This window comes from Manis pentadactyla, chromosome 15, assembly GCF_030020395.1.
Source record: "Manis pentadactyla isolate mManPen7 chromosome 15, mManPen7.hap1, whole genome shotgun sequence".
Lineage (NCBI taxonomy): Eukaryota > Metazoa > Chordata > Mammalia > Pholidota > Manidae > Manis > Manis pentadactyla.
In genome coordinates, this window is record NC_080033.1 from 44359592 (window position 1) to 44431680 (window position 72089).

The window sequence follows — 72089 nt, forward strand, 5'->3', positions numbered from 1 at the left end:
CAGGACAAACATTTGGAGAGTCATATTTACCTGTCTTTTTCTCACCTTTGTTTCAACTGGGCATTTGCCACTCTGTGTGGGGACATGTCCCGGGCCAGGAGGCAAATCCTGAATTCAAATCTGTCCTTTACCAGCTGTGTTGACATTAGACAAGTTGTCTAAACTCTTGGAGGCCTCAGTGAACTCATGAGAACAAGGCTACTGACACCTCCTTGGCAGTGTTATTGTGATATTTAAGTGATATTTGAATGAAGCATATATCTGAGTGATTTGTCCATTATATAAAATGCTGTTTAACTCCAGTGGTTTTAACCCATAATAGTCATGTGACTGTCTCTATCACAGGCCAGTTAATCAACCAATAAATACTGCCGAGTGTGTATTATTTTCAAGATACTGTATAATGGGTCTGGAAAGAGAATGAAGTCGTGGTCTCTATCCCAGAGGAAAGGTTTCTAGGACTGTGGCAGACGGTATTTTCCAAAGCTTACTGCCACTGCCTCCCACCCCAAATGCCCTTACAGAGTGTCTTGGCCATTCTTCCCCCTGCGAGGTGGGGTCTGTGCTTCTCCCTCCTGAATCTGGGCAAGCCCAGGACTTAAGGTACAAGCGGCGGTATGTGGCACCCAAGGTAGCTCATAACAGGCCATAGCACTCCTGCCTGGTTCTCTTGGGGCCTTTGCCTTTGCAGCCATGAGCAGTCATGCAAGAGGTCTGAGGCCGCCACGTGGGCAGGAAGCCCAGTCCACATGGAGAGAAGCCCTGGGTAGGTGTTCTGGCCAACAACCAGCATCACATGCCAGACGTGAGCAAAGACATCTCCAGAAGACCAGTCACTTCCACACGTGGGAGGGAGGGAAGCCTTTGCGGAAGAGACCCCAGATATTCTGGTACAGAGACCAACCACCTCGGTTCTACCCTGTCCTAATTCCTGACCCACAAACTCCATAAACATAATACAATGATTACATTCAGTGCTAGGTGGGGTGGGGGTGGGGGGTAATAACAGCAATAGACACCTGGAAGAAGAAAGGAAAATGAGGTATGTACACATGAAAAGTTTCTTTAAAATATCTATGTATTATAGACAAGCACTGAGAGGAGGGGAGAAACATGTGGGCTGGAGGTCAGGAAACATTTTTTGAGGCAGTAAGGCAAAAGTTAAGCCTTAATTAAGTGGGTATTATTTGGACAGGGGAGCACAAGGTGAAGGGAGTTCACTTATTAATAAAAAGAACCCATAACTCAGTATGTCTGTAAGGATTATAGTCATAACAATTATAGTAATAGCTAATGATGTGAGGTGATAATTTTAAATGCTTACCAATTACTGTTGTTCTCTGGTATTTCCTGTTACCCCACAACCCCTTCCTACCTTTTCAGCAGCTCTGCCATATGGCGTTCATTGCCCCGAGGAAAGGATGCGAAAGCAAAAGCAGAGAAAAGGTATTTGTGAGCTGAGCTTCTGGGCCCCCGAATCTGCCTAGAAAAGACATGTTGAGCCAGACCCAGGCTGCCTGCCTTCCTGAGATTAGATCGATAGTCCCTGGGGGTGAAGGAGCATCTGAAGAAATCAAGAGGATCATTTAGACATCTCTGGATCTGGGTGAAGGGCCTTCAAACGTGACCCACCTACCCCACACCCCAGCAGGTATGTTAAAGGAATTCCAAAGTTGAAAATTCCAATGTGCTTTGTTCCCACAAAAGAAACAAAACTCTGGCATGGTGGGAGAGCAGAAGAAAGAGGTGTATCTGGTCAAAAGGGGCACCAGACTTACAGGGGCTCCTGTAACTAGCCAAGGACAATAGGCCCCTCATTGGGGAGGTTTCCAGTAGGCCAGAGATGTGAGGGAGGGGAGGGACATCTTCTCAGGAAGGAAGGAGGTCACAGCAATGACAGGGGTGGACGTATGACCAGAAGCCGTATAGTAGTAATGATGGTAGGATGACTCAGCAGATACCAGCAGAGATGGAAGATGGCCACCCTCATTCCCTGCACCCTGCTGAAACAACGACGTACAGCCAGGGACAATGGACAACACTAAACTGGCTGGTCTCTAAGTCTTGGCTTGAAATAGAGATTGAGCTGTTCAGCAAAGCAAAGGAAGTAATGCTTGTTGCACTCTGCAGAATGTGTTTCACTCCAGCTACATCAACATTTATTGAGTGCTTACCAAATTGGAGGCACCGTGCCCGGCTCTTTGTATTTTCTCATTCACCCCTTATAGATGCCCTATGAGATGGTCCTAGCCTCACTTTTCAGAGAAGGGAAATGAGGTCAGGACATGTTATGTAACTTGTCCCAAGTCACTCAGCCTCTAGTGGCACAGCAGGGATTCCAAACCCAGGACCACCTGACTCCAGAGGTCCTGCTTTTCCCAAGTGCTACACAATGCCCCTGCTGGGTGTCTGTGTGCACACTGGACTCACTTCAGCTCAAGTTCCTAAATCAAATATTTAGCTGTTCTAAAATAACCATGTGTCCTCGGCAGAATAGGGGAGGTTATGCTGCATTGGAGGTCAACTTGAAGGTTATGTCCATGAGACTCCTGATTCAGGGACCCAGGCTGCTGAGGTCTCCTCTGTCTGGAATGTCACCAGCTTCTGGGGCAGGAGAAGAAAGGGAAAGGTGAACTGCGTATTGACTCTTAAAATTTTTGCCCAAAAGTGACACAATGTCACTTCTGCTCACCTTCCATGGGCCAAAGCAAGTCAATGGCTCCATTGTTAGGAGGTGATAAAATATAGCTCTACCATGTACCCAGATGGAGGAGAACCTGACTATGGTGGTGATATTGCTAATGACCACATGTGACAGTTCCATTTATTATATAATTATATTTAATGAGGGAGAGGAGAGAAGGCTTGGTGTGGCCTCTGATGAAACTCAGCTCCCCAGCAGTTCAACAAACTGACAACACCACCAACTTTATGATTAATTAAAAACCCTTCTCTATGTTGACTTCTTGCAAAGTGTCAAAGCTATAGGGACAAGTGGATTATTTAAATGACTCTGCAGATGATATTGAAAAGACATCTGAGGTCCTGGAAGGAAAGGGACCGCAGCATAGAGCCATCTCCACCCTGCCCCCAATCAGGGCTTGTTCCAGTTCCACAGCGAAATGACCACCCATTCTCTCAGAAATTTCCTTCCTCACTCTGCAGGGCTCCCTTCAACATATAGCAAAGCTACTTCTGCCATGGAATGGGCCCCCCACCCCTCCCTGGGCCCCCCACCCCTCCCTGGCTATCTAGAATGCAGATCCATTTTAACACCACATACTCTTTCAGAGGGGAGACCATATTTTCTGCTGATGTCCTAAACAAACCACTTGTCTTTTTAATCCCATCTCTGCTCAGAAATTTTGATCCAGGGAAGCTGCAGCTATTATATGACTCAGGCAAGGGGCAGGGCATCTCCCAGCAGTGGCTCCACACATGCCCATCACCCTTCACAGCCACAGAGAGGGCCAGAGGTCAACAAGACCCAAGACTGGGGCAAGAAGCAGGGCCTAAGGTCAGAGATTACAACTTCCCCTGGGGATTTTGGTTGCATCTTTAACACCAAGTGATAATTAACACTCTGAAAGGTCTCAGATACTAATTCCCTAGGCAATTTTAATTAACCTTAATTAGGATTATACTAATTCCAAAACTTGGGAAGATAAAATAGACACATCCAAGTAATGCCAAGTTGTGAATGCATCATCTGTAATACAAAGGGCTCACCATCCTTCCTTGATCCAACCATCCATCTATCTAAATATCCATCTATTCATCCACCCACCCAGCCAGCCAGCCAGCTACATTTAGCAATAATGTAGATACAGATCTTACCTCATAAAAATTATATTTTAGTGGGGATTGGTAGAAGGATAAATATGTACCATATAATCACACTGATATGTCATTATAAACTGGTGTATAAAAGGAAGGTACATTTGTGTATGAGACATTAGAAGGAAACCTGGTCTAGTATAGGAAACATTCCTAGTGCTCACCCATATCTAGTTCTCTCCTGTCTGGGCATTGACTTCACAACCTGTAGGGGTCATATATCTAGTTCTGGCCAACTGAATGTGAGCATAAGTGACCCACTGAAACATTTCTCTGTGATTCTCCAGCTTCTCATTTTCCTTTGAGGGAAATGGGTTGAGCCACAGGATGGAAATAACCTGGAGTTACCATGTGGAGGAGCAGGGCTCTGCAGAGTTGCCTGGATCTGCAGGGGACTTGGCATGGTGAGAGGTAAACCCTAACCTGACTAACACCCCTAGGGCAGGGCAGTGGAGTCACGTAAGGCTTCCCATGGAAGGGGCACTTCAGTTGAAATCGCCAGGATGAGTAGGAATTACCTCTGCAGGAGGAGGTAGGTCAGCTGCACGGAGTCATCCACAGCCTCTCCCCTGGCCTCTGTGACCCAGGTCAGGTTTCTGCACTGGCTGATGCCAGATGAGAGAGCACAACCCATACAGATGAGCCTTGCTGGCCTGACCACAAAGACTGACAAAACATGCCATGGGTGGGGGGTGTTTGGAATGGGTAGACACCTGTTCTCCAGTGAAACCTAATCTGACTACTAGCAAGACATCAAAACTGAAGCTTTCAGGGAAAAAAGGAGGCTGGATGGCTATTGTGGTTCACAGCATGGTCCAGAACCATAGAACCACACTGCCTGGGTCCAAATCCTGATCCATAACCGACCAGCTGTGTGGCCCTGGGCAAGTTCCTCAACTTCTCTGCCCTCAGTTTCTTCCTCCATAAGGTGGGGATGATAATAGTACCTACCACCTAGAGTTTTTCTGAGAGTTCCTTAAAATGCTGTTTGGAAAGGACTGAGGATGGTGGCTTTGTACATGGGAAGGAATATGTGAGAATTTTATAGATAAAATAGAAGAGAGTGAGCAGGTGGAAGCCAGCCTGGGCCCCAGTGGTCCCTTCTCTAGACCAGGGAAACAATGTACAAGAGAATAAGCTAGCCCTGCGCCTCTCCCCACTGCTCCATTGCCTGGCGAGGTCCCAAGAGCGAACTTGATTTAAATGAGCGTTTACTTCCTTGGGGAGGACTGAGGAAACAGGAGGGAAGAACTTCTCCCAGCTATCAGCAAAACACCTTTATCATAGGATAACATGTTAAAATGGACCTCACATTTTAGTTCGTAGAACTTCCCCTTTTAACGTTTCAATTCTTTCTAGAATATTCCAATCAGGAATCCTTCGTTTGCTTGCATACGTCCAGTGATAGGAGCTCACAGCTTTAGGGGTCAATTCACCCATCATTTGAGTACAAGTTTTATCCACTAGTTTCTGCCTGTTGGGCTAGACTCTGTCCCTTGAGGCCCCATAGATGGATTTGCACGCTGCTATCCACAGTCTGCTAGCAAGGAGAATATGCTCAGAGAGGTAGCCCATGGCCAGAGCTGGTAGGATAGGCCATGACAGGAGGCCTGCATGCTTTCTCCCACAATGGGAAGTATGGGGATGTTGAGAGACAACAGTGACCTATTTTAAAAGGATTTGTCTTGGTGATTGTGTGGAGGATGGACTGCAAGCAAAGGAGGATGAAAGCAGGGGACCAGGTGCTAAATTACTGTTTATTAATTAATACTGGACACCTCAGATAGACTTGCCTGGAGCAACGGCCAGTGATAAAAAGGCAGTTCTTAGTGGAGCTTCCCAAGTCACTGGACTTACTCCTCTCGAAGCTCTAATCACACTGTGCCTAATTATCTGCTTCCTTGGCTGTTGCCTCAGAACAAAGTTCCCCAAAGCAACAGTGAGGCCTCATTTATCCCCGTGGCTCAGCCTCCACTCCTGTGCCCAGGATAGCGCCTGGCACATGGTAATTTCTGGACCACCTTGACAAACCCTAGTTGTTCCTTGCCTGTTGATGTGGCTGATGTCAGGACCTAGCAGCAGGCTTTTATTACAGCTGGAAAGATAAGTTAGACAATAACCATCTGTCCCAACAGTGAGGAATATGTTGGCCGCTCAGAAGTAACCTGCCCAAAGATGGAAGGTGGCCATATAATTTATCATCTAGTTGGGGCACGTTTGTCAGGGACCAACCAAATGGAAGGCCAGGACAAGGGAAACCTGGGCAAATCATTATTTTCTGCTCCTTAAATCAGTTTTTTGGCTTGAAATAGTTCTTTTAATGGTATCACCAAACTGCTACCATCAACCCTTCTGACTCCAAAAGCTCACAATCTTGCCTCTTTTCTGTGTCTGTCCATCTCACTTGGCAAGATCGAGTCCCTCGCCTTGCTCTTTCCCCCAGATGTCCCCTTCTTCCTGTTTCTCCCAAAGGCCTCCTCACATGGGCCTCTACCACCTCTCTCTAAGACAACCACGGTGCACGATTAACGAAACAATGATGTTCACAGCTCTCAAGGTTCATGTTATGTGCCAACTTGACAGGGCCACGGGGTGCCCGGATAGTTGGTCAAACATTATTCCAGGTGCTTCTGTAAGGGTGTTTTTGGATGAGATGAAGATCTGAACTGATAGACTCGGTAAAGCAGATTGCCCTCCCTAACCTGGATGGGCCTCAGCCAATCCCCTGAAGGCCTGAATAGAACAAAAAGGCCGACTTCCTCGAGAGTGAGGGGCAGGTCCTTCCTGCCTGGCTGCCTCCAAGCTGGGGCATTGGCTTTTTTTCCCAGCCTTTGAACTTGAATGGAGACACAGCTCTCTTGGGATTTGTCAGCCCCCACAATCATGTGAGCCAATTCCTTATAACTAATCAATTGATCAATCAGTCCTATTGGCTTGTTTCTCTGGGGAACCCTGACTATATATCAGTAAGAAGGACAGTCCTGGCACTTAGTACTCAGTTCATGCTTGCCGAATGTAGAACCAGAGGTAAACATTTTTGAGGCCCTGAACCTTGTGAAGATAACAGAATCCCCAACTTTCTATGTGTAATTCAAAAAAAAAAACACACAAAATATATACATATACTAAAAAATTTTAAGTGTATAGAAATACACTTTCTAATATACTTAAAAGTATATTAATACATTTCAAAGTATATTTTGTGGGGTATTAACTATAAGTTTAAGTGTATTATTAAGTGCATTTTAAGTAGATTTTCAGATTACAAGATTCAGGAAAAGTCTATTGAAGCTGAGCCTTGGGTGGGGGGAGTTCCCCAACTTTGCTTGCACCCTAAGCACATGCTTGGGCTACAGCTGGGTGATCCCAGCCTGGCCAAATGAATGAGTACAAAAATGAGTGAGTAAACATACAAGTGTTATGGGTAATAAAGAGAAATTGACTTATAAATGGCACTTTATTATTTTTCCACCTCTCTTAATTTCAGCATTAACCTATTTCCAGTGGGGAATTTTCTTTTTCTTCCTTGTGGTGCTGGTTACTTGAAACCTGCCCTTTAATTCCCATGATGCTGCAGTTTAAACTAATTACCTCCTAGATCTGAGTCTTTCCCAGCCCACCATCTGACCCTGAAACCCAATCCTGTGGCTGGACCCTTCTCGCAGTTCAAGTGTGCAGCTTCTCCACGTAGCAGCCTCCCCGCCTCGGGAGGATGGTTCTCAGTAACACCTGGACCCAGCACAGAGCTGCCTTCTCCCTGCCCCAAATCAGTCCGTGGCTTTGCCATCTCCCTGCTCCAGCTCTGCCATAAAAGTACCCGCCATTCTGTCTGACACTCACAGCAGAGCCAGAGAGGGACCCGAGACCTCCCAGCAGAGTGCCGTCATCTGGCACCTGCTCTGTTCCAGCCACTACCTATCAGCTGTCCTCTAAGGAACCAGGGCTGATGTTGACACTCGTATCCATTGCTGCCCTTTGGAGGCATTCATCAACAAAGATGATGGAAACTCTGCCCCACTCAGCCACTCTGGGCTATTTAAAAAAAAAAAAAAAATGGGTGGAGCACAACCCAGCCCATACCTCTGCCTTCTGAATCAGCCCAGAGAGAGGCACTGAAGAAACTCCCCCCAGCAGGGCTGCTGTGTACAACACCCAAAGGCTGTGAAACAGGTGAGGTTTTCCCAGGCAATGTTGATTTTTGTTAATCATGTCTTTTCCTAGGATGTTCTGAGGCTGACTGTTGTCGGGGTCTCCTTGGAGCCATTGACCATCATCCCTCTTTGAGGCAGATGACACGGGGTGGCAGTTAGGAGCTGTCCTGGCTCAGGTCCCAGCATGTGCTTGTTGTGTGGCCTTAACTTCTCCAAGCTTCAGTTTCTACATCTGTAAAATGGGGGTGGGAATATTAGTGACCTACTCCATGGGGCTTTGTGAGGACTAAATCACTTACTTCCAGCCAAGTGATTAAAATTGGGCCTGGCCCTTAGTAAGAGCTCAATGTGCCTTAGATCCCGTTCTCCCGTTTGACATGTACAGAAGTGGAGGAGCCTCGGGGAAGGTAAGTCAGCTTCCCAAAGTCACAAAGCTACAAAGGGGAGGAAACCAGATTCAACCCCAGGCCAGTCTGATTTCAGAAACACAGCTCATAACAGCTGCTGCTCCATGGTTTAAAAAGTTCAGAGGAAGCCTCGCCTTGAGTAATTCAAGTTCTGCTAGATCAAAAGGGAGTAACAGATCTAACATGTCACAGCATTAGACTCGTCTGACAAGGCACTTTCTATGTGACTGTTTGCTGGAAACTAATATCCTTCTAAGAATTCACCCCTTGATTTTAAAACATCTTTCTCCAGGTGTTTCTGTTTGTTTTTTACTCTGCGGGATTTAAGCCTCATATTTCTACTTGTTGTCCCTTTCAGTATAAATGTATATGTCGTGTCTTTCCAAGTCTTCAGTCCCCAGGCACCGCATGCATGTTGGCACTGGAGGACACCCAGCCACAGCCCCTCATTAGGCATGGGGAAACTGAGGCCTCTTCCTCCTCTCTCATTCCTGGAGGCAGTTAAGCCGCTGGGTGTGACTCTAAGTTCTGGATTCCTACAGCCCTGCTTTTAGCTTTATGACCCTGCACACAATAGTTAACTTCTCTTGGTTCCCTTGTGTAAAATGAGTAATATTAAAAATACTGTCTGCTTTGTGGAAGCTATGAGGAAAAGTTCTTCGAAGGCTCCCTGATGCACAGTAGGTGCTCCCTGAAGGTTCATCATTGTTCTCAGTCCCGAGGGTGCCCGTGTTCCCATTTTATCCCATTGACATCCCCACCCCACACCCACGCAGCCAGGGGAATCTGGAACACTAAGATGTTCTTAACAAGAACTTGTAGAATCATTTGCATGTAGAAGCATATCAAGAAAAGAAAACTCAACCCATAGGAGCCACATGCTCATGGCATCAAAAGGCAAGAAGCTGAGGAGTCACTGCAGAGGTGGGGGTAGGGCGGGGGATGTGTGCATGTGTGTGTTGAGATAAGGTACAAGTGTCCCTCTCCTTGCACTTACAGAACCGCACACACCTCCTCTGTTAAACTAAAGCTGACCGCAAAGAATGGCCAAAGGAGCAAGGACATTCTCAGCAAAAGGCCGAGCCTGGCCCTTCGGGAGGACCTGTGCTGGGTCTAAGACTTGGAGGGAAGAAGCCCAGAGAGCAGAGCAGCAGCCCCTGGGAATCTCTGCAACAGGTGGCAGGACGAGTCGGGATAGGCCTCGCTGCAGGGCTCTATCTGCAACCAGACATACTTGGTCGGGTTTTAGATTAACCTGGCCACTCCCAGCCTTCTGAGCCTAGCAACACAGGTGTCAGTGAGCTGGTTAGGAAGACCGAATCCCCAGACCTGTGGAGTCAGAATTTGCATTTTAACAAGCCCCCCAGCAATTCATATGCACATTACACACTTGAGAAGTCCTGTGTAGAAAGCTGGGCCAGGTAAACTGTGTCATGAGCTCTTTCAGAGGAGTCGCTGTGAGCCAGGTATTGGGCTGCTCATTTTAGTGTAAGTGGCTGCATTCAGGGTCAAGCAGTCAATGGGAGAAAACCAGGAACACAGCAAGCGTCTGGTTTTGGGATGAAGTGAACCTGATGGATAAACGGGAGGCGCAGGAGCTTGTGATTTTCTGTCTCTCTCTTGCAATTTCTTCTGAACCTCTCTGAGAACAGAGTGCCTTCCTCAAGCAATGGATAGGGTGGGCCTGCAAAGCTACACAGTGAAGATGCCCCCAAAAGCTAGTCCTGAGCAAGCAAGGGGGGCCTCACCCCACAGGTGAAAGCCCAAAGAAGGAGGAAGTAACCGGAAACTTACCAGCCCCCATGGCACAGCAGACTGGAAATCTAAGCCTGGCTGGGCTGCTTTCACTCCGCCAGGCCTGCTCCAGCCTCTCTGAGCTGGCTTCCACAACCAGACAGCAAGCTGAGGATTCTTATGAAGATCGTGTGAGTAATTGGCAGGAGCTATGAAAACTCTATAAGCGCATCCTCTCCTGTCCCACTGTTGAACTTCTAGGAAGCTGCCCTTGTGCTCAAGGACACACATCTGCAGGAGTTGCCTGAAGACCTGCAAGCAGCAGAACTGGCATCTCAATTATGGTTGTTCAAGATGAATCAACTTAAGGTGCATCAATTCTGCTGCTACACCAGGGAAGGAGAGCCCTGCAAATTAGGAAAGGATAAACACATTGCAGAGCACAGGAATAGTTTGGTTACACATTAAATTTTTTAGGGTCCAGAGGGACACACACAGAGCCAGTTAACCTTGGGAGAGGGATCAGAACAATATTGCTCCATCTTTTTTTATTGCCCCTCAACGTCCCACCCATGAAATATTAAACAGATATAGTATGTATTTGTTAATGTACTCTATGTGCATCTGTTCTTTACACATAAAAGAGTTAAATGTTTTAAGATCCCTAAGAACCAGTGTTTGCCTGTTTGGGAATGATTTCACCCCTGTTGAGAATGCATAGGTGAAAGGGAGCAGATGTCAGCTTTGCCCCTAATACTGTTATCTGTTTCTTGAGTAAGTTTTTATTTTAAAAAAATAATAGCAAATATTTATACAGCACTTGGTACATGTCAGGCACTATTCTAAGCACTTTGCACATTTTGAATAATGTAATCCCTATAATAGTCTATGAAGTGGGTGCTATATTATTCTCATTTAACAAATGAGGAAACTGAGATTCAGACAGGTTAAGTAACTTGTCCAAGGTCACACAGCTCATAGATTCAAAGACAGAGCCAAGATTCAAACCATGGCAGCCGGGGTCCAAACTTGGTGTTCTTAATGGAACATAACTGCCTTTACATTTGCAATTTAAAAAAACATGAAGTGGTTTGTAAACATAGGACTGTATTCATTATTATGATTCATATGTGAATTCTATCACTACTATTACACTAATAAAATCATAGCCAAACTTGGGTTTTAATATCAAGCCAGGGGAGGGAGGGAGAATAAACCTACAAACAGCCAAAGGCAGAATGAGAGAGTCCCTTTAACTAAGATGAGCCAGAGCACAGGCACCTGTAGGGAGGGACCTGGAGGCAAAATATTTAGGCAGCTGCGCAGCATTCAGATGGCTGGATTAGCGCCAGGCTCATTCCCTCCGCAGCTCAGCGCTCAGCTCTCCAGGGTGCCAACCCCTCAACAAGGAGGACTCTCCTCACCGGGGGTGGGAAGGGATCACTAGAGGGCCCTGCTTCGGTCCACACATGGAATAAATGCATTTCACTCTGGTGGAGATGCAGAGGGAGAGTTCCAAGACCCAACACACTCAGCAACACCTTTCCTCCCCCAAACATCATCTCTGAATCTTTGTGATCCAAGGGACACAATTCAAAAGCCACTCATCCAGTCCAAACCCCTGTTTTGCAGATGAGGGAACTGAGGCTCAGAGAGAGGATGTCATTTGTCTAAGGGCACATAGCAAACTGGCAACAAAGTTGCAACCAGAAACTGGTCTCCTGGCTCTCTGGTCACCAGGCCTAAATGCAGGATACAATGCTCCCAAGTTTTGAAAAGATTAGTTTCCTTTCTCTGGGCCACTTTGGTGAAATAGCTTATCTTCCAAATTGTATCAAAATTATTTGCTCACTCTAGGGCATCTGACCACATCAACTCCAATTTTTTTAAAGTTCTTTGTCTGAATGAGTCTGACCTAGTTAGAACCCAAGTGGAATGTTTTCCCAGGGTCAAATTCATTAGTATTTCTTTTCATTGAGCTCTTTTAGCACAATAACCTAGCACAGGGAAAAAAAAAAAAAAAAAGGAAAACCTGTATAGAATTTCCAGGCATCCATAACGCAGACAGCTTGGTATCTTTGAAGCTAAAACAGCTAATCTAAGGGTTTCAATAGAGAGGATTGACTCCTATTTGTCCAGCCTCTGAGGTCTCCCTCAACTGGACACGTTTGCTACTCCAGCTCTGAAGTGATCTGCCCGTGATGAGGTTTGTAGATGTCACAGAACATGCGGCAGGTTACGACGGGCACACGGGCACTGGTGTGCAGATCTCTTCCCTCCTTTCCTGTGCCTATATCATCAATTGCCTATGGTACTCTCCTGAAGATTCACAATCGAACCTCAGAATCATTCTTAACACTCTAAGTGCTCTAAGCAGCCCTTTCCAGTCTATTAGTGTTGGCCTTCAACATGAAGTGTACTTGCTATTCTTGATCTTATCCAACATCCCCATTTTACAGATGACAAAACAAAGTCCAGAGAAGATAATTGTACCAAGCGACCCATGGCTCTTCAGCATCTGATAGAGTAATAAAGATCAGCCACAGAGGCCCCACAATTTGTTCTCGTCTCATTTACCATTGACCTGTAAGTCAGTGTAGGGCCCATGTCACCCAGCTCTTGGCTTTGCATCACTGCACCTGCCGCAAGCTCTTGCTGCTGGTGTTTGATCCTGCATCAGTTAGGCAATCAAGGCTGTGATAACAAACAGACCCAGAAACATGATGTCTCAGATACAGTCAACCTGTATTTGTCCTCATGGAGTAGCCTCAGGCAGACGTTCCCATCAGTCCGGGCTGTCCTCCATTTTGCAATTCAGGGACTTCACCTCTTTCTGCCTGTGGCTCTGTCATCTCTTGAGCAGGGGAGAATCTTGTCGTAATCAGCATGTAGTCAGAGGGGAGGAAAAGAAAGCATAGAGGGATACATTCCTTCCACACATCCTTGGCCAAAAATTTCACATCCTGTCTCTGCTCACATTCGTTTGGCTGCCTGAGACTCAGTCACATGGCCAGACCTAAGTGTAGGGGAGACTGAGGACTGGGGTCTAGCTCTGCGATGACAATGACCAAGAAGGAGACGGGGTAGAGAGCAGGGGGAGGGGAAGGGGAGGGGAGGGGAGGGGAGGGGGTGGAAGTTGTCTTTCGGTGAACAGCAAGCAGTCTCTACCGCAGAGTCTCAGCAGCCCCTAAGGACCCAGTCTGACTCCCTCCTCTGTCTTGTGTCCTAGTTAGACACCCCAGTGCCTGGTTCCAGTTCTCAGAGCCTAATCCCAGCAACTCAGCCGGTATCTCCCCACCACTAAGAGAATGATTTGCCCAAGTTCAGCAAGATGGGACTGAATCACGACTCCAGAACCATCATGCTCCAAAGTTTCACTGAATAAACATGTTCTTAGGAGAACTATCTCCAACATAGAATATTGTAAATAAGGCATATAACCGTCTGTATTTATATGAGGGAGGTAAGGCTTTTATATTTTTCTTAATTCTCTGTTACCTTCAAACCAAATTCCATAGCCATTCAGTCTTTGGATGGCAGGAGATGTAAAAAGACAAGAAAAGATGAATACTGGAGACGGAAGGAACACACAGGGTCGCATATAGTAGGTGTTCAGTATTAAGTATTATTATTAATTCGAATTGAGTTACGCTTGTATGTATCTAAGACCTGGACACTAGCAGCAAAATTGAAAAATGAAACTATTTGTAATCATTTTGCTCTGTCTTAAGTATCTCCTATTTTTCCTTATTTCTAAAGCTATTTTCTTCTATTATAAAAAATTTAGAAAACACAAATAAACACGAGGAAGAAAAGTAGATCTCTGAAAACTCACCACCCAGGAAGGACCATTTCCACCATGTTGATGGGCATTCAGCCAGATTTTATATACATAATACTTAATAAAAACGGGTGTGGGACATTTAAGGGATTTTACTTAATTAGGCAAAAGTGACTGAGTCCCACCCTGCTTCTCAGGAACCCACTAATGTTTTGCAAGCCACGGTTGATGAAATCTTTGAGCACCAGGGCAAAACGCGTGACCTGCATATATTCTCAATATGCTAATTTTTGTTTTCGTTTCTGAACAAAACCCGTCTTTTAAAGAAAAATTTAACAGATTTGAAACCAGAAACCCTGTCCTCCCTGGAGGCATTAAAAAATGCAAACTGAAGGCTTCCCATGTGTGGAGGCTATTACTGATTTCCTTCCAAAAATAGGAGAAGTGTTGCCCTGGCTGTAACGCTTGCAGTCCCAGAGCCAGAAACTGTTTGCTTTTTGCGCACTCATTAACCATGGTGTGGGATCCAATAACTGCTCTAATTTCCTACTTTAAATGTTTTTCTTTCCCCTTGCTTTTCAAAAATGTCTTTTTATGTCGTACATTTACATACTCCTATTCAGCCACTTACGCTGATAGGCTGGTCGCTGTCAGACACAATAAAAAGAGACAGAAACCACTGCGAATTACAGTAGCATTAGTGTTGAAAATGGAAATTTAATTTCCAGAAATGAGCCTCAGCAATAAAAGCTCCCTTTGTTGCTGTTCAGATCAGAAATGAATCAGGTCTGAAAGGAAGCTAACATGCAATTAAAAACATCTCAAAGAGGTATTTGTTGTATGTTAGAACAGATGCGTTGGAGTGGTGTTTTGAACACGGAGCTGGCGGCAGGGGGGCTCTGGATAAATGTTTTTGATGAGAATAAAGATAAGAGTAATGCCTTACATATGTGTTGCGCTTTTAGGTTGGCAAAGCACTTTCGCCTTTGATTCTCACCCACAGCCTGGGAAAGAGGCAATGTAGATGTGGAAACTGAGGCTCCAAGAGGTGAAGTCACACAGTTTCCCCAGGATGGCCTGGTAGGTCCAGGACTAGAATGAGGCTTTCAGAGTCCTGCTTAGTATAATTCAAAGGAGCGGCCTAGCTCAGCTTCTAATCAGCACTTCCACAGTATCACGATCACCAATGCTGCGATATGATGCAGCCATAGTTGGAAATATTGACCTAGACCTCCCTGATCAGTATCTCCTGCCACCTCTGCTCCCCACCCACAACACTCCCAGTGACCCCAGCAACCAGCATTCGAGGTGTCGGCCCTCAGGGTGCAGAAAGAGAGAGATAGAGAACATTCTCAGTGTTTCAGTTCAAAACAGACAATGGAATCTCAAGTCAAAAGCAATAATTTGAAAGAAAACGTCTTGAGCCCTGAAAACCTAAGGTTTTTGAGCTTTGACTCTTAAGAAGGGCAGCCCTAAATGTCATGAACAAGAGGTTTAAGAGCAAACAAGGTCAGCCAGGGCCATCCTCCAGCCCAGTGCAAGTCACGATCCAGGGGGAGCAAGAGAATCCCCAGAGAGGGCAGGGGACCCAAGGGGAATCCCTGTGGATCTGGCCCTGGGTTGGGAAGAAGGAGGCTGCCAGCTAATTACGTGGCTAAATATAGTGTGAGTTGATGAACTGTTGCCACCACATCTCGAATCAGCAGGGAAGCAATGGGCTATCCCATATGTAAAGTTGAAACAAATACAACCAATGGGAAGAATAAAATAATAATAAAGTGTTTCCATATCTCACAGCTGGACAGTTGAAACTTGATCAAATATTTAAATTTTTTAAATTAAGTCTAAAAATTCTGGAAGAAAACACTGGAACATTTCTTTATAACCTTGGAAGGGCAAAGATCTTTTATTTATTTATTTATTTATATTTTGGTATCATTAATCTACAATTACATGAGCAACATTATGGGACTCCCCCCATCAAGTCCCCACCACATACCCCATGGCAAAGATCTTTTTGATTATGACTCAAAACCAAGATACCACAAAAGAAAAGACTGATAAATTGGATTAAATAAAATTTTTCTGCAAGGCCCAAAAAAAGACAACATATAAGTAGCATGCGTTTGCAAGACTAGACAAGAAAAGACCAGCCATCCAACAGAAAAATAGAGAAGGGTAATAAAAGTGACTTTTATTAAAAGTGCATTGAGCTACTACTGTTATTTACCTATCAGACTGGCAAAAATCCAAAAGTTTTATAATACATTCTGTTGTCAAGGGCAGTGGGTAATAGGCATGCTTCATGCATTATTGGTATGAAAATTAATTTTACAACACTTATGGAGGGTAAATTGGTAATATTCATCAGAATTGCTAATGTGGATATCTCTTTACCTAGTAATTGTTATTCTGTGAATTTATCCTAGGAATATAAATTCATGGGGAGAAATGACATAAACATAAAACTATCCATTGCCGCATAGTTCATGATAGCAAAACAGTAGAAACAACCCAAATGTCAAGGAGATGTTATGCATTTGTAAAAAACTGAGTAATTATCCATTGCTCTAATCCAGAAAGACTGCCAAAATATATTAAGCAAAAAATATCAAGGTGTAGTATTTTATTAGGAGGAAAAGGAGGAGAAAATAATTTCATATTTATTTGAGTGTGCAAAAAAAAAAAGATATTTTGAGGGGCACACAAGAAAAAATAAAAATGGATGCATGAAAGATGATGGTCACTGGGCAGACTGGGGAAAGGGAGAGAAAAAAACTTTTTACTGTATGCTTAAATTATTCTTTATGAATGTATTTCTGTGTGAATGTACTCTAGTCAATGCACTTTAAAAAATGAGAGAAAACACTTTTAGGAAAAATAAAGTTGTATGTCATTAAGTGGATGAGGGATCAAGACATAAATTCAATTAAGTTATCCAAAACGTCTTTTAAAGTCACATTTTTGTAGGACCTGAATTTGTGGCCAGGGAAATTGTATCTTTCACAGTCTTATGGAAAAGAAAAGCAAAAGGGTCTTGGTAGTCAAATACAGTTGGAAGGATTGAATTCTTTTTTAAAATGTTTCATTTAGCAGAACTTTCTAGGACCTTAAATAAGGGTATAGTGAGTTTCTAAAAGGGAAGTATAGAATGCATCATTGCCCAGACATATTTGACAAAAAAACCTTTTTTCATAGAGTAAAACTTGTGGAAGTTTTGGTGGTGTGAGACTTCTGCTTATGACCAAGACACTAGTATCAACCTTTCCTTGCCACTACAAACAACTAGAAAACTGAGAGAAAAAAGGCAAAGCATGAATCAATTGTTTTCAGACATTGGACAGCAGGCAATGTAGAACTGTGTGATCCCTGAGTACTGTTGCCAGATTTAGTAAAAGAAATAATCATGTCCCATTAAATATGAATTTTAGATAAACAATGAATAATTTTTAGTATGAATATGTCCCATGAAATATTGAGACATATTTATGCTAAAAAATTATTCATTATCTATCTGAAATTTGAATGTAAGTGGGTTTTCTGCATTTTATCTGGCAACAGTGTTGAAGAGAAATATAGGAAGTAAGCCCACCCCAGCTTTCTACTTGGAAGCACTTCCTGGATTCAAAGCAGGAAGGAAGAACCAATCAATAATATCTGGAAAACCCCTAAATATATGGAAATGAAACACACATTCTAACTAACCTATGAGTCAAAGAAGAAATTAGGAGAAAAAAATAGAAAATGGTTTGAATTAAATGATAATGAGCATATACCAAATGAAATCTTGTGGCCTGCAGATAATGCAGAGTTGAGAGGCTTTATATGCTTATATTAGAAAAGCAGAGGGGTCTAAAGCTTATACCTTAAGAAGAAAGGGAAAAAAATTAGACACTAATCCCAAAGTAAAGAGAAAGAAGGAAATAAAGATAAAAGGGAACATCAGTGAAACAAAAATATGCAAACAAAAAAGAAAACTAATGAAACCAAAAAGCGGTTCTTTGAAAAGATCGGTAAAAGTGATAAATTCCAACTAGGCTAGTCTAAGAAAAATTGTTGGAAGAGGAGGGGAGAGAGAGTAAAGAATACAAATTACTAATATTGGGAATGTAAAAGTGTACATCACTACAGCTCCTACAGACATTAGAAGAATGATAATGGGATATTTTAATAACTTTGTTAACACTTTTGACAATTTTGATGAAATGGCAAGTTCCTTAAAAATGTCACTTAATGAATTGATAAAAGATAAAACGATACCTAAATAGCCCTATATCTATTAAAGAAATTGAATTTATAATTTAAAATCTTCCCACAAAAGAACTCCAGGCCCAAGTGACTTTGCTGATTCTCCCAAATAATATCAATTCCTTGCAAACTCTTTCAGGAAATAAAAGAAGAAGGAGTACTTCCCAACTCACGTTATGATGTCAGGGGTATCCTGATACTAAGGCCATTTCAAAGCAGTTATGTAACAATATCCCTAGTGAACATGAACACAGAAATTCTCAACAAAAATGTTAGTAATTGAATCCAGCAATATATAAAAAAGGATAATGCAATATAACCAAGTAAGGTTTATCCCAGGAATGCAAGATTGGTTTAACATCTGAAAATCAATGTGATTCAGCATATTAGCAGACTAAAGGAAAAAATTGTTTCATTTCAATAGACAAAGAGAAAATACTTGAGAAGATTCAACATCTATTCATAATAAAAACTCTCAGCAAACTAGGAATAAAAGGAAACTTCTTAAGGGTATGTGTGAAAGGGCATCTATGAAAAAAATCTACAACTAAGATTATACTTAATGCTGAAAAACTAAATGTGCTCTCTATAAGATCAGAACAACAGAGATTCTCACTTTCATTCAACATTGTACAGGCTGTTCTAACCAGTGTACTAGTACAAGAAAATTAAATAAAATGTGCACATATTGGGGGGAAAAAAGTCACATTGTCTACTCACAGCAAACATGACAGTTTAAGTAGAGAACCAACAGCTAGTGCAGGTTGGGGTGGGGGTAGGATGGGGGCATGAAAGTGCACCCTATAACAATCTGTTTTTATCTGCTTTGTCTACTGCAGGTTTCATCTCAAGGTCTATTTTTTTGTCTGTTTTGTTTGATTTCTTTCTGCAGACCCTTCACATGGGCCATTTTCCACTCCCCCAGTTGATACTGAAACAGAAAAAGATTCTTGGTTTGGGGGTACATTTTTCTATTCCAAAGACTAAAGAAGGGAAGGAGAAGTCAGAGGGTGATGCAGGTAGAAGTTGTTCACAAATTAGCATCCTCAGTGGGAGGGAGATGAAGGCATTTCTGACATGAACTGGATAGCAGGAAGAAAGGAATTCAGCCCACAGCCATTCTCAAGTGTTGACATTCCTCCCCTAGTATCTTCCACCCATGCAGAGTCATGAACTAAGGGTGAAGTCAGACAATCTCTGTGGGCACAAGGACATCAAGGGAAATCTTCACCTCAAACCCAAGTGCCCTGACCTGAACCAGTTGGGATTTGCCCATGAATCTGGGCAGAAGTCAAAGAGTTAATATTGGACTTTCCTGTAAGATCTAATTTTAAAAGGGTTCCATTCTACCAAATGATCTAGAATGTCCAGCCTTGGTGTTCTATGAGATGATTTAATTGAATCATTAAATGAACCTACCCCTTGACAAAGGGTACATAAAACTAAAGGCATAATTCTGTTTCTGGAATTTTTATTTGTTTGGTTGCTCAAGTTTCTTTTCTCCACCCACATACAAGGGGGCATAATATAACATGCAATTTTTCCTGGAGAAAATTGTTCTGATTGTTTTTCCCAGAGAACAGTCACCTCATTCTCCAGGTCTCTGTTTGCTCATATGAACATTAAGTAAACATGAAATAACCCCAAAAGTTCTTCCCAGCTCTGAAGTTTTGCAAACTCTGAGAATATTGCTACTTTGTCACTTTATTAGAATACATCTTTAAATTTTTAAATGTATAGATAGTGAAGCAGCATGTATGAAAGAAAAAAGGAAAAATAAAAACCTGAGTAACATATCTGAAAAGTTAATGCCCTCAATATGCAAAGAGCACCTACAAATAAATTAGAAGAGTGTGAACAAAAGACAAAAACATTGTCAAAAGACATTGTCAGGCATCTCACAAAGGGAGCCATAAACATGGTTTATAGATATGGAAAAATGTTTGGTTTCACTGTGCAGCAGAGAAACACAACTTTTTTAAAATAATACCTTTTCACTACTAAAAGGTGGCAAATTAGATGAGTTAAGAGTGTAGAGTCAGAGAAGTCTGCATTCAAACCAGTGTGTGACTTCAGACATATAATTTAACCTTTCTGAGTCTTAGTTTCCTTCTTTGTAAAATAGATCTAATAATTATATGTATCTCATAGAGTCATTACCAATTGGTAGTATCTGATGGTACCAGAAAAATGAAAGCTAAAAAAGAGAGATTTTAAAATAATGATTATGTTCAATTTTTGAAAAGATATTGGGAAAATTGTCTATTTCAAATGTTGCTAGTCCACAATTTCCCAATGTTCAAAAGCCTGAAAAATTCACGTAAACTTTATACCTAATAATTTCATTTGCAAATATGCATCCTAAAATATAATCAGTAATATGAACTAGTGGTTCTGGACAAGGATATTGATTGCAACAATATTTATAATGCAGAAAATTTGAAAACAAACTAAATATTCAAACAGTATGAAATTGGTTACATAAATCCTAGTATATCCATAACACAAATTTTCTGTGCAGCCATTAAAAATTACATTGAAAAATGTTCCATCACAAGGGAAAATGTTTACAGTGTACTGAGTGATAAAGGCAGACTACACAGCAGTAAGCCCGGTATGATCTCAATTTTGTTAAGGAAAGAAAAATAGAAAAGATCTGGAGGAATCAAGAAGTAGAAACTTCCAGTTATAAAATAAATAAATCATGGGGATGTCATGTACAGCTTAGGGAACATATAGTCAATAATATTGTAATAACTTTGTATGATGACAGATGGTAACTACACTTATCACAGGAAGCATTTCATAATGTATAAAACTATCAAATCACTATAATATACACCTGAAATTAATTGGATATTGCATGTCCATTATTCATTAAAAAAAAATGATCTGGAGAATTATTCCTGGTGACAGTCTTTAGATAGAAGATCGTTTCTTTTTGTGCATTCTTCAGATTTACTATAATGATATTGATATGCCTATGTAAATCAGAAATAAATAATAAGCAAATAAATAAAGTAGTACTGCCTTCAGAGATGTGCTATGCAGGTAAGTTTTGGTTACCTGCCTGACATACTTCCCTGGATCTTAATGGTTTAAAGTTATAACCAAGATATTATTTAATGTAGTTTTATGTATCGGCGATTCTGGCAGAGCTCAGGTGGGACATATTTTTGTTTCATGTGCCATTGACTGGAGTCCCTCCATAGTATTCAGCTGGCAGCTGGAAGGTCTGGAAGGCCCAAGAAGATTCACCCACATGTCTGGTGCCTTGGCAGGGTGATTGGAAGGCTGGTTCATTCAGACCCACCCACTCTCTGTGAAGCCTCAGGGTTTCTCCACATAGTTTCTCTAGCTGGCTAGTGAGACTTTTCACAAGACAACTCAAGATTTCAAGAAGGAATCAGAAACGCCAGTCCTCTTAAAGGCTACACCCAGCGCTGACATAGTGTCACTTCCACTGTACGATATTCATCAGAGCAGTTCCACACTAGCTCAGATGCAGATTCAGGGGAAATAGATCAGTCTCTGATGGCAGAAAGGTCCAAAATTTGCAGCCGTCTTTAATGCACCACAATTGCATATTCAGACAGCAAGGGAAGAAACCAAAGCATGTTATACTTGGAGAAAGACCTTAGGTTTTGGGTTCCTGCTCTACCTCTTAACCACACAGATAAGATAATATGCTCACTCTCATCTGTACAATGGGGCCTGTAATCATCATGAAAGTGTTATCCCACACTACTGTCAAATACTGCACAAGTATGAAGGATTATTTGTGTTCCAGAGCCCTCCCTGCACATAACTTAAGAAGGCAGAATGCTCATAAGTGTAAATGCTATATATGTTTCTTGGTTCCGAGGACCACCGTCAAGCTATTAGAGACTGCTTTGACTTACATATGTATAACTCTGTTTGCAAGTTGCAACCCTAGTGGCCCTCAGGCATGTTTCACTGTACTGTTGTATCACATGAAAATCCAAATACCTGCCTGGGCCCACCACATTCCTGCCTGGCAGCAGCTGGCTGGGACTGAGTAATGGTCTTCCTCTGATGTGGAGACAGGGCCTCCTGCTTGGCCAAGTCCCCACATCTCACAAGATGCATGCGTGTACTAACACCTAGCCCACTTTACTCACATTACCTGACTGCCCCATGGGCATTTTCACTTGCAACACCTGAAGTATAACATGACCAACATTGTTAATGGGTCACGGTAAACGACAAAAACCTGCCTTCTACCACCATATCCATAGTAATTTTCAACATTTTCCCTTATATCTAATGGTGGATCCATTATGCCCAATGATCTAGGTTTTATTTGACAAATGTGATGTGCATTCAGAGCTAATGGAGTCAACAGAAAATGGGATTGGAAAATGCTGCCCCCACCTCACCTGCCACCATTCCAAGCAGCCTAGGAACTATACAGAGGCAAACCACAGGGTGGTGTGGGGTTCCTGGCAACCACCAAGTGCCTGGGTCGTGTGGGCCTCCACCATGTGTGAGATGGCAGCCCTGTCTATGATTTTCACCACAAACCTGGAATGCATGTCTTCACTTATTTGGAAAAGCTTCAGGACATTTTCCCTTCCAGATGTTAAACATTAAATGGCAGTGCTGATACAGTCAGACCAATGTGACTTTGATTTTTGTATATGCCATGATGCTGTGCTGGGGGGTCCTCGGGGGAAGGTGGGTGGGTCCTTAAAGAGATACTCACGAGCCCCTCTCCGCCCTCAGCAAGCACAACTGCTTTTAATGTCCATGAGCTGTTTTCTTTTATCATTAACTTTAGCGATAGAAAAATAACCCTTTGATATCAAAGGCAGGCCTACTAGAAATTATTATTATTATTATTATTATTAGATTAGTAATAGTGGTGGTAATAAATTGGATCGAACAAGAGTTGATGTAATGGACCCTCCCAGCCCCAAGCACAGGGCTGTCAGCTCTGCTTAACTGGCTCTCCTTTCTGCTCCGGGTTATAAGTGCTTGTATGTCTGTCTCTCTCCCCCTGGCCTTGTCAGCACCTGGAAGGCACAGGGCTCATCTTATGCAGTTTTTTACCTCCCAGCCCTTCATGGCATAAAGCACAGAGAGGTGTTTAATCCACACAGCAAATAGGATATTCAGGAAAGCCTCTATTAGAAACCTCATTGAGTTGAATTTTATAAATGACTTGCTACTCAAAGGAGGACAGGGGAGTGGGAGGGAAAAGCTCAAGGATTAGACAGTTCCCGTGCTGTTTTTGCTTTGTCTTTAAAGCATTTGTAAGGCTGGGGTCTGCATATGTTTAGCTCAGTCTACAACATGTACTACCTCTGGAGAGTAAGTCAGAAGGCCTGATAGAAATGAGTCCCACTTTGTCCCTAAGCCACGATGGGGTGGAGACACGGAAATCGTTCACGCATTGAATAAAAGTAAACCTGGGGTCTAGACATTCATTCATTCATTCATTCATTCAACAAGTGTTCATCCATCATTTGCTACGTACACTGACCTAGGCTGTGAGGATGTAATACTGAGTCCCCATGTTCTAGTGAGGAAGTCAGACAGACGATAAACAAGGCAACACCTAAGCAGGTGCCATGGCAAGTGACCCTAAGTGCTGCCAAGGAAAATAAAGCAGCTTAAAGGAATAAAGTGTGGGGGGTGTCCCTTAAGAGAGGGAGCTGAGGAAGGCCTCTCCGGAAGGGAGGGAAACCGACAGATAATGGGAGAGTGCCAGGCAGAGCGGGGAGAGTGCCTGGGAGTTTGAGGAAGGAGACCTGTGTAGTCGCCAGGCTGCCCTGAGGACTTAAGGTTTTACTCTCAGAATAAGATGGATCTTGAATGGAGGCACAAGGTTATTTAATTTACATCTTAAAAGCACCACTCTGGCTTCTGTCTGGGGGACAGGTGGAGGGAGCCTGAGGGAGAAGGGGAAGGGCAGGTAGGAGGCACTGCGTGCTCCAGACCGTATGCGATGGTGATACGGAGTCCATTCCAGATGGAGTGTCATGGTAGAGATGGCGGGATATGCTGCTCTACGTGTGTGTGTGCGTGTGCATGTGTGTGCATGTACGTGTGCATGTGTGTGTGTGTGTGTGTGTGTGTGTGCTGGGAGGGTAGGTGAGGCGAGAGACAGACAGAAGTCGAGGATGAGTGCCAGGTCGGTCTGAGCCAACCTGGAAAGTCAGTATGGGAGGTGGAAGCGTGGGCTAGGACAGGAGTTTGCCCGTGAGTCTAGGCGTCTTCCATGGAATAGATAGTAGACATGGTGGAGGCAGGTTTTACTCCCAGGCGGCATTAAAGTCAAGGTTGTCTTTATCCCTTCGTTGCCTTTGTTGAGAAACGGTGCTGCATTCTTTGCGAGGTCCTTACCTATTGCTTTAGAATCAGGGTTTCTCCCAAGCGGGACAGTCAGAACGACAGGGGAGTGTTTCCATGGCCCAGAGGCCAGGCCCTCCCCTCGTTGAGGAGGGAGGCCCCTGGCTACAGCGGGGGGGTTTGTGCAGGTCACAGAGGTGTCCAGGTGCATCCTGTGTGCATTCTGACAGAGCACTGGGGTTGCAGCGGAAAACAGGCAAACCGGTGAGGACGGGACAGTGTCTTCTCTTAGAAGGATCTCTGGTCTTGGGGTATAAGGCCTGAGTTTAAGGAAATATTATTAGGTTTATTATTATCACTATAATATACTAAGACTTACCCTAATATTAGAAGAAAATTTGGAGGAAGATGAAGAAATTGAGTATTTTTATTAAAAGTGATATTAAAGTGATTTTGTATGGGAAAGAATATTAGTTTATAATTTTACTGTTTTATATTTCATTATTATAAATACAGTAGACTATATATATTGGAATAGAGTAGAAAGTCATAATTTCTGGATATTCAGTAGTAGTTGACTAACTTTTCCAAGAGTATGAAATAACAGAGTTTTAAAAATTATGTATGTGTGTATATATGTACATATACATATGTATATATGCACACACATATTTATAAACACGCATGTATCATTGAGTCTGGAAAATAGCAGAAATAACTCAAACTCTAATCAGTCATGTAGCCTGGGCTTTTTTGTTATTTTAAAATCTAAGTAAAAATTTATCAACCACCACCCCTACCAGAAGGTTAATCTTTGCTGCGAAGCTCTGAATTACCTAATTCTACCACTAGGGGGTAGCATCCTCCATTACTTTCTTCAACCTTGAACTTTAATTTCCACCTGGATTATGGGCACATTGAATACAGAGTAATTTTGGGGGGTTGGAGAAAAAAGGAGAAGATGTGTCTTATATGCCAGCAAAGCTAGTGGGTCTTTTTATCTCTGTTTGAAAGGAAACTGATGCTCAGAGAGGTTAAGTGACCTGTGGGAGGCCACACAGCTGGAACTATGCAGAGCTGGTGCTAAAACTCAGTTCTAACTGCAGGCACCAATTTGCTAACCATTATGCTAAGGACCTCTCTGTATCCAGTGAAATTATTTCAATATACTGTTGAAGGAGTCCTAAGAGATCAGTGGCTCCAACTACTTATGGGATTGTTAAAAGGTTTTGGAAAGCTACATAGTGCTATACAGATACAAGGAGTTTTATTGGTTAAAAAAAGAAATTGTATCCTGGCTGTTCTCAATTTCCCTAGCAACATTACAAACTCCTTGAGAACAGGCAGCTCTGCCTTTCCATTTTCTTAGGGCCCTTCTGCTGGCGCACAGCAGCCAGCAGGTACCCCAGACATATTCACTAAAGTGTTCATCTGAATTTGTCCCTTCTCTGAAATGAGAGGAGCCAGAATTAATTCAGTCACACTGTATTATTAATGTTGCCGAGATTGATATCAGTGTTGAATGCCAGAGGAGCATTCCAGCTGCCTGTCCTCTTGAATAGGCAAAGGAAGGGAGATGAAACAGTTTCGAGTTTCCCCAGTGAGGCCCTGCCTAGCACTGATTCATGACTTCTGTTCAGACTCTACACCAGAGCGTGTAGCACGCTCCAGACGCAGCGTCTCATCTGTGACAACAGCTGAAGTTACTGAGTGTCCACCGGATGCCAGACACAGAGCTAAGCACTTCCCATGTCTGAACTTAGTCTTGCCCACTACTGTATCAGGCAGTAACTAACAAGCATGATCCTTATTTTACAGCTGAGATCAGAGAGGTTAAGTAACTTGCCCAAGGTCAAATAGTTGTAAGGCACAGAGCTGGATTCCAAAGCCAAAATGGTTAACCAGGACAATTTCCAACCTCTGAACATCAAAGATGAATCAATAGCATAGTACCTGACCAGCTCGCCAAACTCTGGACATCAATGAGAAGTCCAAGATCCAAAGAAATATACAACCCCATAAAAAAGCCAAAGAAGGAAGAATGGATACCACAATATTTCTCTCTCTCCCACTCTTTCTCTCCATTAGTTCACAAGATATTTCTTCAATATGAGGACAATTTGATAAATTTAGTCTAGCATATTCTGTTTGTACACCAGGACATTAAAATGGAAAGGCAGGGGATCACTCTTGCTTCGACAAATAATGAATTAAAAAGCAAGGGACATCATTTCAGTTATTGAAGTTCAAAAATATCTCAGGATGCGTTTACCATTGAGTTAGGCCTCAGCACTCTTGGGAAACAATGCCCAGGTAATTATTTTAAATGAGCATTAATTATGTCATTATTAGAAATGGGGAGGAAATGCAATTTCCTTCTGTCACTTCTTGATATCTTAACTAGAGGAATATTTGCTAGGCTATTATAACAAGCCACTGTTCGCATAATGGTGCCCAGGCAATAATACAGAGACATGTACATTTTCATATGAATATATCATGCCTAACTAATGAGATTGCTCATTTCATAACTTCAGTTCCATTTTTATTATTTCATAAAACTGGAAGTCCTTATCCATTTTATGAAAAACACCAAACCTTTGTGAAATTCATTAAATAAGCATAAAAAATTCATTAAACAAGTGAATTGCATTCAGGGCTGCTTTGATGCAAATGCCCTTTAAGCAATGTAAAACTCCATATTGATTTAACCTTTCATGTTCTGATATTTCCATGTGGATATAAAAAAAATTCTTTATTCAGGGAATGAAATTAAGTGCTGATCCCTTGATCTCCAGCTGGGCAAGATAGATTGGTCAATTTAAGTAGTTGCTGCTGATCAGCAAACAACTGAATTTAAAAGTATTAAGGCATGTCGATATTTTAAGTATTGTCACCTGCACATCAAGCAAAGGAAAAAAAAATTATTATTCCAGCTCAATTAAGTGTGTGTTTGCCGTCTAGCTGACCTTGGAAGGGCTAGCCCAGTGGGCCGTGGCTTTATGCCCTTGGAAGTTGACAAGGGCAACAGTGGCAAGATGTAAAACACCAACAATCGCCTGAATATTTTGAATTGTGTGGTCAGAGCAGCCACAAAATAATTAGCCTAGAGACACAGTTCCCCTTGGGCTGTGTCCCCTCATTAGCAGGGGGCAGCCTGTAGAACAAACACTAGTTCAGAGGAGAAAAAGGTTTGCCCTTCACCCAAGAAATGCTGCTGGGAGCCCTCATTAGACAAAAAGCATAAGACAGATTTCAAAGGACTTTAGAGGTGGATGGGCTCTTAGAGTTCATCTAGCCATTCATTCATTTATTAATTCATTGATTCAAACAATATGCCTTGGATGTCTACTTTTGGCCAAGCACTATACTTGGTGTTGGGAGAACAAAGTGTGAATAACCTATAGCTGTGGTCCCAGTCCTCCTGGCGCTCACAGACCATGAGAGGGGGTTTGCAATAAAGAAGTTGGCCTCTTTAAGAAAGAACAATTGGTCCATAGTGTTAGATGCCTCAATCAAATCTCAGCTCTGCTATTTCCTAATGGTGCTGTGTGGCTTTTAGCAAGTGATTTGATCTCTGAGTATCAGCTTCCTCATAGTACTATTTATGAGGTTATTGGACCAACTAAATGAGATGTTGCATATAAAAACCGTCAGCAAAACAGATGGCACTCTAATAGTGCTGGGAATATGGCAATCATCACTATTATCCTCATCATTACTGTTATTTCAGGCTGACCTTCTCATGTTACAAATAAAGAAACTGTGACTTGGAGAATAGAGATCACACAAACACTGGGTAGCCAGTCTTTCCCATACCAATTGAGTGGCCCCCACAGCCTCCTAAGCTGTAAGCTTTGGATTCCAGTGGGCTCCTGATTCAAACTGGCTTCTGTGACTGTAAAATCCAGAGCTGGATCTGCTGAGGTTTCAGGTGAGGCATGATCCAGGAACGCAGGGATATCACCAGAATCCACCTTCTTGCTCTTGAGTTTTCTGCTCCTTTGGTTGGTAATGATTCCAACCCCAGCATTTCCTTTCCCAGTCCCAAGATGGCTTTCAGTAGCTTGGGGAATTTCTTGTTTCTTTGTTCATGCCCTGGAGGTGAAGAAAGGAATTTTTGTCTCAGCATTCCTAGACAAAACCTAAAAACCAATATGATCAGACCGGCTGAAGTCACACACCCTCTACTACGGCTGGTAGATGGATCATGCTGATTGGCTTAACCTGGGCTCATTCACATTCCACCTTGGGCCAGGGGTGCTATCAAACTGCCCAGAATCACAAAAATCAGGGGCTGTTGGGAAAGTGGAAGGATGGTAGGAAAATGCCTTCTGAAGATGTGACCACGAATGTGCTCACACAAACTAAAAGGCCACATATTACCAGAGGGTGAGAATTCTACCATATCTCACTAGTGTTCATAGAAACAATGGCATGAGAAAGTCTAGATTCTTGTCCACATACACTGGAGAGTGAGCTCCAAAAGGGCAGAGACCACATTTGCCCTACTTCCCCCAAATCTCCCCAGGAATGGCACTGTGCATTTGGAGCCATTAAGTAGTGGTTCTGAGTGTCAGGTGGCCTGGCAGGAGTCTGAAACCCAGCCCTGCCACTTCACACGTGAACTTTCATGTGAGGTGGGAATAATTCAGGATCTATCCAGAGAGCGTTGTGAGCATCCAGTGAAGGAATATCTGTGAATCACATAAAAGAAATCCAGCAAATGGGAAGGATTCAAAAAATACCATCCACTATTATGATCAGTAGGATTGCCAGGCCCCAATCTGCACCTTCAATGATGTTTCACATTAAACGTGCTCATGCGAGGAAAGCCACCATCTCCAAAATACCTGCACTGTCTTGGCCCAGTACCTCTGTCAGGGATGTTCCCCTTCTGCTGAGCATACCACCTTCTCTGTGAACCCTTTGCTAACCCCCAGAGCTGGAAGCAATAATCCCCCTTTGCCCTACATTCCCTGATCTTTCTCCCCTCACTTTCAGAGTCCTTGTCCTTGATTTGCTGCTTACCTCTTACTTTCCTAGAGGCACTAAGAAAACATCTGAGACAACAAGTTAAATTCTGCCTATAGATCAACCCAGTTGTGCTATTTCAGCAAAAGATGTGGGGCAACAACGAGGGAACTCAATCTCTGGTGTTGGAATAGGGGTCTAGAAGCATCTAAACTTATCAGGCTCCCTTAGATGCAAAGGCTAAAACCTCCAACTCAAACTAGGTAGCAAAGAGTAGGAAAAGCAAACAGTGCTAGTATGGTTGTCACGACAGGATGGTGATGATGTTATTCATGAAAAGATGCTCACAGACTCAGAGAATATTAAGGTTTTGTAATACCGACGGACTCCAAAATGTATAGAGATGCATGCAAATAGAAGATAACACAGCATGCACCCAATAGGGCCTGCAATTCCCTAGCGATGGAGCAGACCAGCTTCCCAGGATTTACCTGATGGAGGAGGTTCCATTTGCCATTTTTCGTGGGCAATGGGCTGGGGTCAGGAAACAACCTTTAGGCCCTCATCTTCTGTGATTCTTCTGCAGCCTCTGGCCACTTCCCTGCTCACTCATACCAACACATTCCTTCCTGAATTGTGAGGTTGAGTGAGTTGAAGGTTGACTTTCCAGGACCAAGTCCTAGAAATTGAGTTCTAATCAGGTGTTTAGCTGAACTAGCTCTCAGAGGCAGGTACTATGATCTTTCTCATTCTATAGGGGAAGAAATTGAGACATACAGAGCAATGAAGTGTCTTGTTCCAGGTCAAAAGTTAGTGACCATATTTACACGATTCCATACCCCAAGCCTTCCAGCTCTAAACCGCAGTGCCCTGTTTATTGCACACGATGGAGGGAAAGGTGAAATAGCTACACACGTGAGGGACCCAGTTGCGGCTACAGCTGGTGTGCAGCTGGACAGCTGGATCTAGGGATTTACTCTCTCCTCCTCGGACTTACCCTGAGCCGATAGAATCCATTCTCTCTCACTGCAAATGAGAATCCCCCTCGGGAAGGCATTTGGCTGCGTTACAGCTCTGCAGGTCTCACCTTGTTCCATTCAGTTCTATTAGTTCTATTCAGTGCTGATCATCTGAGGTCAGTGCGGTGGGGTTCTGTAAGAACTGCTTGAGCCACGTGGCTCAAGTGGGGGGTGGAAAAACTGTTGGGAGGCACTGAACCTACAAGACCATAAATAGATATGCAAACAGTGCCAATGTCCCAGCTTCTCTGTAGAATTATGGTAAACTCAAAGATGAAATAGACATGGCAAGAATGGAATATTTTTTTAAATGATGAGGTGGAAATACTCATCAGGGTTATTTGTCATCTTTAAATCTGCCTAATGATAAGTTTCTTGCTTACTGCCAGGAAGAATAAAACTAAAGATGGGAAAGACAGAACATGTGCATACACAGCTTCTGAAGCTGGCAAAACATGCTGCAGGCAAGGCATGGCCCATAAAACAGGTTATCCACCTTGCATCTTAATAACTCCAGCATGCAAATCCCTGGACTGACATCATTGGTCACTTCTTTACCCTTAGAGGCCTGTGTGACTTTGGACAAGTCACTTCCCCTCTCTGAATTTTGGCTTCTTCCTCTGTGATTGGAGGAAAGTGAAGCTAATAAGCAGTGGTTTTAAAATTATATTCTGCTGAGGCCTTCAGCACTCTGCATGGGTCCTTGTAGGAGGAGGGCTGGGGCTCAGTGGGTGGGATTCTGAGCTCCCCATCCCCACCTTAACCAGAGCATTCTGTTTCTATGTATTTTATAATCAGAGTTCTGCAGAATATTTTGAGGGAAGAAAGAGTTCAAGGCTAAAAGAAAATGAAAACCACTCTGCCAGCTGATCTCGGAGGCCTTCCAGCTCTGGCAGCCGAAGGAGATAATTGTCTGTTTTCTAGTCCTTTGGCCCCTTCCAAATGACTTAGGCCCTGAAAAGAAACCACGCCCAGATGCCTGCCTGCATGCTGCCTTCTGGGGGGACCACATGGCTCTGTTCCCCCCATGACAAGAAAGCTCTCCCTCTGAGTGTGATACCCATTATAAAGAAAGAGCTTTCTCTCTTCGGCCGGATGTTACCCTGACACTGCCTCGTGGCAGGCATCTTCCCTTCTGCCGCACTGTATACGGTCCGTTTAGAAAACCCAGTCACTGTGGTAACATGGGGAGTAATTTTCCCTCTTGGCTAAATGGTTTCATGTTTACTTTCTTGGTGTCCATGAGATTGAAAGAGAGCTTTTAGAGGCCTGGGCAAAATGCTCTATTCGTTTGAGTTAATAACAACTGCTGACAAACACTATCTTTTCCATCTTGCTGATAAATTATGCCTTTTATGATGGACATTTGGTTGTAAAGGCCCTTGGCAGTACATGAAGGCATTTAACTTAAAACCATTATTAGATTTTAGTTTAACTCTCCCTTGATACCCCAATCCAAAAATAAGGCCTTTCAGTACCTCTGAGGTATAAGTACACGTTGTCTTAGGAGACCACCCTCACACCAAAGGCAAATACTTAAAAAATTGCTTTGTAATATTAAAAAAAGATAGCGAGAGACATGTGAGAGAACTGGGTAGGTTTTTCATGATTACTAATTTAGCAGACTCTCAGTTATGTTTTATTGATAGCTCTAAACATAAATTTGCCTTTGGTATACTTTGCTGCTAATGCCTAAAATAAGATGTGTAAGAACACATAATCCTGTGCCTACGGCTTTTCAGAATAATGTACAAAGGCTCTTTGTGGCAACCCAAGCAAGAGATATTTAAATGGAGAAGTGCATGGCTTAAGCAGCCCTTCACATTTGGGCAGAAAGAGAAGTGGCTCTGTGCTCACTAGTGTATCACTCGAAGTCCCCATGTTCATGTAGTTTTAAATACAACATTTCTTCTAGTTTATTCTTGAATTAGGAATACTGATCTCACCCACATCATATTATTTGCAATTGGAGAATCCTGTGTGTGAGGCCCCAAATTCACAGGAGGAAAATAATACATATTGCACCACTTAAGAGGGTGGTTATTTATGACTCAAGCCTGCCAAGGATACCAGCGTAATATGTATTACGAGATGCCTTTACATGCTCAGAGAAACGCAAAACTCTGCGCACAGAGCCTGTAAAAAACAATCACTTTAAAGGATTTGTTGTCAGGGTTGGTTTTTTTTTTAACTTCTTCCTTTTTAAATTAGGAGGTCCCAAGGGATAATCAAATGTATATATTTTTTCTTCCAAATACTGATGGGCTTGAATACGGTGTGAAAGACAGGAAAGCTGATTAACGGGAAATCTAATGATGCCATTATAGGCACTATTTTCTTTATAAATAAATGATCTCGATAAAATATTTTATCCATGAGGAATGCTACCGTCAAGTGTTTGATAGCATTTGTAACAGGAGATGTGGACACCGTAGCACAGTCTCCATCCTGCTGGATAATGCTGTGAGTTCACCAATGACATGCATAAAATCAAGCCAGTCAGTTTTCTCCAGCTTGCAAACTGCCAGGGATCTGGGAGACCTCAGTTTGTGGTACATCAAGGCCCTTCCAAAGGGCAAGCAGTCTCCTCTCCTGGCCCCATTTCTGCAGGTGCAATATAGGGCAGGAGTAGAGACATAAAGCCATCTCTTAGTATTATTTTAAAGGAGACAAAGTGTCTAATCGTGCGCTCTAGGCAAACACATTCTCAGAGACAGATCAGCTTAACTCCCTCCTATCCTGGAACACAAAGCATTTTAATAAAAAAAAGATTTTGGCTACTGCACAGGTCTGAATAGAGGCCTCTTTCACAGAAATATGTTCTCAAAGAGAGATAGCCAGTACCTCTGATGTTAAATCAAGCTCCAGGGCATCGCCTCCAACCCTTCTTCACTGAACTCTACCTTATACCCTGTGAGGCCACCTGGAGAGCATGGAAGAGACCTCCTTTCTCTTCTCCTCCCAGACAAGGCTTGCCTTCCCGGCACCGCATGTCAGTAGCAGGCTCCTGTTTCAAGCACTAGGCTTTTCTCACCCAGGAATCATGAGCTATTGTCAGCACCTTTCTTTGGGAGCTTCTTGAAGCTACTCACAGGCTGAGTGAGAGGGAGCATGAGTTGCAGGGGCACTGGGTGCTTTGCCTCATTGTAATAAATGTTTCCTGTGCTCCTACTGTGTGCAAAGTGGGCTTCTGGCCCTCAAGCAGTTCCAAGAGAGAGCAGTGTGAAACTGAAGCACTGGGTTCAAAGAAGAAGATAAAATAGACTGAATGTAGGACCATTCATTTATTCACTGATTTTTAAAGTGCCTACTACTAAGTGCCACACAGTTTTCTTATGGGATGTCACAACAATGAATGAATGTGATTCCTATTTTCATATAAATGTAACAATCGAGGGCTGTGAGAAAAAAAGGGAAATTCTTAAGCAGACCCTTCTTGCGGAAAGCCCAGTGTTATTTGGAAGGAGTCTTGAAAAGTCACTGGGGTGCAGGGTATCCCTCTGAGAAGGGTCAAGAAAAAAATATGCTAAACTCTGCATTTAAGAGAGTGTCCTTTTAACAAAAGGGCCCTTTGTTTGCTGGACACAGATTTGGAGGCTTAAGGCTAAATAGTTCTTTCCGTTTGTCAGGGAAGAAATAGAGTGGCTGGGGAGGAGGAAAGAAGACAGAACAAGAAGGGAACAAGAAGGTAGGCTGGAGCCAGGTCCCTTCTGTGGCCCATGAATAGATTATGCAAGTTCATAACTGTAACAAGTATTAACTTTGGCTGATCTTTAGAATCCCCTTGGGGGCAGATCCAGGACAGGGAGAGCAGAGTGAGGTGCCCAGGATGCAGTATTTAAGGAGGCATCACTCTCAGGGTCCTGCAAGCTTAGAGTCAGCACCTGACAGTAGGTGCCCCCATGAATTTTGCAAACTAGGCAGCTCCTTGGCCTTATCCTAGGCCCACCCTGGTTCTGATTTCACTGGTCTAGGGATGGACCTAGGCATTAACAAAGGAGATCGTGTATCTAAAATGCTTGTAACATTGTTAAGTGCTTGATAAATACCAATTAGTACTAGGAATAGTACTAATAGTAACAGCAGCAATGGAAGAAAATACTCCAGGCTTCCTTTCATAATATTCAGTGTAGCTTGTTTACATACAGTACACTACCTGGATTTAAGCCAGACTGAGCTAATCTTCACACGTGCTTTGTACTTCTCACATCTTAAACATGATTATATTCTTCTACCTGCAATGTTCTTCACTGCGGGTGCACCCCCAAATCTTCTCTGACCTAGAAGTCTTCTCTGAAATGCTACCAGGTCCAAAAAAACCAAGTGATGACATCAATGAAATCAATTCCCCATTTCTCTGTGTATCTACAGCACTTTGATGATTTATCACAGGATCATACATTGTCTTGTTTTGGAGTTAATTATGTCTGTCTCTCCTGCATGACTTTAGGCTTTCTGACAGCAAACCTCGCATATGTTCATCTCTGTTCTTCCCCAGCGGACCCAGCCCCACTGCCTAATCAGGGATGGCAAAAATAAAAACCTGGGGTGTGAGCCAGATCTGGCCATTTGTAGTCTTCTTAGAGCACTTAATTGAAAAGGTTTGTGAGGCAAAAAATGGGAAAGGGCCACCCTCAGAGCAGGCTCTAGAATGTTTGCTAATTTCAGGTTTAAAACTCCATATTTGAAACAAAACAAAACAAAAAAAACAATGCCACATTTCTCTAATATGTCTAATTGTTCTCTCCTATTCTCATGGCAGCCCTGTACTTTTTATTCTCCACTTTACAGAAGAGCTAAAATGGCTGGACTGAAATCACTCAGCTAGCAAGCAGCAGAACCCAAACTTGAATACAAACCGCCTGCCTCTAAACTCGAGGCTGCCTTTACTTCGGGATATGAATTGTCTAACTGACATCATAGCCCCTGAGTTTATATTTTCATGCACCATGGAAATTCACTTCAATTATGCAAATTGGAATATTTGTTTCAAACACAGGAAAGTACACTATAGCCAAAAGTGTACGTGCACATGTACATGCATACACATAACAGAGAGACATAAAATCAAGGAACTTGCTTTTAGTTCTTGCCTGATGTAATTTCCTACTATAATTCTCAATGTGGGTAAGTGAGCATGTACCATTGTTATTGCTATAATAACATATCATCAGGTCATAATTTAATGACTGCTTTACTCAGTACAAAATGAAGACAATATTTCTAGTAGAGTAGTCTTGGCTGGGGAATAAAGGTGTTCTGCTAACTCCAATTTTCTGGTTAGTTTAAAGTGACTGTGTGGAATACTATACAGCCATGAGGAACAATAAGCTAAAGCTATATAGAACAGTGTGGACAGGTCATAAAAACAGAATGCTTCATGAGAAAAGTAGGAAAGAGAGAAAATTTTCAGTACAATCCAACTTACATAAATTAAAAACACATACACAAAACCACACTACATATTTTACATATATCACCCATACGCTTATCACGGGAAGGGAGGAAAAATGGGAATCAAGAAAAGGGGGGTCTCATTCAAACAATGATAATAACTGGCTAAGAACTGAAAAATATGAGTAACATAATTTCAGGACAAAGGTCTGAAATTTAGTAATTAAAAATAAATTAATTAAATGAAATGGAACTTTCTGTGGGAACCAAAGTGGCTTCAAAATATGTAGTACTTCATATATCATAGAGAAGACAAGTAGTGACTCTACAGCATCTTACTATGCTGATGGACAGTGACTGTAACGGGGTATGTGGGGGGGACTTGATAATAGGGGAGAATGCAGTAACCACAATGTTGCTCGTGTGAAACCTGAGCATAAGACTGTATATCAATGATACCTTAATAAAAAATTGTATATATTGCTTCTGTTACCATCAAAAGTGCTTTCCACCAAAAGCAACTTATTATGGAAAATAATTTTCCCTGCCTGCTATTACATACATACATACATACATACATACATATGAAGCACATTCTTTGGTTCAAGTGTTGGGAATACAGAATCATGTAGAATCTCAAGGAATGCAAGAACTGCTGGTATTCATTGAACTCTGCTCATGGTATGTTACATGTAGCACAATTATTCTTGTAACGTGATAGTAATTATCATCTCCCTTTTAAAGATAAGGAATCAAAGGATAACAGAGGTCAAGAATTTCACCCAAAGGCACAGCTAAAAAGTGGCAATGCTGGATGGAATTCAGACTCACATCCCTCGGTCCATGAAGCACAAGTTCTTTCCCTGGAATCACACTGTGTACAATCTGGTATTGGGGCAAAGTGGGAGTGGAGGTATAAAACATATATTGTCATCTTATATTTTTTCTGTGTAATTACTGTAAACACTGTATGGACTCTGAGCTCCTGGAGGGCACACACACCAATTCTCATTCATCCCTACAGTGGCAGTGTTCAGCACGATGCCTGAGTTCACATTCTTACCAAATGAAAAATGTAACTAACAACACCAAAAGTAGAAGTGTCCATTGCTGGCTGAACTTTCTGCTTAACAGCTTTCCAAATAGGGCAGATTTTATTGTATTTATCCTATTGCATATAAAATAGGAAGGTACATAGACAGCCACAGAAATTGGCACTTAATGGGTGTCACATGGAACAATAAACCCTGTACCAGCAGAAGATTCTCACCCTCTTCCCGGAGTTGGAGACTATGTGGGTCTCCGGGAAGTGGGTTCTTCTATTTAAATAGAAAGGTCTGAATCTGGTTTTCACATCCAGCTTCTGAATCACCATCATTACCACCATCACCATCACCAGCACACCACTACCATTATTACCATCACTATTGCCACCATTCATCTGGCATATTCTCTGCACCAGACCCTGAGCTAAGCATTTTACATACAGCACTTCTTTTAACAGCCTTATAAGTTAAGGTTATTATTTATCTTACACTATAAATAAACAAAGTAAGACTCAGAGAAATTACTTGTCTGAGATCACAGAGGTAGAAAGCAATAGAATATTATATTATTTGGAGTAGGTTAGAACATGCTGCAGTTACAAACATCTTCTAAATCTCCCAAATCTCAAAGGCTTGATTTTTTGCAAAGGTAGGTACAAGTCTACAGACCTGAGAATCTCAAGGCCAATCATCCTCCATACCATGACTCAGAGATCAGTGGCTTTTCTATGTCAGCATGAAGCCTGCACACTTACAGAGGCAAGGGAAGAAAATAGTGGGCATCCCACACAGAGACTTCCATTGCCTCATTCTTGAAGTGACTCACATTAATCATATTTCTGTTGTCCACACTAGTAACATACTAACTAAAAGGAGGCTTGGGAGTGTTCTCTCCACTGTGCCCAGGAAAGAAAGGAGAAGTGAATATAGGTGAGCATTAGAAAAAATCTATAAATAGAGACTCTGATGGCCTCTGCATGCATTATGAAGGTTAATTTGACTTCTTAAGCACTTCCATGGAAGGTGGAGAGGATCATCACGTGCTATGCCTTGATTCTGTATTCAGACCTGTACCAGATCACTTTCACTCATTACCATTTAACCCTTGCAGTAACACCATGAGATAGGCACTATTGTCCCCATTGCATGATTAAGGAAACTGAAGCTCAGAGAGGAAAGGTGACTTTAAAAACAAGGGCCCAAAGCCACGTTTTCTACCTCCCAAACCTGCCTCCAGCAAGATCACAAAATAGTCGCATTCACTCACTTTTTACTTTACAAAATGCTTTCAAATATGTTTTGGATTTTGCATTCATGAAAGTCCTATGAGATTGGTAAGAATATCCCTATTCCTATTAGACTGGTAGGAATGCCTTCATTTCACAGGTGAGGTGCCAAAGCTCGACAAGTTTAAGTACATCACCCAAGAGATCATGAAGCCAAGTCCATCCATGCACAGAAAGGAAACATCCTCAAGACAAAGAGCATCAGGACTAGGAGAATGAAAGGTAGTAGGCCTCCCAACCTCATCCTGGCAGCCCAGGCCCTGGGAGGAAAGAAGGCAAGAGAAATTCCAACCCTTACTGAGTTCATGCTCTTAAACACTTACAAAAGCTTTAAGATCCAGACAAAATCCAGGCCTAAGTGCAAAGGTTACTGGAGTCGGGATTTTATTGCCAGATGTAAATCCATCTTTTCTAAGACCTGTTCCAGGTCCCTCGTGCCTCACTTGAAATATTTCACGTGCACTGAATGGATTTGTTGGCTCCCTGTTGCCTCCATAAATTATGAAGTCCAAATTTCTTAGGGCCTGGATCCAGCAGGCGTGGCTCTAACTGCCCTGCTCCGAGCACTGAATGGAGGACAGCTCTGCCTCATTCAGGGGAATGCCCTGATTTACCCTTTAATTAAATATTTGGGATCAGTGGGGGAGTGCTGTTTGGCCCCCAACCCTCAGTGCCCGAGTTTGAAGCATCAACCACACCATTCTGTGGCTATAGCTGATTGGTCCAGCCACACTAGACCTAAAATGGACCAATCAGTTATCTCCCCCAACTCAGGAATATGGCACTTACTAAAAGGTGCCTAGCTGTTGGAGGCCAAGACATTAATGGCAGCCCCCTGGGGAGAAAGCCCTCAAGCCAAACCTATTCTTGAGATCTCTGGATAGGGCCCCCAAGGTGGGATGTCAAATTCATTCTTTCATCCGATTGTCCTTTTACCTTTTTGTTACACTTAACTGAGCTAGGGTCCATCTGTTGCAGCAACCAAAAGAATCTGGACTGTTATCTGGGTTAACTGACCCACCTTCAAGATAAAAACACATCTTCAGTCTTCCCACCACCCATGACCTGCCTTTCTGTATTTCTTCCCAAAACTCAGCAATTTCACCTACTTTCTTTTAAAGCCCCCACAGAATGGCATAACTGGGTGGCTGGGACAGGAAAGAAGCTAAGAGTAGTTATCTTGGCAAGGGTTAGATTTCTAGGAGATGCTATCTCATCAGTATTGCTAGAAAGCAGAGCTGCTAACCAGAAACTCAGTGGGATGTAACACCCTTCTTGATCTGCCCTCAACCTCCTTTTTGGCCCATCCCATCCACTCCTCCCATTTATCCTACCATTGTGGTCCCCAAATAGCTCACTCCATGGCTCTGCATGTGCTATTTCCTCTCTTCCTGGGAGTGCCCTCTCCTCCTTCTCTCATTAAAAACCCAACTTATCTGTCAGAGACAGATCACTTCTTGATTTTCTCCTCATAGCTGAAAGGCACAATTAGTTAAGATTAGTTACTCTCATTGCCCTTTATGTTTATCCTTCCTCATTATACTTAATGTTTTGTATTATTACTATCTGATTTATTTCATGGCCCCCATTGGTAGTTGTTATCTAAATACCTCTTCCTTCACAGGATTAATGCCACCAAATTAGCTATCATGTGCCTCTGTAGGAAGAGGATCTCTGGGTTTGTTTCTTTTGTTTTAGTCACTCCTAAAATAAGAGGTGCAGCCTCATGGTATAAAAATCAGTAAAAATCTAGTTTTTAAATATTGAACCAAAATGTATCATCAGTGCTCCCCTGTGAGCCTTCCTGGCCCTGCATATAACTAAAGGGGAGAGGGTACAGGGTGGACTGAGGGAGAGTGGGAGACAAGGAGCTGCATACAGGGAATGCTAACTAAGAAGAAAAGAAGGCCAGCCTCAGCAGGTTCTCCTTTTGCTGTTAGCCAGCTTTTGTGTGGACACAAATCCTTTTAGAACATGGTCCTCCATCAAGAGTGCTTCTTGAAATGTGCCAAGGACATTAAGAGAAAAATATACTGATCCCCTCCATATTGAGAAATACTACATGGGTGTCAAAAAGGAGGGCTATTGATGCACATATTAGAGAAATGTAAAAGAAACTTGTTAAGAGACTGGAATGACACTCACTTATATAAAATAGTGAACACTTCTGAGTGCTTACCATGTATCAGGAACAGTTCTATGTGCTTTACATAGTAATTTATTAAATTGTTAGAAGAAGCCTGTATGGTAGGCTTATTATCCCCATTTTACCAATGGGGAAATTGGAAAACAGGAACTAGGAAACTTGTTCAGGATAACACTATTAGTAAGGAGTGGAGCCACTATGTAGGCAGCCTGTATATCATGCTAGACTATATAGGCTGCTTGTATCTAGACTCTCAGCCACCATGCTATACTGGTCATTAATTATGTGCATGTGTAGAGAGAGAGAGATTGGGAGACTGTATATATAGCTTCTACTTACATAGCTTGTATTAACATAGAAAATTTCTGGAAGGCAGCCAAGAAACTGTTAGGAGTCCATGCCTCTGGAGAGTGAGCATGAAAGAATCAGATGACTTATTTGTCTCTTTGCACCCCCACTACACTGTCTCAGGAATTTATTCAGCTGTAAATAATAGAAAACCCAATTAACAGAGACTTAAACAAAACCAGTTTAGTTGTCTGACATAACCAGAAGTCCAGAGATAGAGGTTTCTTGGCTCCCTGATACCAGGGTTACTTGCGTACAATTACCTGGGCCTTATGCCCACAGAAATTCCCCGTCCTTGGTTTATTTTTTTCCTCCATAGCATTTATCTTCACCTAAGATCTCTATATTTCATTTGTTGTACCTTGTTTGTTGTCTGTCTTCTGCTCTAGAAAGTCAGCTCTGTGAGGGTGGGGACTTTGTTCTGTTCACAGCTGTCTCCCAGCACCTTAGAATCCTCCCTGTACATAGGGAGGGCTCAATAAACACTGGCTGAACTAATGAATAAATGAATGCTTCCACTTCAGTCATCATGTCAATGTTCACAACTCAAAGGAGCAGGGCAGTGCCACCCCTGCCTCATCATCTTATCAGAACAATGCATGCTTTCCCTGAGTCCTCCACACAGATTTCCTCTAAGTCTTATTAGCCAGAATTTGTGCACATGGCATGCTTGTCTCCTCAGAGCAAAAGATGCTAGAAAGCCAGGTGTCTATGCCTGCACATGGCCTTCCAGACAACATCAGGATGTGCTTAGCCAGGAAGAAGCAGGGAGTGGGTATCAGTTAGACAATCAGTCATATCTCCCACAGGTCGCTTGGCTTTTGACCATATGCACTTTCTACTTTTATTTTATATTTTCCTTGTATGCAGATGTCTAGGTCCCAGTGTAGTCTTCCTCAGAATCTCAGCGGGTGAGTCTGGACATGTGTGCTCATTAAAACTGTGCAAAAGATTTTGATGCACCATCCATGAAAGAACTTTCCAGAGAGTCTGCACTTATAGGTAACAGAAGAGTTTTAGAGTCCTGGAAAAGGAAATGTAGTCTGACTCCTATAAAGATGTAAACCTAAGGGGCCTTTGTAGATCACTGGGCTCAAACCCTCCATTTTGCAGGTAAGTACACTGAGGCTCCCAGAGGGGAAGAGACTTGCCCAAGGCCTCCGAGGCAATCAGTGGCAGGGCCGGGTTGCGGTCCAGCATTGTCTCTCAAGCCACTGCTTTGCTTTGCTCCCTTCAGCTCTTGGCTGCCTTATTCTCCATCAAGTGTTTACAGCCAGGGGCAGGACCCTCCCATTACTCACATGTAACTTTTACAGAGAAACACCCAAGTATCAATTTTCCCTTCCCCTGTTTAACTGCATAATCTAGAGTAATAAATTAGTCCCAAAGCAAAAAGATGCCCTTAATCCCCACACTGCTTTTCCATATCCCTGTGGTGTTTATAATGTAGAAGGGGTTTTAGTGGTTAATATCCACTCTCAGGCTTCCCCTTTACATATGTATAAATTTATATTTCATAATTATAGTTGCAGATTTCCCTCTGCTCTGCCCCTGCCCTTGAGCTGGAGAGTGACACAGGAAATGGTTTATGTCCTCCAGTCTACACTGACAGTCTAATCCCGCTCGTGTATTTCATGCTCTCTGTCGAGTCCATTTTCTCTTGGCTACGAGAGATGCTGTGCCCAGTTCTCCCATCTCCGCAGACTCAAAGCAGCATGTGCCTGGAGCAAACATCAGTGCCCCCCTCCAAAAGATGCCAGCTTTTGGGCACAGTTTCAGAAATGCAAGCAAAGAGACCCACATCAAGTTTCTCTTGGAGGATTTATTACTGTTGATTAAATGCCTCGTGCTAGCATCATGCCTGTGTGATTGCTGTGAACATTGCTAACTTTCTTTTCTGAATTCATGGTTAGAGCAACCCTGAACATCCAGGAAGCAAAAGCATGTCTGGCTTTAAAAATGCCAAGGGAAACCCAGTAGCAAAAACAAAATGAAAGAATAAGATGTTACCTTCTCAGAGATGGGAAGAGCTGTTGGGCTACCTCCAAAGCTTGTATGGAACTCCAATGTAGGACTTTATGCTCTCTTGCAAAAGTTACCAGGCCCTGTAAGAAGACCACACAGCAATTCAAAGACCCAATGGTTTGCAAGTTGTCTCCAATGCCTGTTCTGCGATCTGAGCTGGTGGCATAGTCCTTCTGAACCCCAGTTGCTTATCTGCAAAAAGAGGGCAAGAGAAACCTACCTATTTAACCTTCAGAGTGGCTGGGAGAAGAAAAGAGAGCAAGTTATGAATATGTAATACATGTAGCAGGTAATGTGGGTAGATTCGAAACAAAATTCCAGCCCAGCTATGCTCCTCGCCCCATTCTCATCAACCAATATTTATGAGAGAGATTTTCCTAGTCATTTCAACATTATATATAGTCCTAGTCATCAGTCAAAGGCAAATGTGAAAAGTATCAACTGAGAACCCAAAGTCGTAGTGTCAAAGGGACCAAAACATCTCTTTGGTGGCCCCAATTTCTTCATTTCTAAGCAAATATTTGGTATTGTGTAGGCATAGAAGGGAAGAGGAAGTCAACCACATGACAGGACAGGAGCAGAGCACCTCCGATTAACTGCGTATTAGCTGAAGTGTTTCTTTCTTGAAAATGCATCATCTTGACAATTAAGCATTTACTCTGAAACCAGAGTTTTCAGAAAGTGTTATTTTCCCAACACTTTGAAGCCAGCAGCTTGAGCCCAAACCCCAGATTTTCAGTACTAGTTCTATTTCACAAGTTAAGATCTCTCAGGCTCCAACTTCTGTAAAATGAAACAAATTGTACTTAGTTTCAGGTAGACATTATAGGGATGATAGTGAACCATAAACACCACAGGACAGAGATTCTAACTGTCTTGCTGATCAGTAAATCCACAGCTACTAATTCAGTGCTTGGGGAAGGAATGAACGAAGAACATGAAAAGGGCTTAACTTCATGCCCAGGGTTTTATAAGCATTCAGCAAGCATTAGGCTACTTTCCCAAATTATTGTGGTGCTGGATAGGTGATTCCAAGACAATTTCAAAATATTTAATCCATTAGAATGTAGCCTGCATGGGGGCAGGCACATGTTTTGTTCAGTGCTGAATCCTTGCTTCCCAGAACCATGCCCAACATCTAGCAGTCACTTAGTAAATGTCAGTTGAGTGAATGATATGGATCGTTCTTCCCAGATAGGCTGCATGCTACTTGAAGAGAAGAGACAGCACCCTCAGATTCTCTTGTACCTTCACTGACACCTTGTAATGTGTGCACAAAAAAAAAATATTCCAGCATTCATAGTAGGTTAGGACCTTGGACATCAGGGGTGCAAGATTGCTTAGAACCACCACAGTCTGCTGATAACAAACAAGTATGATGGGGGCCATACAATAGTTTTGACTCCAGAGTAACAGAATCATTTCTGTTGCCCATGAAACTCTTCCTGCTGACAGAATTCAACAGAAAATTGCAGTAGAATATACTCTGAAATTCCAGAACCTCTGTCACCATGAAAAATGTCATGGAAGGGGATTTTTCTTAGAAAACAGTAACATGCAAAAGTAATCAGTGCTGGAAGCCTCCAAGATAGATGGAGAGAACAAGAGGAACAGATCCGATAGCCCTGGTTTTATGAATAGACTATTCCACCACCCCACTCATTTGTAAGACCCTCCTGAGATCTTTTTTTACAGCAGGTTATGAATCATCTTCATGATATCTTTAAATGGATGATCAATACTATATTTTCCCATAAAATGTTTGGTTTGAAATCCGATTTTAAGTGCATTAGAGTTTTTGTGCACTGAACGGGTGAATGCCGTAATAAATTGTCATCAAATATGAAAGAAATATAGCATAGATTAATTGCTGTATTTATTTATGAGTCTATAAAATACCTTGTGAAAGTCCTGGCACATTTTTGGGATGCCAATTTGAACCTTCAGGAAAGTTAAAAGCATTAAAAGAGACTACAAGGAGATTTATTATCAGACTGTTTTTAATTGCAGATCCAAGCAGACATGCAGGTATTAGAATGGCTCTGCCCCTAATGGGCATGTCTCATGTGTTCCTCTTTTTCTTTCCCTTTAAAAATGATATACTTCCCACATTTTTATTGATTTGTGAAGATTTGTGGTAAATTACTGGGGTCAGCATGTGACATCACAAACGGTCCCCACTTCCGTAAAGCAGTGGGGCCCAAGTGGCACAAAAAAGAAGGCTCCTGGCTAGTTCAAATGCTCAGCTTTGAAAGTAGGAGAAACCACAGTAAAAAAGAATGCTGAGGGAATAAAACAAAAATATAGATGATTCGAAGCTGTTTATATTTTAATTGAAGCCTTTAAGTCTATGACAGTGCGATTCTTTAGGGGGAAGAATGACAGAATATTGTCCTTATAAACTGCCTGTTAGCTGTGCTTCAGTCAGAAAGCTATTTGCAAAAATGCACAGTCCTTAGCTGTAGTCAGTCAGGACCCCCGCAACTCCCACTCCCATTTGCCTAGGCCATGATTCTGTTCCCTGAGTATATGCTCAAGACCACTCCTAGGCCCTGTCACAAGGAGGAAAAAGGGCCAGGCATCTGATCTCAGAGAGTTCTTCTAAGTTATCCCTTTAACATCTTTATTTCTTCATTGCATTTCTTTCTCAAAACCTTTGACTCCAAAACCTGTTCTCTGGTTCCCAAATCCATGCATCTGTTGTTTACTTTCAATTTTAATTCCTTGAAAACACATGAGATGTCCTGAGCTTATCATTAGAAAGATGTCACAGAAATTAAAATAATCAAGAATTTCTATACATAAAAACAGCTTTGTAAGTGAGAAGTCAATGCACCAACCCCATTAGTCTACTGATGCAAAACCACAGATTAAAAAGTATGTATCTCTTCCTGAGAATAGTCACTAACTACATTCCATTAATTGTTCAACCAGTGTAGATCTATAGACTTAATCTTGGCTGGATATTTTAGTAGTTCTTTTTTTTTTGGTGCTGTGTTTATTCTTTTATATGCTTGTCAGTCATAGCTGGGTCTGCTTGCCATTTTCCGTTTTTAGCTAATAATCCAGAACAAATGTCTAAAGCTATAAAATAATTACATAATCTCTTTTAGAAAATAGGTTGATATAAAAGCATGTAATAGAGACACTGAATTGTGTGATTACAGAGGCATCCCTTTAGATTTTAGATATTTTCTCTGCTAAACTACACAACATCATCCCCACGGCACTAAATGGGAATTCTCTGAGTCCAGTTGGAATAAGCAACATCTCTGGGCTGTGTCTGGCTTGATATGTGTTTGAAATATGGTCTTGTGGAAATAACCAGAGTCAAGAGGTCTGGCTTCTGATGCTTCCACTGTCACCTAGTGGGTTATGTGATCTTGGATTTGTTTGTGACCTCTCCAACTTCCTTACCCTGAGTCTTAAATAAGATAAAGCAGAGATATTTAGGGTAGCTCCCAAACATGCTACAAATGCAAAGGATTTTATTATTAACAAGCTCATTTTTAACTCTAATCAGGTTTGTACCTAGTTTGCTGACATATTTGGATCTCTGCATCCAGTCTCATTTTTTTACTTTATCCCAAAGTTCATTCTGTTTTTCCTTTTGCCATTTTCTTGACAAGCCACATCAACACCCTCAGCTGGGAATTATTGCCTTCTTATTTTCCCCTCTTGATGCCAGAGTTGCTGTTGACAACATGTATTCAGGAAGGCAGGGGCTCACTGCATTTCACAATCAGATGCCACGCACACTACTTACGTCAAAACAATTAGTGTTCATTTCGGCTTTACTCAGGGAGACCTGCGGTGACTGATCAGTATAAATTATAGATGCATCTGTCCAGATGCACTTGTTCATTCATGCATAGATTTGAGGAAATTTCATTCTTCTCAGTTCAAAACCAGTCACTAAAAAAAAAAAAATATCCGTACTTAAAAAATATAATTTAGCACATGTTCATCTATGTCATGATGCTCATATACTCATACATTCCATCTATGATTTGAAGCATCTGAAATTGGTTTGAGGCATTTCTGGGTTGTTATACACCCCCACAATAAAATCTGCTTGCCTTTATAAATCATTAAGAAATGATGGATATTAACCCAAAATAATGCAACATGATTTGTTTTCCTTTTTTTTTTTTTTTTTTTTGTGATAGTAGTAGTACCTGCATTCACATTTATTGTCAAAGACACAAACCTGTCTCTGCCTGCTCAGGACTTTTAATGCATTTATAGGAAGGCGAAGCAAGATGATCTTCAAATAAGCAATATAGGTTAGTACTCTCCCTGTTCCAAATAGGCCTTTGCTTACTTTGTTTCATCTTTGTTTTAATAAGCAGCTAGAGGAAATTTCAGGGCATGTCGCATTATACAACAAAAGGATCTGTGTTATTTGTATAAAATAGGTGGAATGACTCCCTTAAATATAATGGAGAGGTATTTGATACCTCTGTATTTGATAGGTTTACTTACTTGCTTCAATAAAATTCATGTACGTGTATACAATTGGGCATTTCCCCCAAAGCCAAATTAATCAGCACTAAACAAAGCAATGAAGAGGGCCAGGATGGTAGCGAAGCTCACAGTGCTCTGTTGCGGGAGTGGGCGCCTGACAACAGTCGGGATGAGAGCCAATTCCACGGCAGCTTCGCTGAAGCAGACTCTTCCACAAACAACTTCTTTTGACCTGAGGTTTCTGCCGGAGGTTGATTCTGGTTTAGCCCTCTGGCTTTGTTTTGTTATAAGGGTCCCAAAATAATAGGAGGAGTAGGCACACTTCCTAAGAACCATTTTTGGGGAGACTTCATAAATGCTCGGGGTGGTGACAATCAAATGTCAGCGGCACAGGGGAGTTTTACTGTGGGTGCAGCCTTTCCCTAGGAAAGAAATGTTAAATCAAGGTCTCCCATGCCTGCAAATGGCAGCCTTCCTCCCAGGAAGACATGCTGGTACCCTAAAGCGCTTTGAAGACAATAGAAGAGACTTCAGCATAAAACCTGCTCTTGTTTGCTTTTTCTACATGAGAAAAAAAAACGCTGAGGTATCTTCGTAGCCCTACCTCCCAATTTACTTCACCACTGTTCCTCCTCTCTTCTTTTTCCTCTGAAAAATCTTGTTGCTTTTCTCTAATCCTAGAGAGCAAAAGACAAGAGGTAGGCCTGGAGGCCCTGCACACAACATTGACACTGTGGAGGTCTTATAAATCAGCTAAAAATCAATACATTCTATATGGTAGTTTCTCCTTTGCAACCAGATCGCCAGGGGACAGAAACTAATGCTTTTTCTCCACCATCATCCCCATTTTTATGTCATAAAAAAAAAAAATCTGCTTAGGAACGAATGGGCAATCAAAGTTGCTGAGTAAGTATTTCAACTATCTAATTTTATTACTTTACAATTGACATACCTTCCCTCTGGAAATGTTTGCAATTAATTAATTAGCAGTAATCTTCCCCAAGGGACTAATTGAATGAATTCTCTCCAAATCTTACTTTTAAAAAGTAGCTTAGCTGTATCCAAGCTGCAAATGTGTGGATGGTTCCAAAATGCATTTTGAAAAATCAAGGAATCTATCTATGATGGGGAATTTTTATCACTAAATCAGTCAGGTGATAACTATAATTATTTTCCCAGCTAGGAGTGTCCCAGGTTGAACAGTTTTCTCCAGGGTAACGACACTCAGCAGTAGCAGTTAGGAAACCTCACTGGGTTTATTAGTATTTAGAATGGAGTTTGTCCTCATATTAATAATCTGGGATAGAGGAGTCTGTGGTAAGCAGCTTATTTGAGCTCCTTGCACATTCTGCAGAATCGGTAAAGAAGAAAAAAAGAAGCAGCAGCAGATGTCGTTCCAAAGAGGTTGCTGGCTTCCGGGCCTATCAGTCTCCTCTGCGAGGTGCCAGAGAAGAACCTGAAGTCTGGGATTCCCGGCAGGGCCCCAGACCTCACCCCTCCTCGCCTAGCAGGAACCCAAGTTACTCCTAACCTCTGGGCCACACGTTCTTGCGTTTCAACTAGAAAATTAAACAGCCCTTGAAGCAACCACCCACCCTCCCTCGATTCCTTTGGGAAAGTGAGACGAGGTCCTGGGAGAGCAGTTTGTAAACTGGAAAGCGGGGTGACCCCGCGAGTGAAAGGCGAGGCCCTCTGAGGTATCTGGGCTACAAATCTGAAAGGCCGATTTCCACTTGGATCCCAGCAGCATACGCCGAAGACCTTCCCGCTCCAGACTGGCCGTTACTTTGCGCCCCCAGACGGCGGGAGTAGGAGGCCCTCAGCGGGGAGGTTCCGAGCCTGGGGATTGAACCTTTGCTGTTTAGAACAGTGATTGCAAACTGGCGGCCGCTTATCAAGAGGGCTAGGCCTAGAGAACGCAGACCCTTCCGGGACACCAGCGTGCTCCTCCGCCTATCAGTGCCCCTTTGAGCACCCGTGGGACAGACGGGGTGGTCAGCCCCTTAGGCCTAAACCCGCGGCCCGGCCGAGAGGCGGGAATAGGCTACCCTCCCTGCGCGCTGAACCGCGGCTCGCCAGCGCCACCCCCAGAGGAGCGCAGCTGCTGCAGCTCGACCCCGCGTCTTCCTGTGGCTCCCCTGCTACCCCTTCGACACTGCGGGCTGTGCACAGGAAGCTGCCAAACCCTGACTTCGGAGGAGCTGCCCAGGGGTCCTAGCCCGCCGTCTGCAGATGCCAGAGGTCAGATTTGGCGCGTTTCCAGGCAGTCCAAGGGGACCTGAGCCCTGGCCTCGAGGAGGCGCTATTCAGACTACTTGAGGGCCAGAAGACAACAGAGACGCCCAGGGATCAAGTCCCTGGCAAACTTGAAGAGCCGGAATCTAGCGAAAGTCCTGGGGAAACTGAGGCAGGAAGCCAGATCCCCAAGGACAAAGACAGGTGGGCTGGTGAGAAACAGCCGACGAGGCCCAGCGCTGCCCCAACGAGCGCGGGGCCTGTGATGCCAAAAAACTTTCCTGCAGCGGAGGGGTTGGGGAGCCGGGCTGGACGCTTCTCCTCCGAGCCTCTGCTCTCTCCACCTGCCAGTGTTCAACCTCCGCCCAACCTTCGCCCACCCAGATCCCTCCCCTCCCCCCGCACGCCTCTGTTCACTTAGATTCCTCATCTCTCTCCTCTTCCCTCCTCCTCCCTCTTGCCTTTCTCCCCCACTTTCCTCCTCTTTCTTCTCCTGTCTCTTCTGTTGTATTCTCTCCTCTCTCACCGCCCAGTTTGCTTCTTTCCTCCTCCGGGCCGCAGGGGAGGAGGTAAGCGCCTTGCGCCCGGGGCCTGCGCTGCGCAGAGGAAGGCGTTTCTCTTACTTCTCCCGGGTAATTTGGAGAGATTGTATGCGCGCGCGCACGCGTGGTTTTCAGGCAAAAAGTGGTAAGATCCAGCGCCAAACAGAGAGGGTCAGGGTCTTTGACGTTCCTCGCCAGCTGCACAAACCTCCGGGAACAAGTGTGAGAGTGCGCGCGCGGGCACGGGCTGGCTGCGCTTGGCACGCCTGGTGGCCCGGGGCCCCAGGGCCCGGGGGCCCTCCTGGCAGCCCGGGATTACCGTGACGTCACATTGAACCTCTTGCTTCCGTGGATTGGGACACCTCGGGAGCCGCACAGCTACGCTCCGCGCCTCACCTTGCCTCGCCACCGCGCGCCTTTGGGAACCCGCATCCTCTCCCTTTCCCTGGCCATCCATGGGCCCTTCTGTCTTCCGCACCACGCGGGCGGGAGGGGCGCCTTCTGGAGCGCAGAGCTCGGCAGCCCGGCTGCCCTCCGCTCTGCCTCCAGTCGCGCCAAGCGGTCGGAGGACCTGGCTCTGGGCACCCGCAGCGGTGTAAGGAACCCAGGCGGCGCACGGCTGCAGGCGCGGAACCGCTGGGCTGAGGCCGGAACTCGCAAGAGAAGAGGCAGGCTGGCTAGGGACAGCCACCATGTCGTTCCCGCACTTTGGACACCCTTACGGCAGCGCTTCCCAGGTAAGAGAGATCTCCATGGGGGATGGGGGCAGACTAGGTGGAGGGAGTACCCAATGCACGCTCCTGCCCCTGAGCGCCCTCCTCTCGCTTGAGTCCCTGGCGAAGCGGGACCTGGAGAGAGCGGGACCAGGGTTATGCACCACAGAGCCCTGTGACATCCCCAATCCCTGGCTGGGAAGGTTCCATCCCCCTAGTGCAAGATGAAAAATCTTGTGACCTGAAACTTGGACACTTTGACCACGCGCTCAGCGAGGTGGGTGGGATCTCGAGAATCTTCCAGAAAGTCCTCCTTATTGCACAGATAGCTGAGGTGCCTGGACCTCCAGTCCAGAGCGCTGTCCTTCTCACCATTTTCTGTTATTGTTCGTTTGTTGACCTCTGTTCTAATCCTCCCCTTTCCCTGAGTGAGTCCAAGCTTTCTGTTTCTGGCTCCTTCGATTTCTCAGACCAGGATGAGTGTCGTGCAGACAAGGGTTTCCTGAGGAAATGCTGGGGACACCCACCACTGTTCTCCAGTTTCGCACTAGAGTGCGGGGTCCAGTGCCTACCTGACCTCTGACCTGCTTTATGATCCTGAACAGGTCTCCTACTCTCTCTGGTCCTCATTCCCTATCTCCAAAATGGGCATAGGAGTGAAACTTGGTAATGGTCCCTAAAGCGAAGTTCTAGCTTTGCTTTTGTAGGATCTTGTGACGGGGAGTGGGAGAAGGGGCCTGAGAAGGGAACCACCTTATGTAATGTGGGCTTCAGAACATTCCCATCTCCCGGACCTCTGGGACTCTGAAGACGTAGGCTTAGGACAGTTTGGAGAAATTGTGTACGGATAATTCCTGTCCCAGTATTCAGCAAAATGCTTAGCGCGTGGTGGCATTTAGTTAATGTTCAATGAAGGAGTGCTCCGGCAGTTTCGCCGCGTGCTTCCGCCAGCCAGAGGCGTTGTCTCTGACCTCCTGTCTCGCCCCTGTAGTTTCTGGTGTCTGCAAGTTCCAGCGCCACTTGCTGCGAATCCGCCCCGCGCTCGGTCCCAGATGTGACCTCAAGCGCCACCCCAGCGGCAGCTCTCTGCTGCGCACCCTATGACGGTCGGCTACTGGGCAGTGCGCGGCCCGAGCTGGGCGCGGCCTTGGGCATCTATGGAGCCCCCTACGCGGCCGCTGCAGCTGCCCAGAGCTACCCCGGCTACCTGCCCTACAGCCCTGAGCCTCCTGCACTGTACGGGGCGCTGGTGAGTACACAGGGTGGAGCCTGGCTCTGTGCGCCAGAACCCACCGGCCTGGGGACTTGAGCGGCAGCCGGAGGGTGACATCTCCAGCGAAAAACAGAAAGAACACCCAACTCCGAGGAAAGGAAATGGTTAGGATTGCATATGGGGGGAAGGAGAACATTTACAGCATTGTACACTTTGCAGAACTCCATACTGTTTAGAAAACATCAGCACCTCTATTTCTTCTGTGAGGTAGGCAAGTCACAAAGTGACCCAAAGTCACAAAAATACAAAGAGTCCGGGAATCGCTCTGGAAGGACAGTAAGGCAGGGAAGTTCCCCACCTGGTGGGGAGGGTGGGTTGGGGGAGAGACACAAGCAGTAACAGGAATAATAACAGCTAATATTAAACTACTGCTACTCTGAACCAGGCCTTCTGCCAAACCCTCTCCTTCAATAATCTGCGGGGGGAAACTGAGGCATAGAATGGTTAGACAACTGTGCCCACTACAGGTCACAACCAATTCGAGTTGACTGGGATTTGAACCAGACTTGACCCTAGAGTTCATGACCTTAGTAGCCACCATGTCCCACCTCCCCCTCAGATGTAGTCCTGAATTCTTTCTTGCTCCCCACCAGAATCCACAGTATGACTTTAAAGAGGCTGCAGGAAACTTTACACCAGGCCTGGCACAACCCGGAGCCTATTATCCTTATGAGCCCACCCTGGGGCAGTACCAGTATGACCGGTAAGGCAGGGGGTTCATTGGTGACCGCATCACAAGTCTCTTACCCTCCCTTGCCAAAGGTGGAGCCCACCAGAGCCGAGTCTGGGAAGAGGGATGAGCAAGGAGGGAGGGGAGCAGAACCTCACTTGGGCCTCGGACTGTCTCCAGGCTGCACCCCAGGTTGTCAGTGTCAGCCCCAGTACCGCGAGCCAAGTTCTCCCCCCAGGTACGGAGCAGTGGAGTTCAGCGGCACTGGGCGCCGGAAGAACGCCACCCGGGAGACCACTAGCACGCTCAAGGCCTGGCTCAACGAGCACCGCAAGAACCCCTACCCCACCAAGGGCGAGAAGATCATGCTGGCCATCATCACCAAGATGACCCTCACCCAGGTGTCCACCTGGTTCGCCAACGCGCGCCGGCGCCTCAAGAAGGAGAACAAGATGACGTGGGCGCCCAAGAACAAAGGCGGGGAGGAGCGGAAGATGGAGGGTGGAGCAGAGGAATCGCTGGGCTGTCTAAACGGTGACACAAAAGGTACAAAAAATGTTTGCCACCCCACTTTACAGGTTTTCCAGTCACCAGGCAGGCTGACTGGATTTTCCCAGCTGCCTTGTGGAGTGGTTTTATGGAAGGCACTTCCTTGCTTACCCTTGCGCTTGATCCCCCGCATGCCTCAGACCTTTGTGTAATTCCTTCTGCCTGGAATTCCCTGCAGAACCGGCTTCTCCTCAACTTTAACTTGTTGCCTCAATAAAAACCTTCGTTGGCCTCCCAAGCTAACTTAATCTCTCAGTTATTCTCTATCATGTCAGCCTATTTTATTTCCTTTGCCATACTTATCACTATGAGAAGGTACTTGACCTGTGTCTACACCCTCAAGAATGTCAGCCCCACTGATGTCTTAGTCACTGAATGCCCAGTACCTAATTATGTATTCCCTAATACCTAAGTGCCTAAATGCTGATCTGTGCATAGTTGGCACTTAGTAGATATTTGCTGGATTAAAAATACACATAAGCTACCTGTGGGTATTGAAATCAGGTAAAAACTGTCTCCTTGCATTTTTACAGTTGAGAAACTGAGATCCAGGTCTTAAGCAGTGAGCACAAAGTAGCAGTTTCCTTGGCTTGGCCTTGCATCAGAAAGGAGTACTCCAAGGGGTGGAGGCTGGGATGGGAACTGGGGTCAGTCCCAAGTTCCTAGGGTCAGTCCCCAAGCCTGGAGCAAGTGTAAGAGAGGTGTGGCCAACCTGGTAAATTACAGAGAATGCCCAGAGTACAAGCACATCTTGCTAAAAGCTTCTCAGGGATGGACACTCCCGAGAATTTCCCTTGGGGCCTGGGGCTTTTCTCACTCGCTTCTGATTTCCTGCAGATGTTACTACTTGTCAGGAGGTTCGGGGGCTTCGGCTGAGTGACCTCGAGGACCTGGAGGATGAGGAGGAAGAGGAGGCAGAGGAAGAGGAGGCAGTGGCCACAGCTACGGACAGGCTGGCTGAGATCCATAAGGACATGCAGTCACTGCGGGAGCCTTGCGCTGCAGCTCCAGAGGGCCAGCTGGAACACAGGGAGTACAGCTTGGTGGCACCCTGCTTCTCATTCAATGAGCCCCCAGGGTCAGAAGAAACTGACTTCCTCCAAGCCAAGCCAGGGAGCCCCACGTTGACCATGCACTACCCAGGCAGCGAGAAACCCCGCATCTGGTCCCTGGCCCACACCGCAGCAGCTAGAGCTGTCCAAGGCACAGCTCCAGCTCCCTCCAGACCACGAAGTTCTGAGTGCCATCTGATTCCCAGACAGCCTCCAGGCTCAGGCCAGCGATCCACGGTTCCCAGAGACTCCACATGTGAAGAGTCTTCCTGTATAGCCAAAGCCTTTGGAAACTCTGCATTTGCCCTGCAGGGACTGCCGCTGAACTGTGCCCCCTGCCCACGGCGGAGGGAGCCTGCAGTGCAGTGCCAGTACCCGTCTGGAGCAGAAGGTAGTGGGTCCCCAACAGCACTGAGAGTGTCTGTCCAGACATAGCATGTCCTCTGTGCTTCTTGGGCATGCCCAAGTTCAGACCTGGCCCTGAAACTCTTCTACAGCCCTCCTTGAAACAGAAGCTTAGAAATAAAAGTACTAGATCCCCCTCATTTAAAGCCAAATAATAGCAGTAAGCTCAGAGTGAGACAGTAACTTACCCAGGATAACTTGGAAAGTCACTGAAGAGACAGACAAAACTAGATCTCTGCACTCGTGGCCAGTGTTCTGCCAAATGTGCCAGGTGCACCATGACCTTCTGGCACAAGCACCCTTGTCCCCTGCCTGCCCTTCAGAGGAGGCCAGCTGGCCCCCGCTGTGCTTGTCCCAAGATTTTGCTAGGGTTGGGCAGGCACCACGGCTTTCCAAGAAATCTGAGGGGACGGGCCAGACACCTACAATGGGTTTAAGGCCAGTGCTTAAGACCAGCTGGCATTCCTCAGCACAGCCCACTAAACCCTTGGGAACTGTAGTGGAGGGCTAGTGCCCTCCCTGGAGTGTACTTACCTCCAAAGCCTCACCCTCAAGCAGGTGTAACTGCCAATCAGTGTCTCCTGCCCCTGGCTGCTTCTCTGGCTGTGCCTGGTGGAAGGGGATTTCACCCCACAAAAGGACATTCCCCAAATATTATGCAGGCTCCAGCCTCCAGCCTCCAGCAATTACTGTCAGATTCTGCTCTTTGTAGTACTTTCTCTCAGGATTAGTTTATTGGCTTAGAAAATTGCGTCATACTGCTACTTGAATTAACACATAACAGGTCCGAATGTTACCTCTGGCAGGCAAATTGCCTCTAGATTTTTGATTCCCTTGGGATGAGACACCACTGACCTCTGATTTCCTAGGACTCGCCATCAAGCGTCCTTCGGGTTTTAATCAACCTTTCCTCTCTCAGCAGGTTAGCGCAATGGCTGCGATTTGCGGAAGAATCTTGGAAATAAGCCCCCTCTTTCCAACTTACCTCCACGCTATGAAACTGGGAGACCTTGCCAGGGACCGGGACTCTCACTTCTCCTAAAAGACAGACAGACACACAGAACCCCTCCTACCGGGCCCACTCCCGAGTGGCTGGCAGACATACATCTTGTCAGATCCTGCGGAGTTGGTGGCCACCGCACACCTTGGGGAAGGACAAGTGGGAAAGCTGGGCGAGTCTGCTCGTGCACTGACTCAGGTTACCAAGTCTTTCTCCCTCCTCTTGATTCAGGGTCTGAAGCTGCTCCTTCCCCACTCACCCTCATTTTGCAACTCCACGCTGACCACGTGCGTCGTCTCCCTCTCCCCACTCCTTGTGTCCTTTAAAAATAATTAAGCCGAATCCAAGCTATGTGGCCTATCTGTGCCAGCGGCGCTTGGGGAGTCGGGGTGGAGGCGAGGATGGAATGTGGTCAGGGGTTCTGGGGCCTGCAGACCTCAGTCCTTTTCATCACAGGAAGAGAAACTGGCAAGGTAATGGGCAAGGCCGTGGCGTCTGGGGTTCAGCCTACCAAATGCTGCGTGCAACCAGCTGGTTGTGCCAAAGCTGATGCCCGACCGGTTCCTGAGCTTTGGAGGCGGAGGGGTGATCCTGAGCAGGGGAGAGGGACAGAGCTGTCAGGATATTTGTCTGGATATTTGCATTTGTTTCGGCGTTCGTACTCGGGTTCTAAGTTTATTGGGAGGAAGGGCGTTATGGACAGTCCTGGCCGACCCTAGGCAAGCCGCTAGGACCCTGCGCCCTTCCCGAGGGACAGAGTGGCTAAGTCTGACGGCTCGCGGGGTTCCTAAGAGGCGAGAGGGGGACTTGCTTTCCGTTCAATCAAGTGTCAGCAAACACTTCCGGTACAGGCCAGCCAATGGGAGCTGACGGGCGGGGAATGGGGTTGTGTCCCCTTAGCAAGCAAGCTAGGGGATGAAAGATACAAAGATTTCCTGCGCGCTGCCGGAGTTAGAGTCCCGGGCCCAGTGGCTTCGGCTTTGACCGTTTATCTCACCGGGAAAAGGGAGGTGAACTTGGCCCAGTACCCTGGAGGAGAGCTGCGGGGAGCTGATGGAGGCGGGAAGGCACGAGGACGGGCCTCTGGGGGTGCTCCTCCGGGCTGGATCCTGGCGGAGCTGAGTCTTCACTGCTGGGCTCCCCGGCCCGCCCCGGCTGGGTGACGGTCTTCCCAACCTGCGCGGTGCCAGGCCACCAGTCGCCGAAGTCGGGAGGGAAGGGTCCGCATCCTCGGCAGAGATTTTAAGACTCTTGGAGGCTGCGGGGAGAAAGGGAAGGTTGGAAAACTGCGGGGAACAGGAGGCACGCCGCCTCCCAGTTCCACCCTGATTTCGTTTTTATAGACGATTGATCGGAGACGAAAGGGGCTTCGAGGTCATGAATTACAAAAATGCAAACGTCTTCCTCAGATGAGGAAACTGAGGCCAAATGGGAGAGCAGGGGACTGGCTCAGGGTCACACAGAATCCGTGGTGGCGACGGACCCCGCTTTCCACTCCGGGCCCAATGCCCCCTTCCTCTTCACACTCCCCGCCTCGCTTCCTCTGGGAGATCCCCTCCCTGCTGGAGTTCTGCTTCAGGGCAACAGCTGCTCCTACCTCCAGCCTCCCCCGGGACCCTCCAGTCGCCCTCACTGACCCGCGGCTTAGGGTCCAGGAAATTAAGCTGCGAAAAGATAAACATTATTTCCAGTCGGCTTTGCGGGATTAACGCTGGTAATAAAGAGCATTAGCTGAAGGTTTCTTTCAAGGCACTCTGGACCCCACCCGCTCGTGGGGGGCCCGGTAGAATCTTACCAAGGCTGTGGAGTCGGCAGAAGCTTGTGCAGTAGTGTGTCCAGTTAGGACTGGGGCTCAGGCTGGCCATTTTCTGGAGGGGAGAGGGGCCCTTAGCATAGCACTGAGTCAGCACTTGGAGACAGGAAACTGAGGACCAAAGAGAAGGGATGCACCTAAGTCCAGATCACTTGTCTGAGCAAAGACTGGAATCCAGAGAGGGGAAGGAGAGCGGGGGACGGGGGGGGGGGGGGGGGGAGTGGTGAGTCCTGAAAAAGAAGGCCCACCCGGGTCGTCTGCCTGCCTACCACCCAGGACCCCAGAAGGTTGTCTCTCCAGCTCTTGTCTGGGAGGCCTAGCTTTTCCCCACCTCCCCATCCCAGAGCAGGAGTCTGCAGCCCAGGGTTGTCCAAAAGATCTAGGCCTAGAGTGGAGTGTGGAAAAGGCTGAAAAGAGTAGCCTGGAGTCCAAGAAAATAGCTCTACCATCTCAACTCCATCACTACTTCTCTGTGTGGTCATGGACAAGCCCCTTCCCCTCTCTTAGTTTCCCCAGCTGTAAATCCAGAGGGGATCTGGTTCTCATCCTGGTGCTCAGTGTTTGCCCGAGGGCTGATGGTGTTCTCAAGGAATACAGTGGAGGGCCTGAGAATGGTACGTCTGAGCCCGGGATTATCCCAGCCTCAGGCCCCCAGGAGCAATCTGTTGCCACCATCTCTGCCCCCACTGAGAGCCTCCTTCCAATCTCCCAATATAATCTCCCAATCATATTTTGAATACTGTTTTGATTAAACACCAGAGCAAGGGGAGGGAGGATGCAACCCTGTTCTCCTCTGCTGAGCCTGCAGGTGGCCACAGGCAGCTGGCCTGGGAGCTCTGCACAGTGGGTGTCAGTAAGTGGAGCAAGGCGAGGCTCTCAGGTTTGGAGAGTCTGTAGGAGTTGGACCTCCAAACTTCCTACATGACTGTAGTGTCCCTTCCCTCTGCTGGGGATCAACCACCAGGGAGTTAGGGTGAGAGGAGAAGCTGAACCAAGGGAACCAGCACCCCAGTGTTTTCCTCCTTTATTGATTCCTCTCCCACCAGGAGTTACTCCCTGGGCAATGGACTCACTAGATGTTCGCTAGGATCGCTTTTGTCTCTCAGATCCTAGGACCCTGGTGGTGATGGGAAGAGCTTCTGGAGTCCTTACCATGTGCCAGACTCAGTGCCATGTTCTTTAAATGCACTGACTGACTTATACGTCACCACAGTCCTAGAGAGTGTTATATTGTACTTACTAGCATACATATCTAATGAAAGAGGAAACAGAAGCTCAGAGAGGTTAGGTAACTCAGTGTCAGTTACCCAGCTAGCAAAGTAAAGAAGTCAAACTCTGCATATGACTTATCCTTAACCTAAATTAAACTCTACTACTTATGTATTCTATTAAGATTATTTTTCTTATTAGGAATAAGAGGCTATGTTTCTGAGACTCTAAATGTCTGTGAATCTATTATCTCATACTTCTGTAACTCCAGGTGGCCCTACTTCCTTCTGAGGAATATCCAGTGGGAAAGAACTTCTGGTGCTACTGGACCCACCCCATACCCTGCTGAGGGCATCCCCCACCATTCCCACTGCCTACATTTCCCCAATACATGACTGTCTGAAACAGCCCTGGTCAGGGTTTGGCAAAATGTAGCCCATGGGTCTCCACCATCAGAATCAGCCCACAACTAAAGCACCACACTGGGAGGTGGGCTGGGAGATCTGCTTTCGTAACAAGCACAGTAGGCTGATGGGCTCCTAACCAGGAGAAGAGGTGGCTGAAGCTCAAGGGTCAGTTAGATCCGAAGCTCAGTATGAGGGCTTAGGATACCTGCTGCTGGCCAAGGGCAAATCCCAGTCATGGGTGCAAACATTTCCCGGAGGATTTAATCTGGACTCACATTCAATTCCTCATAGGTTTCAGCTTCCCCTCTGTGAACCACCAGCATCCTGAGGCTCAGTGTTGTTGTTGTTAGAAAGGAGGAGGCAATCTAGGAGATTAACCTGCCTCTCTCAGCAGTCTGAGGACAAACTAGCATTCCAGGGTTGGAAGCATCTTAGGTGTCCCCTGCACCTCAGTGAGTAAGAGAATTTTGTCCCTAAACACAAGCACACAATCAAGAATCCTTATGCATTCCAGGAAAGCCAACAACTGGAATGAAAGACTCTATCTTAAGCAAATAAAAGAACTGATGGAGGCGTGGGCCTCTCGCTGTCTCCTGATGCAGCCAGTTCAAGCCTCAGCATTGGAAAGTTCTTTCTTTTTTGAATCAAATTCTTTTCCATGTACTTTCTGAACTCTGTCTCCTGAACCAAAAAGTCTTGCTCCTCTCTGTGATTCATTCTTTCTCCTGCCCTCTGTGGCTCCTCTTCCCCACTCCCACTCAGTGAAAGTTGTTTGGCCCTTACTCTGAGATCAGAGCATGAATTGGGTCTAATGGCTACCCTCCAGTTGCAGGCAGAGGACCCCCCTCGGCAGCATGATTTTCTTCATTAAATGTAAAGGTGGAGAAACAGTGGCCTGATTTCTTGGGCAAGTTACCAAATGTCTCTGAGATTCAACATCTACCTTGTAGATTGGGGTCATTAGAACCCAAGTGGCTCTTTCATGACTTTCCTAGCTCCCTTTCAGGTGCCATGAGGACATGCAGATGAATGTTACTTGAATTCTGGTTGGTGGCAAACCGACTCCCCGATTTTTGCCCCCCCACCCCGAGTTACAGAGATGTTATGTACAGCTAGCCCTGTGTTGGAAAAACTTCCAAGTATCTTGCTGTGTTTTTCCTTGACTCTCATATTTCTACCACACTCACAATACTTCTGACACTCTGGTCACCAAATATGGTGTGGGGGGCACATCAAGCAATACTCTGTGACACCAGCTGGGGATCCTACCATTTAACTCAATTCTGAAAGTAGTGCCATTTTCACCTAGGAAACTACATGGGTTTGGCGAACTCTATGCCAGGAACTGGGGGCAGAGACCATTCTGTATAATTTTCTCTTATCTCACAAGCACTAAATGAAGGCTTCTCCTTCGTGGTATCAGAGGATTGAAAGAGAGCGGTAAAGGAATGATTTGGGTCGCTCTGAGATTCAGCATTATTTAATGCCATAGCCAGCTTGCTTCACTGGTGGTACACATCCTCCTCTTCGATGAGTTAGTCTGTATTAATGTAGAGTGTGATTATTGTTTATGAGGTTATCAGAGACTGATGTCTTCCCACATTACCTGGGGCTGTCTCCAAATTCCAGTTTAGCTTTATTCAAAGTTTTAGAGAACCTGCCCTAGAACAATGATGCCAACCGCAGTAATGAGGATGAGTCTAGAGCAGTAGTTCCCCAATCTGGTGGTGCATAAAATCAGCCAGGGAGGTGTTTTGTTTTGTTTTGTTTTGATTTTTTTAGTACCAATACACAGGCTGTACTTCAGACCAAGTAAATACTGCTGGAACTCAGCAGTATTTTTTTAAAGCCTCCAAATCATTCCACTGTGCAGCCCAGGTTGAGAACCAGTGAACTACAACGAGGCTGTTTCTTTTTCCAGCCCCAGCATTTTCTAGGTGTGTAGGGCTGAGGGACGGGGATTGGGGATTGAAAGTCTAAAAGCCTGTGGCTTCTCCCTTAAGTCAATGGATTTCATGTTTTCCCCATGGTAAAATGAGGTATATTTCCATTTTGCCACATGGTCAATGAAGGAGTCCAAAGACGGATGTAATCCCAGACCTCCATGGCCAGTGTCTGGCCAGGGGATACCTCCTTGAGCACTGCCCATCCTGTATCCCAGCTGCCTGGACATAGAGTGGAATTGTGGAGGGAGACTCCTACCTGCAGGAGATCCTATGCACATGTGCCATTTCATCCTGGGACAGGTCAGACATGGTTCTCAGCAGGGAAAGAGGCTCTTTGGGAATGGTTCTTGGTTTTCCTGTTATGTATTTCAGAGGAAAAATCACCACCAAACTTAATGGTTCAAAATGCCACTCACTGATTTTACTCATGGACCAGCAATCTGGGCAGGGCTCAGTGGGAATCGTTTGCTTCTGATCCTTGTGGTATGATGAAAGACAGATCAAATGGAGCTGGAGTTCCATTCCCCACAGAGGTTTCCACCCTCTCCAAGGGCAGCTTGAAGTTCCTCACATTATGGCAGCTAGGTTTCAAGTAGTCTAGATTGGAGCTGCAAGATTTCTATCCTGAGAAGTCCCAGAACGTCACTTTCATTATATTATATTAGTCAAGCAAGTTACTAAAGCTTGTCCATAGGCAAGAGAAGGGGAAATGAATTCTATCACTCACTGGGAAGAGTGACAAACTATCCATAGTCATCTTTACCAGGTGTGAGGTCACTGGCGATGGCATATTTTGAATGTGCTTCCAGACTTTATTCTCCCATTCAACATGCAGACTTGGGATTCTGTCTTGGTCAGCTTGGGCTGCCATAACAAAATATGGTAGACCCGGTTCCTTAAAAAACAGACATTTATTTTCTCACAGTTCTGGACTGGGAAGTCCAGATCAAGGTTCTTGCAAATTCAGTTCCTGGTGAGGGCTCTTTTCCAGACTTGCAGACAGCCACTTTCTCATGGTGCCGTCACGTGGTGCAGAGCTAGGAGGTCTCTTCCTCTCATAATAGCACTGGCCCTATTAGATCAGGGCCCCACCCTTACAACATCATCAAATCTTCATCACCACCTCATAGGCCTATCTCCAAATAAAGTCCCATTGGGGGTTAGGACTTCAGTATATGAATTCTGGAGGGGCACAAACATTCAATCCATAACAGTCTTTAACCCAGAACCCAATATGGACAAGGCCAGTCAGAAAGCAGGTGACTGGTAAAAGGGTGGGCTGGCTCCCAGCTGCAAAGGTTCTGGGTGGGGCAGGCAGCCTACTGTCCATCTGCATCCCCCCATCAGTGTCTTGGCCTGGTAATCAGTGTCTGAGACCACAATGTAGAAGAGAGCAGTGATATATATTTGCACCATTGTTAAGTGCCTTCAAGTAATTTCATAACAACTCTTCATTCTGTAAATGAAGAAACTGAGTCTTAAGAAAGCACAGTCCCTTGTTTAAGGCCCAACAGCCATGAAGTGGCAAAGTCGGGGTTCAAATGCAAATTTACATGACCCTAAAGCTCATGCTATCCCCCAAGCAAAGCAGAAGGAGGCTGAGTGAATCCACTCAAAAGCCATAGTGTTCAGTAAAGTGGTAAAAGCGCCTTCTCGGAAGCTAGCCTACCTGGGTTTGAATCCCAGCTCTGCCACCTGCTGTGTAACCTTAGGTAAGTGGTATAACCTGTCTGGATGTCAGTTTCCTCATCTCTAAAATGAGAACAAGAATAGCACCTGCCTCACAGGACTTTTGAGTGGATTAATGGGCTGCTCTGTAAAATATTAGAATTATGCCCAGCTGCAGTAAACAGTATACGTACTGCCTACTGCAACTTCCCTTCTACTAAACCCCAACTGTGCTGCCCCAGGCCTGCCCCCCAAGGGAGGCCTGGAATCACTGTTATGCCCCACCCCCAGCAGCCTACCTGCCTCGTTCTTTATGCCAAGACCATGTCATAGCTCACATGCGTCCCTCTTAACTAGAGCAAAGACATGGGGTCATTCACTTGGGTGTCCATTTAGGGAGAAACCTCACCAAGCAGATTTTATGAATTGCTCCCACTTCCCCTTATCAAGATTAATGGCACAGTCGCCCACGGTCAGTCCTTCTGCGGTCACAGCTAATGACTTCAACCCTCAACACGTTTCCTCTGCATTTGCTTCAGAAAATCATTCTGAACAGCAAGGCTGCTTTAATAGCCACTTGGTACTAATGATGCCTTTTAAGTGCATAAAGAGAATCTCTAAGTACCAAAAGGGAGGCCCATTGACTGGTGACAACAGCTATTGACATTGACACTCGAGGCAAGGTCAGAAAGCTGCTGACCACTGGGACTGCTAGTGGCCTACCAGTGGAGATTTTTTTTTAGTACGTTGGAAAATTCTTCATTATTTCCTATTGCTCCTCAGGCGCACCCACTAGCAGATGGACTGAAGCCTGATATATCCGTATCTGAGCTTACTAGCCTCTCTGCCAGTTTTCATTTGACCTTTAAGATTCAGGCCGTATCTAAACTTGTGCTATTTCACTTGACACTTTTCTTTAAATAGACTCACTCTTACACTTTTAAATTAGTGTTTTTGAAAAGGAAACATGGTATCGCTACCCACTCTTTATGTCCACGCTTCCTTTACTGTGTGGCCACTATGACATGTCCAGCTGGTCAGGAGGCAGCTTGGTTGCATGATTAAGAACGTGGATAAAGGAGGCAGAGCAAGCTGGGTTCATATCCTGGCCCAGCACTTAGTAACCAGGTGATGGTCAGCAAGTGACTTAATCTCTCTGAGCCTCAGCTTCTTCATGGTAAAATGGGATAAAACTGGAACTTAGTTCATGGGGTACTGGTGGGGACGAACTAGTTGATGGATGTTAGGTGTTTAGCTCAGGAACAGGCACACATGCTCAATAAATGCTGGCTATTACTGTGTCAACTTGCTCCCTGCAGAAGGGACCAACAGCCTCCGCTTGCCATTCATGTCCCTGCTATGATCATGAGATAGTCTGTAGTCCTGAGGATCTCATGTGTCACCTCACTGTGAGGTCCCAATTCTGTCAGCAAAGGGCCACTTCCCAAAGATGGAAGCTGGGTGTGTGTTGTCACTTCTTCTGGGTTGTCACACAAACGAAGCCTTGTGTTGCAACCACACTTGCCTTCTTTCGGGGAACTGACTCCCCTCCCTCACTGGGAAGTGTGTTCCTTTTCATTCCTATCTATTATCTCAACACCAAGCTCCCATCTCCCAGGGAACCAGATCTAGCACACGGTGTCCACCATCCTGTCTAGTCCTTGATCATTCATCTCAATATTTCACGAAAAGACACCAACTTTCCACTTCTGAGATGCATTGGCCTTTGGTCTCACTTTCTGATCCGATTTTTGGTCGTGATGGTTGGCGTTTAGGTGCCCCCTGTGAGTTGGGGCAGAGCAACAGGCGAGGCCACTGTCAGGAAGGAGGTTCCTGAGAGCTGGTTGGGGCCAGGAGGGGTATTGCAGAAGGGTGGCCTATAAACCTTTAGAGAGCAAGAAGAGAGAGGCAGGAATATGTGGGACAGAAGCAAAGTGGAGCCTGGACTGAGGTAAGGAAATGAAATGAGGACATGAATTTGAATTGATATTGAGGAGATTAGCTTAGAGACTTCGGAGTGTGAGGAACAAGTTGTAGGGAGAGTAAGGGTGGAACATTCAGGAAACTCAGGCTCCTCATGCTGCACATCCCACAGACTTGCCTTAACATGCAGCACACTGTGTATTGCACACGAAGCAGAAGGGAGTAAGGCATTAGTACGTTTTTCACAATACTGAATTCTGAAATATGCATTTGAACCAAAGCATGGCTACGTCTAACCTGGGATGCAGGCAGTATCCCTTTGACTGTGGGCAAGGGGGATGCAGAGCCCAGGGAAGGGTTAGAAGCTCCGTCTGCAGTTACTCACACACTCTCTTCATCTAATTCTCAGCTACTGCTCAGCCCCATCCTGTAACTGTGACATTTGACATATGACACCCATGAGTTTCACTTGACCCCTTTGTCGGGTGCCATTAAATGGCTTGAAGTTAAAATGTTAATTATCATTAATCATTTTTTATGAAATGGCTTCGCCAAGCCATAAATTCAGCAGAGAGAGGCCTCTCTCATGGAGCTGACAGTTTACAGAATACTGACCGTCCATGAAGGCACTTGAGTATGTAGACATTTCTTGAGGTGTTAGTTACAAAGAGAAAAATGAACGCCTACAGGTGGGATGTGAATGACGAAGAGTGACTTGGGACAAAAAAAGAAAGCGATGTCAGGATGACATCACTTGGGGAGGACACTGTGACCTTGGCCAGGGCACAGAGGAGTTAGTTTTGCCCACCAAGCTCAGGGACTGATTGAAGGGAGATACCCTCAACAGAGGATAATGTGGAAAAGTGAATGAATTAGGAAGTAAAGGGGAAGATCAAAAAAGGAATAGAGGGAACAAACAAGAGAAGGAGAAGTTCACAGAATGTTGGAGAGTAAATCAAAGGCACACGAAGAGCAAAGAGCCCCGTGTTCTGCCCTTGAGTTCAAGATCCTGGGAACCTCAGTATGTATGGATATGCTTATTTATTTTGGGCTAGATATGCTAAAATGTGACTTATATGTCTCATTCCTCCTATTCAAGAAAAATCTTCCCATAGTTAACAATACTGTGTTGCGCACTTAAATATTTGTTAGGAAGGCAGATTACATGTTAAGCGTTTTTACCACAAAACAAGACAAAAAGAAAAACAAACCAAAAAGGCACACCAGCAATCTTTGGAAGGAACATCACCTCAAATGTGGTAACGGTTTCATGTGCATGTGCATATGTCTGAACTCCTCAAATTGTACACGTTAAATATGTGCAGTATATGGCATATCAATTATACCTCAATAAAGCTGTTAAAAATAATCTTTTCATAAGTGTGAACATGCATAGAAAAATAGATTATAAGGTCATGTGCAAAAATGAGAACCGTGGCTATTTCTGGGAGATGAGATTATGGCTATCTTAATTTGTCTTCTTTACATTTTTAGATTCCAAATTTTCTACACTATTGTACTTTATAATGAAAACTATATAACAAATCTGCATGCACATGCGTGTGTGTGTCTATATGTGTACATACACAAATGTGAACAATCAGAGATGAAAAAGCTCATTTTTGTGTTCACTGGAGAGGAAAGGACTCATTTTTTTGGATCCGTTACTTTTGGCTCAGGAAGTCTTCAAGAGAAGGAACCCATAGGATATCAGACTCCTGAACTGAGGGGCCTGCTGAGTGACCAGATGCTAGAGTGGTCTGAAGACATTCCAGAACAAACCCTGAATGAGGATATGAGAAAATGACAGTTCTTTCCCTGGGATCCACAGGTGGACTTCAGCAGCTTTCTGAACCCCCCAGAACTGTTTGCAGAACCATGTACACATGTGCAGAGTCCTGGGGAGAGGACACCTTACTTGCCATCAGATTCTTAAAAAGGGCCCAGCGATCTCCTAAATGGTTCACTTCTCTAGACCAGAGGGTGCTTATTACAATCACCAAAAATTTCTCAAAGGTGCACTCCAAATACAAGTGTGTTTGTTCATAAATTTATGTGCATAAATATATACAGTATAAATATACAAACTATTCATTTTTAAAAAGATAAAAAGTAAGTGGAAGCTATAATATTTTAATCCCATATCCGAAGGATCACATCCAACCCTACCCCACCCCCCAAAAAAGCTCAGGTCTCTTTTTGGAGTAAACTACTTCTAGAGTTAATGAGAAGCCCCTCATCTCCCCATTCCCCAGGCAAACTAACCCCCATTATAGGTTGCCAAATTCCACAAGCAGAAAATAAGAACTCTGGAGTCAAACTTCACATCCATGAAGCACTTCACAGCATCATGAAGATATAGAAGTGCTTCCCCTGGCATCATTTTTCTAGTACCTGCGGCTTCTTGGCTAAAGTATTCACATAGCCAAAGTTATATGGCAGCTGCAGCTTTAAATTCAAACAGCAGTAGTTTTAGGGTTTAATATAATCAAACAGATGGGGATCACAGCATGGATGATCATCCAGAGTACATTTACCTCAAGCCCACCCTGAAATGACCATGGCTTTCACCTTTCTGACATATGCCAGGTCTCCATTAATTTCAGACCATCAGAGAGGTACTAACAATTTCAGGTCATCCCTTCATTCATCATTACTAAATGGAAACACACAGAAAAGTTACCAGATGAGGTTGACCTGGACCTACCTCTGCTTAGGGACCTCTCTGAACTTAAAGTTTTGTGGTTTCGTTTTCCCTAGGATTCTGGTACCTGCAACCCGTAGGGAGCAAGAGACAAGTAAAATCCAGCTGATGTTCACTTACTTGTATTTCTATTTGTTTTCAGTGAGTGTCTGGCACAAATTTAAACCACCTCATATGGGGATGCACTTTATGATTGACAAAGCTCTTCTAAATTCAAAGTCTTGGTTGGTTCCCTCCCCACCCAGGAGACGTAGGCATTGGTATATGTGGTAGACGCTGGGGTGCACTGTCCACGTCCCCACTCAGGACTGAAGCAGCCCTTCCCCCCGTTGCTGGCAGTGTTGTTGATGGCTGATGGCTCTCAGCAGTCAAGGTCAACTCCCATCCCCGGGAACCTCATCCAAACACTGGTGCACTGAGGAGCAGTTACAAAGGTATGGCCACCTTGCCTCAATTTGAGACGACTCTGAAAGTCCATCCCAGCTCCCCATGGCATCAGCTGAAGTCTTGTCATGTCACAATTCAACATCCCCCTCTGTCTGATCCTGCTCCCTCGTGCCTCACGGGTCAAGCACTCTCTTACAAACCTCAGAGCCACGGAGTCGGCTTCCTTGGGAGCCTTCCCTAGCAGTTGGACCTTTTCACAGGGCAAGCAAACTGAGCCCAGGGAAGTGAAGCGATTTACTCAAGGTCCCACTGGTGGCGGAATCAGGAGTTAGGACCAGACTTCAGTCCTGCAGTTCTTGGCTCTTCTCATGCCCTTCTACAAGAATGGAGAGCGTATCTTTCTGGATGGCACCTAGCAGAGAGCAGGGACACAGGGAAGCATCCATTATCACACACATAGATTCCTGAGCACGTTGTCACGTTTTCAAACAGGGTTTGTCTCATTCCATCTTTCTTTGAAAAATGTCTGTATAATTGCTCAAGTGATACATGAATGCATTGTTCTTACTAAAAAAGTAAAAACACTTCAATTAGCATGACAATCCCAGCATTAGTTTGGGTAAACACCTAGCACAGATAAACACTTAACGGAAGCTGGTTCTTGCTTTCATGAAGTCCAATCCAGTGTTCCTGATCGGGGCGCAGCTGCCACCCAGGCAGAGAGATACAGGAACTCAGCTCCTCTCTGTGGCTCTGCCATCTTGAAACATAGCTTCCAGATTGTAGAGGAAGGAAAGGGCACGGAGGGCTGCCCATTGGGAAGGTAGAAGGCATTCTTTGCCCACTTTCCGTTGGCCAGAATTTAGTCACGTGGCCATACTTAACTGCAAGGGAATCTGGGAACTGCCATCTAGCTGGGTTGGCAGAAAGAAGAAGAAACAGGTATGACATTGAGCCAGCCAGTCTTTGCCCTTGGTCCATTCCCTTCCGTCCCCCACAAAAATATTCTTGTTCTTCTCCAGACGTAGGCACTTTCATCAATTTGATGTGTTGCCTTCCAAGCCTTTTCTTTTCATTACATAAATATGTATAAGCTCACACAGATATGTGGAGATAGCACTAGTTTTCCTGTTTCTTTTATAAATGGTGTTGACTTCCTAGGAGAGCTGTACAGGTCCATAAATAGAAGTGTAGCCCATTCCTCTTAACTGCTAACCAATAATCCAAAGTGTGAATATCTCACAATGTGTTTGGCCCCTTTGCTATTGATTGACACTTACATGCTTGTTTTCAATTTCCTCTCCAGATTTACTCTTTATAAACACTGCTGTATTGAACATCTTAGTACATGCCTCCCTGGGCACAGAGGCAAGTGAGCTTATCTGGGTGGGATCTGAAAAGTAGAATAGCTGGGTCATGGGGATGTGCTCTTAAAATTATTAGATGAAATTGTCTCCTAAAGTGGCTCTAATGAGTTACATTCCTTCTTGCAATATATGATACTGCCTATGTCCCACACTGTGCCAAAAGTTGATACTGACAGATGACTAAAAGGTTGGCCATCGGATGGATATGCAAATGGTATCTCGTTGTTATTTTGATTCCGGTTCCCTCATTACTAGTATAGTGGAATATCTTTTTCTCTTCTGATTTACCTGTCCATATCCTTTGCCCATTTTTCTACTGGGTACTTGTTTCTCTGTACTAGTCTCAATACCAGTCCTCTATTTGTTTGAGATGTTGTAAATGTTTTCTCCTAATCTGTGGGCTGTCTTGTAACTGTTGTTATAACATCACATTCTTCAAAAACAGGCAAGACTGTGCCAGATGCTATGAAACATGGATTTAAGTATAAGCATTTGTCATCACATAGATACTTATTAATTACCTCCTGGATGATCCACGCTGGGCCAGGCACTGTGGGTGAAACAAGATGATCCAGATGTGGAGTTTGTCCTGAAAAGGCCATGACGTGGGAGGGAAAGCAGACAGTATGAGACAGAAGTGACCCAAGGTTGAGTGTAATGGGTGAGGAGGAGAGCCAAAAAAATAAGGCAAAGGAATGTAGAGAGGATGTGCTCCCTGCCCCAGAGGGCTAATGATGTATGTAAATGGATGACCTGACCATGGTAACTGAAATCCATGCTGGAATGGGTTTATATAGTGGCATCTCATCTCACCAGGTCTTAGGGCATGAAGACCATATTTCAGCCAGCTCATGCTTGAAAGTCTCAAAACTAACCACCACCTTGAACATAATGTGTTCCAACACAGCCAATAAAGCCAAATTTATTTTCTTCCAGTGAAGAAACAGATTGTCATTTCCTTGGTCGAGTATCATATGACGAGTAGATGATTTGCACTGACTGGACAGGATGTAAGAAAAAATATGCATCTTTCAACTCCAGCTCTTGAGCAAATTGATTAAACCATGAGTGAGTGACATGAAGGACTGAGGGCAGTTGAAGGAAGAGAGATCCACGTCCCCATCACTGTTTACCTCCAGAGAGCACATACCCTGAGTGGACCAGCCTAGAGTCATTCCAGCCACACATGCTGTTGTCTTTCTCCCTCTCCTTACAACCCACAAACTAGATTGGCACAATTGCATAAATTAAATGTATATGATTTTATCTGAATTACAGTTCCACAAACACACTATTTCCTCCTCTGCCCCAACTTGATTAGACCATGAGTTCCTGGAGTGTGAGATGCATACCAGGTCTACCTTTGTGGCCCCCACTGCATGGAACACTGCCCCTGGCACAGAAGGGGGCTGATATGAGATTGATTAATGGACTGAATGCCTGACCAGTGACCCGACCATCGTTCCTCTTCTGCATTCTAGGACAGGGTGGCGGGGGGTGTGGGGGACATGGAAACACTGGACATTAGCACAAGTACACATCCCATTCTGACTGGGGGAGAAAGGCTTCATGGAACTAGCTATGTAGAAAAATAAATACTGTGAGTCTGGATAATCGTATCCTAAACCTTGACCTATTGCCTTTAATCCCTAAGAGAATTTGGCCAAGTATTTTCCTCTCTGAGCCTCAGTAAATGGGAGTATGTATTAGTGTCCTGCAGCTACTGTAACAAATAGCCACAGACTTGGTGGCTTAAAACAACACAAAGCCTCATGAAAGCCATAAGTCTACAATCAAGATGCTGGCAGGCCCCTGTTTCTGAAGGCTCTAGGGGAGGAGACTCCTTCACCTCTTGTGGCTCCCGGCATCCCTTGACTCATGGCAACACAACTCCAATCTTTGTCTCCACTCCATCTTCTTGCACTTGACCTTCTCCTCCTTCTCCTCCTCTATCTCTTATAAGGACACCAGCCTCAGGAGTTAAGGCCCACCTTAAATCCTGGATGATCTCACCTCAAAGTCCTTTATCACATCTACAAAGACCTTATTTCCAAATGAAATCACCTTCAAAGGTATCAGGGCTTAGGATGTGGGCATATCTTTCTGGGAGACACAATTCAATGCGTCTCCCCAGAGAGGACAGATGAAATGACCCATGAACTTTCTTCCCAGCCTAATACCTTTTAAGCTATGACCTCAGTCTTCCAAGGAGGGAATGCTGTGAGAGAACAGAAGAGAAATAAGGTGGTGGGCTAGCCTAATTAAATAAGTATCCACCACACCCAGAGGTAGAATGTGAAGCAGGCTCTTTGTCCTCACATGCACCTTTATACAAAGAGCACAAACAGAAAAATAATATGAGTTAAACAAGTCACCTCTCCCAGGAGAAAGGAAAGTGGTGGTCCTTAGACAAAGACGGACAGTAAAGAATTATAGCTTGTCACCACTCAAGGCAAGGGGGTCATTTTGCACTCAGTGGGGGTGTGGTGGGGGGGCATTGTTCTAACAACCAGAAAATGCCACAAAGAAAACAGGTGCCTTCTCAGCTGGCTAAGGGAGTCGTCGCAACAGCTATAATGGGGCCTATTTGCCCCCGCTGGTTGCTGTGGGTAGTCTTTTCTATTTATGAGGTCACCCAGTTATCAAAAGGATTTATGTCAGAGAGCTACCACTGCCAGGCTGAGATGCTCCCAATATTTAAAAAATAGCTCTCTAAAAGCCAACCACACCCTTACATTACAAACATAACATTTGTGTCTATATTCAAACTGTGTCATGATGATTCTATTTCCTCATCTTGCTTTATATTTAAGGGCTACAGGTTTCAAATAACCTGGGGCACAGTCTCAAAGTATTTGGTGTTTTTTGTTAGAGCTCAGGTCTAAGGGTCCTGTCTGTACTGACAAACAGGAACCATAGGCAAGGATCAGCAACCACAGCAGGGGGGTGTCACCTGGAAAACATCAGGAAAAGTCACTACCATAGGATATGAGTGCACGTGTGAATAATAGGGAGGAAGCTATCAAAGAGCAGTAACTAGCAAGGGCA

General features: G+C 44.7%; 1 protein-coding gene and 1 long non-coding RNA gene across 3 annotated transcripts; one reads left to right on the forward strand and one right to left on the reverse strand.

Moving 5' to 3' along the window:
- Nucleotides 1–24915: 24915 nt before the first annotated feature.
- LOC130680940 (uncharacterized) lies at nt 24916–46622 on the reverse strand. The gene is made up of 3 exons (XR_008993997.1): nt 46478–46622; nt 42697–42791; nt 24916–28571 (listed from the first exon to the last, which is right to left on the reverse strand). It is a non-coding gene; the product is annotated as an uncharacterized LOC130680940 (long non-coding RNA).
- A 2484-nt stretch (nt 46623–49106) lies between these two features.
- Nucleotides 49107–55953, forward strand: IRX6 (iroquois homeobox 6). Of its 2 annotated transcripts, none has more exons than XM_036881063.2 (6): nt 49107–50692; nt 51660–51917; nt 52535–52644; nt 52850–53157; nt 53998–54603; nt 55540–55953. In XM_036881063.2, the coding sequence occupies exons 1-6, from the start codon at nt 50648–50650 to the stop codon at nt 55542–55544; spliced, it is 1332 nt and encodes a 443-aa protein (XP_036736958.1). In that variant the 5' UTR covers nt 49107–50647; the 3' UTR covers nt 55545–55953. The 2 variants fall into 2 exon arrangements, with proteins under 2 accessions (XP_036736958.1, XP_036736957.1); XM_036881062.2 differs by having other exon boundaries at nt 49108–50692; nt 55537–55953.
- The last annotated feature ends 16136 nt before the right edge of the window (nt 55954–72089 follow it).

What these genes read in the sequence shown, in the direction of transcription:
- IRX6 (XM_036881062.2), top strand. Translation starts at nt 50,648, where the DNA reads ATGTCGTTCCCGCACTTTGGACACCCTTACGGCAGCGCTTCCCAG. An exon ending in CTTACGGCAGCGCTTCCCAG is followed by an intron (nt 50,693 to 51,659) that starts GTAAGAGAGATC and finishes TCGCCCCTGTAG; the next exon opens with TTTCTGGTGTCTGCAAGTTC. An exon ending in GGGCAGTACCAGTATGACCG is followed by an intron (nt 52,645 to 52,849) that starts GTAAGGCAGGGG and finishes TTCTCCCCCCAG; the next exon opens with GTACGGAGCAGTGGAGTTCA.